At 52.1% G+C, this 60,948-nt stretch overlaps 4 protein-coding genes across 9 annotated transcripts; 1 reads left to right on the plus strand and 3 right to left on the minus strand.

Moving 5' to 3' along the window:
* Positions 1-5,949: 5,949 nt before the first annotated feature.
* RGSL1 (regulator of G protein signaling like 1) lies at positions 5,950-19,321 on the plus strand. Its single transcript, XM_032192281.1, has 20 exons — positions 5,950-5,962; positions 6,471-6,553; positions 6,803-6,877; positions 7,269-7,398; positions 8,136-8,240; positions 8,531-8,692; positions 8,867-9,807; positions 10,329-10,391; positions 11,905-12,133; positions 12,284-12,397; positions 12,796-12,904; positions 13,887-14,080; positions 14,534-14,651; positions 14,889-14,985; positions 15,143-15,272; positions 16,014-16,194; positions 16,585-16,714; positions 17,224-17,348; positions 17,521-17,633; positions 19,131-19,321. Exons 1-20 carry the CDS (start codon positions 5,950-5,952, stop codon positions 19,319-19,321), a joined length of 3,303 nt encoding a protein of 1,100 aa, XP_032048172.1.
* A 1,851-nt stretch (positions 19,322-21,172) lies between these two features.
* On the minus strand, positions 21,173-27,160 carry RNASEL (ribonuclease L). Of its 2 annotated transcripts, none has more exons than XM_032192781.1 (7): positions 27,113-27,160; positions 25,161-26,703; positions 24,686-24,774; positions 24,098-24,288; positions 23,885-23,993; positions 22,999-23,120; positions 21,173-22,292 (listed from the first exon to the last, which is right to left on the minus strand). In XM_032192781.1, the coding sequence occupies exons 2-7, from the start codon at positions 26,680-26,682 to the stop codon at positions 22,157-22,159; spliced, it is 2,169 nt and encodes a 722-aa protein (XP_032048672.1). In that variant the 5' UTR covers positions 26,683-26,703; positions 27,113-27,160; the 3' UTR covers positions 21,173-22,156. The 2 variants fall into 2 exon arrangements, with proteins under 2 accessions (XP_032048672.1, XP_032048671.1); XM_032192780.1 differs by having other exon boundaries at positions 23,885-23,996.
* Positions 27,161-31,904: 4,744 nt separating this feature from the next.
* RGS16 (regulator of G protein signaling 16) lies at positions 31,905-36,682 on the minus strand. 2 transcript variants are annotated; one of them, XM_032192499.1, is made up of 5 exons: positions 36,589-36,682; positions 35,425-35,526; positions 34,747-34,808; positions 33,408-33,574; positions 31,905-33,160 (listed from the first exon to the last, which is right to left on the minus strand). In XM_032192499.1, the coding sequence occupies exons 1-5, from the start codon at positions 36,666-36,668 to the stop codon at positions 32,960-32,962; spliced, it is 612 nt and encodes a 203-aa protein (XP_032048390.1). In that variant the 5' UTR covers positions 36,669-36,682; the 3' UTR covers positions 31,905-32,959. The 2 variants fall into 2 exon arrangements, with proteins under 2 accessions (XP_032048390.1, XP_032048391.1); XM_032192500.1 differs by lacking the exons at positions 35,425-35,526; positions 36,589-36,682 and adding an exon at positions 34,954-35,244.
* On the minus strand, positions 35,511-60,547 carry RGS8 (regulator of G protein signaling 8). Of its 4 annotated transcripts, none has more exons than XR_004253553.1 (8): positions 60,485-60,547; positions 60,128-60,186; positions 58,062-58,594; positions 56,092-56,193; positions 55,110-55,174; positions 47,190-47,356; positions 44,273-45,503; positions 35,511-35,526 (listed from the first exon to the last, which is right to left on the minus strand). XR_004253553.1 is itself a non-coding variant. In XM_032192501.1 (7 exons), the coding sequence occupies exons 3-7, from the start codon at positions 58,085-58,087 to the stop codon at positions 45,321-45,323; spliced, it is 543 nt and encodes a 180-aa protein (XP_032048392.1). In that variant the 5' UTR covers positions 58,088-58,594; positions 60,128-60,186; positions 60,485-60,547; the 3' UTR covers positions 39,706-45,320. The 4 variants fall into 4 exon arrangements, 2 of the variants coding, with proteins under 2 accessions (XP_032048392.1, XP_032048393.1); XR_004253552.1 differs by lacking the exon at positions 35,511-35,526 and adding an exon at positions 39,706-42,290; XM_032192501.1 differs by lacking the exon at positions 35,511-35,526 and having other exon boundaries at positions 39,706-45,503.
* Between the last annotated feature and the right edge of the window lie 401 nt (positions 60,548-60,948).

Genomic DNA, 60,948 nt, shown 5'->3' on the forward strand with positions numbered 1-60,948 from the left:
CTGCACAGCCACGGGCTGGGGACAAAGTGGCCTGGGAGAGCCGGATCCTCAGGCAGGAGGAGGTGTAACCCCTGGCTAAGGACTCGCCTTGATTTATTGCCCACCTGGAGAGCCAGGTCCCCTCCCTTCCCTGCGGGGAAACCCAGCTCAGTCTTCACCACCACCACCTTGCAGCAGCCACAAGCTGTGTTCATCCCCCAGGGCTGGCCAGGAGCGAGGAGAAATTCAGGTGCTTGTCACCTCTTTGCACAGCCCAGGCAAAGCAGCGCCTCAAAGCCATACAACAACTGCTTTCCCCCAACACCCAGCACACGAAGAGAAGGTTTCCATACAGAAGGGGCTTGGATCAGCAACGCAGCCCTTTTGGGGATGAAAAGGGGGCACCAACATCAGCTCCAGGAGGCCCCAGGAAGGGCAGAGCCGGGTGCCCCACCAGGGGATATCTCCCTCCCTGCCCAGCCCTCATTTCACCCCTTGGTCCTGCCCTCATGCTTTGTCCCTCGTGTCACCCCAGAGGCCTGAATGCTGAGAGACCCCAAACCATGCCCAGCCTTTTGCCCTGGGCTTTTGGGGTGGGTTTGTTTAGTGGGGACACTGCCAGCTCCAACTTTTTGGAGATGCACTACAGCTCCCGGCAGCTTTGGCCACCACGGCTGGCCGCACAGAAGCCCAGGGCACCCGTGGGTGCCTGTCCTTGGGTGGCCCAGCCCCAGATGTTTATGGGGCGGGCGAGCAGCAGCCATGTGCTGCGGGGCCAGCGCCCTCTCCCGGGAAGAAGACCGGGGAGAAGCGGCCCCTGCCTGCTCCACGCTGCTTGTTTACCGCCTGCCTTCCCCTCCTCCCCTTGCACGCTGTGGTTATGGGTTTTGTTCTTTCTTTTTCCTTTTTTTTTTTTTTTTTTTTTTTTTTTTCGGAGGGAAGCACAGCTCGGGCTGCGCCTTGGCCCAGCTGCGTGCTCCAGTGACCCTTATTGTCATCAGCATCCAGGCAGACAAAAACCCCTCGCCGGGGAGCGGGACGAGGCGCGGTGCCAACAGGTGACACCTCCCAGGGGTGGGTTGCCATCGGCCTTCAAAGCGCCCCCCGCTCCGCACGCCTGGCGAGCCCCGACGAAGACAATGAGGAGCTCCAGGGGCTCGCCCCGGCTGGCACATGTTTTTCTCTCTTCCTACCATTAATCCGTGGGAACACCTTTATGCGCCCGCCGCGACACTTCCCTCCAGCTGGGTCCGTATCCTGCGGGGACTGCCAGGGCTGAAAAAGCGCCTGGCGAGCTCTGAGGGTCAGTCATGCCGGGCTTCATAGCCCTCTGCCTGTAAGGCAGTGGTGCAAACCCAAAGGGAGGTCCCTGATCTCCCCCTAAGAGGGTTGGGGACCAAGATGCTCGAGGCTCAAGCAGCTGGCATGGGACATGCCCTCTCTGATGTGGAGCTGCCCAGCATCTCTTTTCCCATCCTCCACGCTCATGAGTTTGGGAATGCCTTAAAGTGCAGCACTGTCACACCACAAGGAAAAGGAAAAATAATAAAAAAGAGGGGATTTGAGGGTTAAAAAGGCAGAAACTGAAATTTCCCTGTGATTTGGGGACAGGGACCCCTCCCCAGCTGCCCCAGGTAGCACAGGACTGGAGGGGGGGCCCTTTGGGCAGCGCTCACTGCAGACCATACAGCAAAGGGCTGGCCCCAAGAGCATGTAAACCAGCTCTGCTAAGCACAGGTACCCATTTGTCTTTCATGTACACCAAACACATTTCTGAAATCCAAATTCATCACTTCTTTAAGATACAGATGTCTCACAGGGAGGAGGAGTGGTCTGTTTTGTTGTGACCGCTTAGATCCTAGAAGGAGGCCTGATGCACCAAAAATGTCCCAGCCTCTTGCAGTGGCAGGAGGAGGATGAGAAGAACATCTTCCCCTTGTGCCCAACAGCTCAGACATTCCCCAATTTTATCTATCGCTGTCAGGCTCCCCAGTGAAACCACTGTGTGCTGCATGGTCCCACATAAGACAGAACTAAAACGCACCCAAGTGAGACCAGGGACCAGCCAGGTGTCCCCGCAGCGTGTCACCTCCACCTGCTTTCCCAAATCATTCCCCTAGCCTTGCTGGGGGCTGCTGGAGGGACCTACTCCCACATGGCCACCACCATCCCTGAGACCTGCACACCCCAGAGGGACTCACGGGGCTGGAAACGCAACCCTTTACCCGCGGGTTAACAACCCCAAGACCTCAGCGAGACGAACAACTGCTTAATTAATTAACCAACACGTTGCCCTCAAACAGGGGTCAGCCGGTGAGGATGGGGAGCTCACCACGGCGCCAGGGGACTGACCTTGTGCGGGCAGCGGTGGCCAAGCGGTCTCCCCGGGAGGGTGGCAGGAGGCTGACGAAACCCCCCGGGGCAGGGAGGCGGTAGCTGCTCGCCCGATAAGCGAGCAAACATTGCAGGCTCCGCAGCAGCCCCATGCTCCCTTTGAAGATGCTGCCAGGGTCAAGGGTAGCCGAGGGGTGGCGACCGGAGGGCTTTCCAAGGCAGAGCGAGCTGGCGATTACCTGGGCTGCGCGGAAGGGCGATTTGGGAAAGCAGATTAACAAAAAAACGTGCAGAGGCAGATGCAAAAAAAAAAAAAAAACAAAAAAAAAGGAAAAAAAAAAAAAAACTCCCTCCCCAGGCAGCTCAGCTGCAATAGGCACCGATGACGCATTTAGGGGAAGAGGGGCCTTGGAAAGGCAGCAGCCAGGAGGGCCTTGTGCACAACCCCACGGTTGCTCGCACTTCCCTCTCCGGCCCTTTCTCAGCCCCGTATCCCCAGGAGGCTCTTTGCAAAAGGGGCACGGAGCATTCCCTGCTCAGGGCTCGCCCTGCTGCAAGCCCAGCACCTACCTGCAGGCTCTGCCCTCCTTGCATGCAGACCCTCAGCAGCAGCCCAGTGCCTCCGGCGAGCCGGGCACGGCACTGCAAAGCACGTGCTCTTCCTTCAAAAGCAGCCAGGGGAAGCTGGAAGAGGAGAACGTTATGGGCAGGCAGGATCGGGGATTTGAGACCTCGAAATTGCTTGGCTCTCCTTGCTCTGCACAAGGGTGGAGAATATCCCAGGGAGCGCTCAGCGCATGCCTTTCCCTTGCAGTTGGAAATTGGTCACAGTGTGCATTGGCAATTTTTTTTCTTTTCTTTTTCTTATTTTTTTTTCGGTTCTTTCCTTTTTTTTTTTTTTTTTCTTTCTTTATTAGTGCTGTTCATGCTGCTAAATGCGCACCCAGCTAGGTCAGGGCCACGTTAACCACGGCTGGCAGCTTAATTTCAGCCTAATACACGTTGCAGCTTTGTGAGAAGGAATGCAGAAATCCTCAAAGCGCTGCCCAAGTGCGTTCAGTGGCCGGATCAGGGCCTGGCGCTGTGCATACAAGGCAGCTGCGATACTGTCTGTGCCCCTTCCGCGTGGGCGACCTGCATCCCTCCAGCCCCAGCACGTGCCTCACCTGGAAAGCAGACACGTGCAGGATTACGAGCGGTTTTGCTCGAGCTGAAGAAGGGGCAGGCGAAGGCAAAGCTTGCTGCAGGGGCCATCAGGTGCAGTGGGTCAGAGCCCGGCCTCTGCGGTAAATCCCGAGCAAGGAAACCACAGACAGATGGCAACAGGCTCAGAAATACTTCTAAATAACATAAGGGAATACCAGAGGTGTCCTTGCCAAGCAAAAAAAAAAAAGGTGTACACAGCCAGGAGACAGAGCCTGAAAATTACATTTTTAAAAAATAGCCTCATATATTCAAGAAATAAAATAATTATCAGAGCTGAACTGCCGTAACTGAGACTTCATGAAATTAGTTTTAAGGTGCTACGAGCCCGGAAGGATCTGACCCGTTGCTGATGCGGTCTTTGAGGTGTCCTAACCTATCTATATGAGAACAGGTGCATGGAAGGGGAAGAAAAAAAAAAGAAAAAAAAACCCTGGTTTTCCCCCCAGATCTCACTCTGTGCATGGCCAGCAGGTTTTAAAACCTGATGCTGCAGCAGGCTGCTTGCACCGCTGCCCCGTGCTGCAGCTTCTCGGCTTGGAGGGGCTGCAGACCTGAGACCGAAAGCAGAGCAGAGTGGTGTGGGGTCGCCCTGGGTCTGTGGGGTGCTGCAGCACCCAACGGGGAGCTTTGTGAGGCTGTGAGCCCTCGAGGCAGCTCAGGCTGCTCCCACAGGCACCGAGGTCCTGGTGACCCCGTGGCCAGGCAGCCTTGGACCTTGCCTCGGCAGCGAGCCGTGCCAGCTTGTGCCGGGCAAGGACGAGAGCCCTGGCCACGTCCCCTCTGCCAGCACAGGCACATGAGGCTGCCTGGGGAGCGCTGGTGGAGGTGGCCTCAGGTCTGCCGAGGGTGGGCTGCTCCCCGGGGCGTAGCAGGGGCCGGGTGGGTCAGGAGCGAAGCCCTACTGACGTGGTCGGTGTTGCAACCCTGCCCTTATCTTTGTACAAAGAGCGCAGCCGCCCCGAGCTGCTCCGTGAGCTCCCTTATAAATCGGGGCTCTCCTCACATCTCCCTCTTCTTTTCTTAATATATATTTTTTTTAATTTCCCCCCCCCCTTTTTTTTTTAATAGCCACACAACTCAAGCGAACACCTTTTGCAAGGCGCCGTTGCAATGAGACGGACGGAGCTGATGTGCCCACATGTGCACCAAGCAAACCCTCAGCCAGGCCCCGTCCTGCCACACCGCTGTCTCATTTTAGGTAAAGACTTTGTGGAAATGGTGCTGTGCATTTCCATGGTAACCGTGCCGACCTGGTCATGCTCAGGGCCCCGCTCCTTTCCAGGCAGAAAGCTGCAGAGTCCTGCTGGGGTCAGCCGGGAGCCAGAGCGGCGTGAGCAGAGCTCCGCCAGCCTCTGAGGATCTCACTGGGCATTTGTTCAGTTACCAACTGGAAAATACACATTTCTGACCGCTGCAACCTTTTCCCAAGGACTTGTGAGCCTGTCATGTGTGACAGCCGTGCCAGCTCATCCCTAACCCCCCCTCCTCATCTCTCGGGCTTAGCAGCACCAACGCTTACGAATTTGTGATGGACGCTGCTCCTCCCCAAGGTCTCCTGAAACTCCTTCACGCAGCTTTTCCCGGCACCGCTGTCTCCTCTGCTCACCTGCCAGAACAAACAGACACTGCTCACGGCTCACCCTTCCCCACATCATTTTGGGGAGGGCTGGGTTTCACCACAACACTTGGCTGACGTGCCCCTGCAGCCCCCCAGCCCTGACCGAGGGAAGGGGACGGTGCCTCCCCAGGGGACACGCGTGCGGGCACGGTCTGGGTGCGATCTCTAACATATTTTCCCCATTCCCCATCGTGTCCCTCCTGGGAAGAAGACCATGTGGCACATTACAAGCCCCCTGCCCTCCTCGTGGCCGTGTCCCCGCTGGGGACAGTGTCGCATTCCTGGTGTGGCAGCGCCACCTGGTGAGGTGGCCGGGGGGCCACCAAAGTCCCCTCGCTCCCTTCGGGTTTGTTTTTTTTTTTTTTTGCCCACCACCACCCGCTCCTGCTGATCTGCCGGGACCAGGTGGTCTTCCAGAGTGCCACCTCAGTGCTTTTTCATTTTTCTCTTCCTTGGAGGGGCTCCAAAATTGGGGATCTGAGAGCCAAGCCCACCGATGCCGGATGGCTAATGGGGTTGCTCTGTCCAACACGACCATAGCGGGGTCTCCTACGAAGTGTCAGGCACCACCCGGGCACGGGACCGGGTGCCTGATCGGGTAGAGGGGAAGGACATCATTTTGGGATTGCCCCGGTGCATTGGCAGGGCTGGCACCCAAAAACGCCGCGTGTCCCTGAGGGGCAGCGAAGCCCAAGCTGTGGGGCTGTGCCTTGTGGTCCCCAAGAGCACCGCGTGTCCCCGAGGGTTGGGGCTGGGACGAGTGTGTCACAGGCAGCGTGGCACTCTGGAATGTGTCCCTGGGATACAGCAACATGACGGCCACCGGTGAGTGACCTTGGCTGGAGGCTTGGGACACTCCAAGCACACCCCGAAGGGGACAACACGGGGGGGAAAGAGCAGCATCCCTTAGCTTGGGCCCTCCCTGGGATACAGCCATGCCCTCGCACCCAGATCTTTCAGAAGGAATTAAAACTCCTCAGGATGGGGGGGGATCTGGGGTGCTGCTGGTGCCTGCCTCCAGCCCAACGCTGCCTGCTAGTTTGGAGGAAATGCCACAGCATTCGTGCCCAGCCTCCCCAAACCACAAACCCTTGGTGTGTAGGAAGAGGCCACTCGAGTTTTCCAGCCCCCCCGTGCAGCTGGACTGAGTGCTTTCCGACTGCCCTGCTGGCAGCCACAGGGATGCAAGGGGAACCCGGTGCACAAATCCCACCCAGCATCACATTTTTCTGGGAGCTGTTCTGGCTCAGCTCTTCCCTTTTCTCATCTTTTGGTTCCCATCCACCTTTCGGCAGCACAAAGCCCTCACAACTTTCTCTTCTCCCCCCCACAGCAACCATAGCCTCTACGGACATGGGGCTGCTGCTGAGAGATGAAGTTTTTGTCGACTTTTTCAACACGTTTCTGAATCTTCCTGTAAGTCTGCTCCTCCCCCTAAAGTCCGGGACCTTTCTGAGCCTTTCTCAGGTGAACTTTTGGGTTCGGTGTTAGAAAAATTGGGACGACACCATAGTTTGGTTGTCAAGCCAGGAAAAGCTGAGGACTTGGCTCAGAGGTGATGGAGACGGAGGGATGAAGAGGAAGATGGTGCCTTCTCTGCAGCAGGGATGGGCTCTGGGCTTCCCCACCACCCTGCATCCCTTCCAGCTCTCCCTTTCCACGCAGGTGTTTGGCCAGATGCCCTTTTACACCAGCAGCACGGGGCAGTGGGACCTGTGGCCAGAGCTGCCCAGCCAGCTGGTGAGAAAACATCCCCTGTGAGGAGAGAGGAGGGCGAGGAGGAGGGAGGAAGGGCGCCGGGCAGGGAAGGGGATGGTTCCTCATTGCCGAGGCTGTCGTTCATCAGCCGGGGGGGGTGATTTCAAACCGGGCTTCACTTGGCTTTTGAGCCCCGGAGGGAGCAGAAGCCACGGGAAGGCAGGGCGCTGGGAAAGCAGGCAGGGGGAGAGGGGGAGAGGCAGCAGGGATGTGGCAGGGGCTGCAGCACAAGCATCTCCCTTCCTCCTCTGCACGGGGTTGGCACCCCTCTCTGGCAAACCCCATAGCACGGGCCCCTTACTCACCCCAATTCCCCTGCACGAGCCGGCTCCTCGCTCCCAGCCTGATCCTCTCCTGGGGGGTTGTGCTGCAGGATGCCAGCCCCCCGGCTTTGCTGGCCTGGCTGGCGAAGCACCGCCTGCCTCACTTCTGCAGATCCAGCCTCTGCCTCCACCTCGTCCTCTGCCAGAAGCTCCTGGGTTTCGTGCGGTCGGAGGAAGCAGGTGAGTCATTGTGGCAGGCACGGAGGAAAGGGAGCGGGGCTTCCTCTCGCCCGGTGGCTGCTGAGCATGGTACTGGGTTGGAAAGGCACCACGCGCCCCTTTTTGGGGGGGTCACAGCAAATCCCAGGCAGGATTTCCATAAAATGAATGAGGTTTACACCCCTCAGCCCTGCTCGTTTGTACAGGCTCGCTGCCTCCGTGGGGTTGAGCTGGAATAGCTGCTTAGCAGCAGCTGCAGGGTTTGTAAAAGCAGTGCGTGGGTGAAGCCGGGCTGGAGAGCAGCCTTAGATCCAGGAAAGGGGTCCTGGCGTTTTGGGTTTGCTGCTGTGCAGGACGCACAGAGCTCTTACACCATATCGGGTTATGCTCCTCGTTCAGGGCATCCTACACTGGGAAAGTCATAAAATCATAGAACCCTGCAGGCTGGAAAAGACCTTCAAGATCAAACACAACCATCAACCTGGCTTATCAAGTCCCGCCACTAACCCGTATCCCTTAGTACCACAAAATACCCCACAAACCTAAAAAATAACCTGCTAGGTTATGCCCTGGTCTGTCCTGACAGCACCAAGTTGGAACTGTGCTTGGTTTGCCCCCAAGTGAGCCCCCCCAGCCCAGCATCACTGTGAGGCAAAGCCACTGGGAAGAACGCTATGTTAGCTGGGATGCAGGCTTTCATTTCAGAAAAAATAAGCGATTTATCAAGGCTTCTGCGCTCTGCTCTCTCTCCCCGACAGAGAAACTGCTGAACTGGCGGAGTGCAGACCGGTGGCTGCTGGAGAAGTGCATCAGCGGCAGCCAGGGCATGTGGCGCTTCCGAGCCTCCACGCAGGGAACGGCAGGTGGGCACGGGGTGCTAAATGCCCCCACTGCGGGTGTGCTGCCCCAAGGGGAGCCGGCACAGAGCCAGGGGTGTGGGTGAGCACCGGTGGGATGTGAGATCCTGCTCTGGAAGATGAGGCAGCAGCAGCAGAGCCCAGCTTGCACAGCCCTGGATCTTCTCCACGATTTCGTTTCGCTTCATCCAGGGCATCTTCCCAGCTTTCTCTTAAATCACGGGGCTGCTTTGCTCGCCAGCAGGCTCTCGGAGTAACACCAAGCCCTTCACGTCAGTCTCTTGCCTGATCCATAGGGGAAGAACTGACCGACTTCTGGCTCAGCACCGAAAGGCTGCTGGGGCTCGATGAGTCGGACGCAGCACAGCAGGACCTCTACCTGGCCCTGATGAACAGGCTGAAAGCCACCCACCTGCGCGAAGGCTCCAGCGTCCTCACCCTCTGCGGCACCCTGGCTGGTAAGGACAGGAGCTGGTGACAAATGGTGACCTTCTCGGAGGGTGGCGTGTTCCTGGCTGCTCCCAGGTGGGGATGGGATGGCAGCAGAAGCTTGGCTTGGCTGGGCATCTCCCCTGGCACCACCAGGCCTGGATGGAGCTGCCCCTTCATCATCATCCCCTTCATCATTTCAGGGTCATCGCGCAAAGTCAGGCACGCTGGGGCCATCGGCACCCGGAGGGAGATGCTAGTCAAGATGCAGCAACGAGCCCTGTTTATAATTCAGAGTTACTGGCTCCCTAAATTCTTCATCCAGTGCAAGATGGGCATGGAAGAAGAGAAGCTGTGTTGGCCTCTGCTGCAGGAGTACCGGGAGCGGGTGGCACAGGGCACCATGCAGGAGCCCCTGGGCGTTTCGGATGATCTCTTCACAATGCACATTACAAAGAGCCAGGACCCATCAAGGCCCTACAGCAGCAAGAAGGCCAAGGAGAAGGTCTGGGCTCTTGTCAAGGAGGGAAGAGACACCCAAGAAGCAAAGACAAGCTTTCAGACACCAGAGAGGCAGCCAGGGCCAGCTGGGAGCGTGAAGGGATCGCAGCCGGGTAAGGAGGCTTTGGGACCGGGTCCTGCAAGCGCTGCCTTTGGGGGCAAAGGAGGAGCAACCTCTCCCAAAAGACCTAGACCCAAGGCAGAGCTGGCCATCCATCTGGAGGACCTCTGTGAAAAGAAAGTCCTCTCTAGCCTGCGTTCCTCTACACCCCTCGCCAAGCTGCCGACCCCAAAAAGGCCGGCCAAGACCCTGCGCCTCCTCCCCTGGGCCCTCAGCGCGGACAGCTGCGCGGGACGGCCCTTCAGGGACTTCTTGAAGTGCCAGGGCCAGACCATGGAGACTCGTCTCCTGGACCTGTGGCATGATCTGGAGGAATTTCTGCCCGCGGTGCTGGACCCCAGCAGAGAAAACAGCTTCTTCCTGCGCCATTTGATCGCGGACAGGATACGCAAGACCTACCTGGAGGAGAGCGCCGTCCAGCAGCTTCCCCTGGAGGCGAGGACCCTGCAGGGCCTGCAGGAGCACCTGGCTTCTGGGGAGTTCACCCCCTGGATATTCAGAGCCCAGAAAGAGATTTGCAAGGTACAGGGCAGCAGCGGTCGGGCGGGGAGGTACCGCTGGCCTTCACAGCCTGGGCTGGTGAAAGGACCGCAGGCATGGTTAGAAGGAGAGGTATTTGGAAAACGAAGGTGAAGAGAGACAAGGGAGGACAGAACTTATGGTCACGAGTCAGCTTGTGCTGCTGGAAGCAGTGACCGAGACACTCCAGGCCAGCAGAGAGGAGCATCCCCATGGGTTTGCTGTGCCGAGCAGTCATTTAGCAGCTGGTGACCTCGGCTAGATGCACGTGCCACGGGGATCACGGGACAGCGGCCGGCCCTTTGCATCTGAGTCACTGCTTCCAGCACAACGGGATTAAAGCACATTTTTAAAGCACATTTACAAAGCCAAGCACGTCTGGGCAATCTCTGAGCAGCCCAAGGGGCCAACTCCTGTGTGCAGCCCCCTGGGCATCTCAGTGGGGTGCAACCTGCCCATGGGGTGCCACTTTCTGGTGGGGAACATGAGCAACAGCTGAGGCAGCCACCTCTGCTCCTCCCCAGGTCCTCTGCATTTTCTATGAGAAATTTCTGGCTGATGAAGACAAGACCTTCCTCCAGTTTATGGTAAGGGGGATGCACGAGGGCCTGGGCCATCCTCAAGGGGTGTGCAAGCAGCAGTGGGGATGGAAAAAGGTGGTGAGAGGGAGAAGAGAAGCCTGGCAGCCCACAGGTCAGCCTTTGAGCCATGACCCAGCCCAGAAGCCGGGAGAGATTTAAAAGTACTCATCCAGGGCAAGCACGGGTGAAGCCAGTGGCAAGTTGCGAAAAACACTTCTGGGAATTAATTCTCCCCCTTTTTTCCTGGTTCACAACAAATACTGCTATTAATCTGACTCATGGGCAGCCACAAATGTGTACGTCCCTGTTCCAGCACGAGCGGTGCCTCGCCAGCACTGGGGAAGAGGGCGTGCAGCCTTTTGGCCTCTGATTCAACCGCACTCAAGTTTTCCACGTGTTTCTTTCCACTGTGTAAAGCTGTGCTTTAAGAAAGCAGAGTCACACGAGCACTCATATTCCCAGCAGCAGAAATCCCATGTTTCTCAATGCCTTCCACCAGGAAGCCTTGCAGAGAGAAACCTCGGAGCATCCTGCCTGTTTGGGTCCCTTGCACAACCCACACAGGCAATTTTGCTTACCACAACTAACTTCTTCAGTCTGACCACTAGGATTTTCCCCAGATTGCAATGTAAATTCATCAGCTGGTCCCAGAAATGATTAGGACAGGCTTCCAGGGGCAGTGCCCCAAAGACCTGGCTCACAGAGATGTCAGAACCGCAGTCAGCAAGAGCCGAGCTCTTACGGAGCAGTAGGTTGGCAGCTGTCAGCTCCTGACCCTGCTCATTAAATGCTCTTGGTTGTAAGTTAATTAGCTGCCCAGGTTTCTAAGCATCCCTTGTCAAGGAAATTACCTCTCAGAGCACACGCCTGGTCCAGGAGAGCAATTAGCAGTTCAGCAGGTGCCGTGGCCGTGCTCTCCGCAGGCACCATCCCCTAAGCCAAACTCATCCCGGCCCTCGCGGCACTGGTGTCAGAGGAGCTGCTCGGGGGCTTGGCGGGGTTATTTTTGGTGCTTGCTCTCAGCAGCATGCAACTCGGTCAGCAGACAGCCTGTCTGGCCCTGCTGCTCGGCCAGTCCTGCAGGCTGGTGGGGAGCCAAAACCTGCAGGAGGGTCTCAGTGGGATAGCAGGAGGCACTCCTGGGACACTGGCCAGAGCCAGTCCCAGGGCAGCAGCCAGCAGAAAAGGCACACAAGCTTACCTGTCTGCCTGTGACACCTCCAGAGCTGTTTTCAGCCCTCCTGGCTGGATGTTGACCCCTTTATGAAAGCTGCTGCCTTTGGCTGGCAAGCCGTTGCCTGGGTGAGCTGAGGGACCTGCTGCACTGCCCCAGCTCCAGCCTTAGGAACAGCATGGACAGGTCCCAAGCTGGTGCTGAGCTTTGTGCTCACACAGATTTTCTTCCCAAGGTCTAACTTGGATAGGTTTGTACCCCAAAAAATGTTCAGCTGGCCTTCTAGGTTCAGCTCCTCCAACAGGAGGAGCTCTGTACCAGCCCCCTCTGCTCTTCTTGCTGCAGTCTCCACAGGGCGATGTCCCAGCGCCCAAGGTGCAAGGACACCCTGTCAGGAAAGAGGAATGTTTCCTCCTGTCTGAGAGGATAAACGAATCCTTGAAGCTGAGCCAGGCCTTGCATGGCACGAGGAACTTGGAAGGCCTCTCCTCCGAGCACTGGCGAGCCTGGGCCACTCGGCACCTCCAGCAAGGGGGCTCCGGCCAGGCAGAGACAGATCTCGTGAGCACAGCTGGTAAGAAATGCAGCGCCCCAGGGAGAGCATGGGTTCGGGACAGGGAAGGGGAAAGGCAAAAAGCTGTCACAACACAGCACTCGGTACGTGCTGAGGGGCTGACACAGCCTGCAGGAACGAACCCCAGATCTGTCCCCTCTTCTCTACCAGACGCAGACTCCCAGAAGGTGGCATCAAATGAGCCAGCCGCTGAGAAAGCCCCACTGCCTGCGGATAGCCCAAGCAAGGATAATGAGATTTCGCCTCCCAAAAGCCCACCACCAGGTGAGTTCAGCCCAAGCAGGGCAGAAGCAGGGCAGGCTCCCAGTCAACACTCCCTTAGGGTACCAGAGGAGCAGGGACCTTCCCTGTTTGCCTCCCAGCATCAGGAAAACATCTCCAGAAGGAGAGAGAGGTGTCACCCCAATGAAAGGCATGCCTTTCGGGATGTTAATCCAGGCTGGGAGCACTTCTCTGAAGCAGATGCTGAGGAGATTGAACCATGTGAGGGAAAAGGGCTTCTACAGCATGCAGCGTCCCCGAGCTGGGCTCACCATGCAGCTACCATCAGGGTGGATCTGGAGGCAGCCTGGGCTTCTCCAGGGTCCCCTGCCCTGAGGCCAGCTGTGAGCAGGCTCTAGCAGTCACCTGAGGAGGGAGCCAACGCTGTTCTGTCCCCACAGCTGCTGAGCCTGAGAACAAAAAGAAGAGGACTGCTCCTGGAAGAAAAACCAAATCGAGTGCCACAAAGGTCACCTCTGCCGTGGTAGAGAAGCCAACTAAAAGACCCAGGTTGGCACTTTGCAGCACAAGGCTTTGTTATTTTTTATTTTCTTATTTTTTGCTATTTACAGTCTTTGAAGAAACAGGGCTGTTCCCACTGCTTTCCCATAGTGTCACTTCTCCTGGATTTGTCATTGGGCTCATTCAGATATAAACATGGGTGGCCCATAGGTCTGAAGTGTAGAGTGACCTAGACAGAAGGAAAGAAGTTTCTTTTTTTCTCTCCCAACCCCATAACCTGAATTTATTCCTCACGTCTTGTGCGCTTTGACCTCAGTTGCTCCCTGGCACACCACCTGCACTACAGCTAGGCAGCTCTCAGACCCCAAACCAGCACTTAAAATCACCGTGACCACGCTTAAATCTGTCCTCACTGACCATGAGGATGTCCGTGTGGAGTCCCACCTCCTGGGAGTACTTCAGACAAGAGCCCTGACAGCTCCACATCAGGATATAAATGTTAACCAGGATGTGACTGGGAGCAGCGTTTATTATTTACTTTGAAAGTCAGTCTCAGGAGCCCCATTTAGACAATGAACACACTTGACCCAGTCCACCAACCTTCAAACAAGGACTTGCTAACCTTGTAAAGGACCCAAATCCCAGTCTGCTCCCAGCTGTGGCTTTTCCAAAGTTCTGTTTCAATGATACGTAGGGGAGCACAACCTCCTCCTCCTCCCACCAGTCCTTCTGGGTGTCCCATCCTTACCTGCCTCCCTCCCCTGGTGTCTGCAGAGCTGTCCTGCTCCATTTGCAGGTTCTGAGGTCTCCAGCAGAGACCTTAAGTCCTGCCTCTTCATCATCTCCTTAGAAAAAGCCTCCTCTTCAGGCTGAAACCAAGTCCTTTCCTGGCCCATCTGCTTCATAACCCCCTGGCACCACTGACCCATGTTTTTCCAGCTCTTTGGGTGCCTCTGGTTGGAGAAGCAGGCTAATTTCCAGGTGGGAGGCAGCACAGAGGTCACATCTCCTGGTGTCTCCTCCCCTGCAGGCACTTTGTGAAGGTGCTGCACAACCCTGCCCACCTGCAGTACTTCAGGCAGTTCCTCGAGGAGCGCAACGCAGATCAACCTCTGCGGTTCTGGATGGCCGTGGAGAAGCTGGTTGCAGAGCCCACTGCCAAGATCAAGAGCGCCCTCATTAGCAGCATCGTCAGAAATTATTTCCACGGTGACATCCCAGCTGGTAGGCACCCTCCCACCCTGCACTTTACTCCAGTCAGGATGAAGGCTTCTTTTTCCCCGACCTGGCTGCAGATTTTAGATCCTCTTGCAGGGACTTGCCAATCCTCCTTTTTCCCTGCCCAGTGTTTGCTGAGGGCTTCCACTGCCACTTATTTCTAGGAAGGTGCTCTACCTCTGTGGCAGGATCTCCTGGCCAAGACCTGCAACCTGCAGTTCCCCCAGTGGGGGAAATAGCCCTTCCCTACCCCACCTCCTTCAGGCGCTCTTGGAGGCCCAGCTTCACTCCCAAAATATGCAATTAGCACAGCATAGAAAGGAAAAGAGATGAGGACCAGATTCTGGGGCAGGCAGAGGTGGGACAGGGTGCCACGTGCGGATGGGAGGGTAGGAAGAGCTGTCACGGTGGCTCAGGGACAGCTTCTAGCAGCAGACAGTGACCACTTGTCTCTTCCAGAGGAACTGCTGGACTGCCACTCTTCTATCATCAAAGAAATCAGGGAGGCTGAAGTAGTCACACCTTTCATGTTGATGACAGCCCAGGTTTTTGTCCAGAAAGCAATGGAAAAACGATGGTGAGAACTGGGCTCCAAATCCCAGCCAGACCCTCACCCCAGCAAAATTGTCACTGCAGCTGCCGAGGCACTTCCAGCCCCCATCCCTTTTCTCCATCCTCCTCCAGGACCAGGAGTCCTGCGGGACCCCAACCTCAGGGCCATCCCCTCTCAGCTGCTCCCCATCCCGGCCACCAAACCACTGCCCTGCTCGTGTGTCTGGCCGCCCCTGATGCTCTCTGGTCTCCCATCTGGCAGGTTTAAGGAGTACCAGGACCTGTTTCCCCCGAGTGAAACGCCCAAGTCTAACCTTCATTTGCGGCACAGGATGGGGAACTTCACGACAGACAGCCTGGTAAGGAAAGAGCCTCCCTGCCGGGAGGCTGGGGTGTTGTCTAGGAAAAAAAAGAAAGAGGGGAGATGGTCTCTGTCTGTGAGCAAATCCCACAGCCAGGGGCTGGCTCCCCAGGGCTGTGCCACCAGCCGAGCCGGGCTGTGCCTCATCTCTGCAGAAGTGTGCCTGGTTCACCATCCACGACATCGTCAAGAGCATCTGCAAGTTCCATCGGGAGATGAACGACGACAAGTGCCGCATGGAGTTCGAGGGCTTTCTGCGGAAGGAAAGAGAAAACGAGGAGGAAAGTAAGGCTGGAGTCCTGCCGCCCCGCTCCTCTCTCCCCAGGACACTCCCAGGTTTAGGGGAGGTGAATGGAGGAAGCCTGTGGCTCCTCACCCATCCCCACGTGCTGAACCCTAACTGTTCTCTGCTGGAGGTATTTAGAGAGCTGGTGACGCAGGAGTGTCAGGATGCCAAATATTGTGTGCAGAAATATTGGGTGATGAGGCACAGAACTCTGCACAAGCAACACAGATAATATATTCATGCCATAGATGGTTTTCTGATGCCAAGTCCACCTAGATCAGGAAATCCCTGGAAACGGAAGTGTCTGGAAGTTGGAGAATATTGTATATAGGGGAAGCAACAGATATTTTACCTTTCTTTCTCCCTTGCAATCCACTTGTGGCCTCTGTCAAAGACAGGATAACAGCTAGGCAGACTTTGACCTAACCTCCTGTGGCCATCCCCCTATGAAAACAATGAACAAAAGCACTCTGTGAGTGCAAGAAGGAGGACAGATGGATGGCGGAGGTCACTGAGCTAAGGGAAAAGCACACTGGGTGGATCAGAATTCCCTGGGGAGCCCTACAGGCTGCAGGAAGGCTGTAGTCCACATAGGCTGAAAGGCCCTCAAGCAAATTCCTCGTGAGCAAGAAAAGCAAGCAAAGGTTAGGGGAGGGAGCCAGGTATAGCATCAGATGCCCAGCCAGCCTCAAACCAGCACCGGGAGAAGCAGGACCCGAACATTTTGTCCCCTCTCCCAGACCTGCCCCCCACCACGATGCGCAGCAGCAGCACCACGAGCACGTTACACTCCCATGTTGTCTCCAGCGGCTCCCTGCAGGACAAGGACATGCCTCTGGTGAAACGCCAGCTCTTTGACAACCAGCTCATTACCGTCAACTTCCTCGTCGATGACCTCCGCTTTTATCTGGAGATCAACAAGTGCCCTTTCCATGGGCACTCAGGTGCCAGCAGTCTGCCTTGGCTCAGGCCCAGGCCCTCCCTGAGGGTGGTGCCTGTCCCTTGGCAAGGGACAAAGCCACCCACAGCTTCTTCACACACCGGGGGCTCATCTTACACCCCAAAACCCCCTCAGCACCTCTGTGCCAGGCTGGGATCTGGACACCACGCTGCAGCATGGCATGACCAAAGCCTGTTCGCTGTCTACAGTGAGCCTGCTGGTGGTTACCCACCCTGTTCAGCTGTCCCTCACCTCCTAGATGTTGTTTTTGTGGCCCAGTAAATGCGGAGCCGAGCAGGAACATGCCTGCCTAGTAGCAAGGCACTTGTCTCAGAGCAAGACCTGCGGGCGTGCTTTTGCAGGTTTTCCAGGCTGGCTGATTCGGCCGAAGCTTTGGCAGCCCACAACATGCGCTCAGAAAAGGAAGTCGCCTTTCTCAAAAGGAAAGCTGCCATCATCAGCAAGCTCTTCCTGAACTCCGACATCCCCCCCAAACTGCGGGTAAGGTGCTGGCACCCACCCGGGAAGCCTGGAGGGGCTGCTGGCTGATCATTGCTCAAGGTCATCCCATTGCAGCCGTGAGGGAAGAAACCAGACAAGGGTTGGGTCTGCTCCGGCCAAGCGTGCTCTGAACCTTCAGGACATGCTCCAGAGCTTGGGAAACTCTACATGGGCAATGGGACTGAAGCACCAGGATGGGTATTGCTATCCAATTCAGTCCTTTCATTCTTCACAGGCCAAAGCCACCATCATATTCCTCCACAATGCACCCACCTCTTCCCCTTGAGTAGTTGTGGCTCTGCCCATCTTCCCTTTGGAAAGCACAGCGGTTTTCCAAAAAATCCAAGGGGAATTCTACCCGTATATTCAGGACAGTCAGCCAGGACCTCAGTAGCATCTCTTTTTAGAGGCAGATGAAATGCCAGGGGGGTTAGGGAGAGGAATGTGCCACCAGGAGTGCTACAAACCTACATACTGCTCTGGCTAAGCACGGTCTCTTCCATGGCCAGGTGAACATCTCTGAAGATGACAGAGACCTAATCTGGACCCTGTCTTCCAAGGGGCTGCTGAACCGCCTCCTCTACCACAAGGCCAAGGTCACCCTCCTCCCCATCCTGATACACTTCTGGAAGAGGTACCTGTCCCCTCCCTCCGAGGTGGCAGAGGCTGTGCGGGTGCCAGCCTCTTTCTCCAGCCACCTGGCTCCTCTGGCATGAAGAAAATGCAGACGAGACCCTCCCCAGGAGCACAGCTGTCGACATCTGCTTGGGGGTTTGCTGTCCCTGACTCCAGCCTTTCTCACACAGGTTCTGCAACTGGAAGGTGATGAAGAGCTTTCGGGTCTCCAAGGTGGAGAGGGAGGCAGCCTCGTTGTCCAGTACAAAAGCCTGTTCCGAAGTATCTGACATCTACAATCCAAGTAAGATGAGTGCCTGTCCCCCTGCTCCACGTTTGCCCTGTCTCATTGTCCCAACAGCCAGCTGACCAAGGCTGGGGCTACACCAGCACCCTACAGCATGCTCTGCTGCTTCACCCAGCTTTGAGGACCACATGGGGCAGACCTTTGTTAAAGCCATTCCTTCCCCTCGAATCCAGTCAAAATCACCCAGTGGGTTTTTAGAAATTTCTTTGGGGATTAGAGAAGTGGGGGCAGAGAGTTAATAAGCAAAGAGCTGTTGCATAAGTCTTGGTTTTTGAAGGAAACAAATTAAAAATACCCCATACACATGCTAAAGCAGAAATTAAATCAATTAATCTTTTGGGTTATGAGTCGGATGTGAGCAGGAAAAAGAAAGACTGCCCAGAACTGTGCAGGCAAACACCAGGCTTAGTGGCATTATACGGAGGATGCTTTGAACATTGGGAAAGGAGAAAAGGTTTCATGAGGATGTGAGGTGACACTCACTAGGGTATCTCTAGGGAAAAAAAAAATCTTTTACCCTCATCCACTTATTTAGTTTCAATATACTAAACACTAAACTGTGAAAAACACAAAGAAAGCACTGTTAAGTGCTGTCACTCTGCCTGACAGCCTGGCTCCTTGACTGAATATTCATTTGGAAATTGTCTAATTGATTTTTGATTAGAGGGGAAACCAAAATAGGCACGTCCTAATCTTGCTTTGACGGCCGAGTGGGTGTCAGCAACGCAGCGTTCTGCTCCCGGTAATTTATCACTGTCAAGTTCTGGTTAAAATCAGCACGGCTGGAGGTTTTTTGATGTGAACAGGCAGGTGCTCGAGCTACAGCTTGGCAGCCGAGCTGGAGTCGCAGACCCTGTGCTGGTGCTTTCTTCTCTGACATTGATCTTGCAGGGAACATCCCCAGGACAACTCTTGTCCCGAGCCACAGCTCCCTGGAGCACCTGCCTCTTTGCAGGGATGAATATCACGGGGAGAGATGTGCCATCTCAGCTGTGTGTCATTTCTCCTGCCCTATCCCCCATTCAGCCCAGTGGGGCAGGGATAGGCACTGGCACACCCTGGTGCACGGCAGAAGCTGTCCCAGCTCCGGCTGCTGATGAGGAGGGAAGCAAAGTGACACGCAACCCCCAGAGAGCTGCTGCTTCTGACTGCGCTCATGCCTCTGCCACCTTCTGCTCGGGACATTTTCTGCACCTTATCGCACTTTAACAAACTTTATCTAAGGATTTGCTTTGCTGACCTTCAGAGCTCACTTTTCTGCTGGGAAAAATTGGGTGTGCTGCCTTAAAATTGCTAGGCGAGATACCTGCAATCCCCAGGAGAGCCCTCCCGTCGCCCACGTCTGGCTTTTGCCATATTTTGGTTATTACTTTGCTGTGCAGACAGAGGGTGCTGGGCTGGCCGCCTGTCGCCAGGCGTCACTGCGGCACTGCCCTCGGGCTCTGCACAAGCCCGGTGGGACTCCAAGGGGACATTTCTCTTCTCCTTCCCCAGGCAATCACGTTGTCATCATGTTCACCCTCCTGGGAGGGATCCGCATCCTGCTGCCACAGTCCCAGAAGAAAAAGGAGCTGCAAAAGGAGCTGCAAAAGGAGCTGCTGGAGGAGCAGAGGGGTGAGCTGGTGCCACGAGGGTTCCTGCTCCCCATAGCAGCTCCAGCTGCTGGGGTGAGAGCCCAGCTTTAGGGCTCCCCATCTCAGCCATGATGGGGAGTTTGTGCCTGTTGCTTTTCTCAGATTCAGAGAACCACCATGAGAAACATCTCCCACTCAGCAAGCCTGTAGGGCTACCTGCAGGGCAGGTAGGTGGCTACAGGGGCAGCCCACCCCCCAATAGCACCAAGGATGGGGTCCCAGAGCAAGGAGGCATTTCCCTCCCTCGCTGCCCTCCCTGGGCTTGTGCTGCAGGTGCCAGCAGCTCCACCTCAAAGCAGCTGCTGCTGCCCCTGGATGGGCTGTTTCCAGCCCCAGCTGGCTGCAGTCTCTCCCAGTAACACACACACACAGTCTCCAGTTGCTGAATGTCCCCATGCCCTAAGCACAGCCTCGTTAACACCATTCACCCACGCATCTATCAGCAGCAGCCACTGATACAGAGCTTCTCCCCTCTGCGCAGGCTCAGGTGGAAGGACAGATGTCCCAGCACCTTATCCACGCTGAGCAGGGCAGGGATGTGCTCCAAGGAAGCTGAGCAGCCAAGACACACCACATAGGCTGCACTTAATCTGCAATAAGACCAGAAAAATAAAGCAACTGAGAGCACCCTCCAGCCTGCCTGATAACATAGCACCAGCGGTGACTTGCAGGGATGTGCCACAAGGCACATTGCCGCCTGAGGAGACACCCATGCCACACAGCAGCCTCCTTCCCCTCATTTATCTTTAAAAAAAAACTGCATTGCCTGTGGCTGAGACCCAGTAGCTAAATAAATCACATTGGGTGTCCAGCAGGACAACACTTTGGTGTCTTCCCCAAAAAACGTGGGAGGTACATTTAGGTGGAAGGGCGCAGCTGTCCCCAGGGTGGTGAGGTGGTGCCTGTCTTACCAGAGCCTGTTTTTTCACCCCTCCCAAAGTCAGCTTATGCCTGATTGGGGATTTTGGCTTTCTCATTATTATTTTTATCAATATCCAGTGCACCTATCTTTCCCAAGCACTAACCAAACCCTACTGAACACCTTCACTTTCCTGCCTGATGGGAAGGAAGAGTGGCTCTGCTGAGCCACCAGGAAGCTGCAAAATTCCCCAGTGTACTTTGGACATGATTTCACTGAAGAACCAGCCCAGGACCTTTAGCACGCCTTGCCTTTCATAGCTCCCACCCCTGCACGCTCTGCCTTGTAACTTGAAGTCTATTTTTAGCTATGCTTTAACCCTCAAATCCTAGACGGCTGCATCCTGGCAACAGCACAGGTGTATTTAAGGCAGGAGATAACATTTCTTATGTGTCCATTTTGATTATCAACACTTGGCTTCTGCAGAATCAAACAGGCCAACCCAAAGTCCAACATTTCTGTAAGTGAAGAGCTTCACGTTGCCAGCTGCAAAACCAGCCAGCTCCCCAAAATTTGATTTTGCAGCTTGGTTTTGCCCCAAGCCCCCAGCCCCAAAGCTAGCTGCATTTTCACGTGCCTTGCACTAGCACTTCAGCCCTAAAGGTGCTGTCCCTGTAGTGTGAGCCCAGCTGAACCCCGTCCCCAGAAGGATTCACAGATGTGGGGGCTCTGGTTTAGGCATCCTGGAGTGCTCTCTGCTTCCAGGGAGGGCTTTTCACAGCCTTTCAGAGCCACCAAGTCACAGCCCTTTGGTACCACAGCAGGGTGAGGCAAGAGGGCACAAAGGTTGCAGCAGGCTGGAAATGTGGAATTTTTATAAGGCACTCAAGGAGCCCAGCCCATGGCACAGCCCTGCCTGCTGGTTTGCAGCTGCATAAAAATACAAGCACGCACAGCTAAAGGGATGCAGAGCTCCACAATGCATCTTGACAGCCACTCGCTTGTCAATGAGACGGAGCAAACACATCCACCCTGAGTTTGGCACACACGTAGGCGCTGATGTTCAGCTTTGCACATCTGCTCATCCATGAGATCCTCACCCTCGCTCCACAGGAGTAAAACAAAGCAAATAAATAAATAAATAAATAAATAAATAAATAAAATCCACTATCCAGCCCATTTCACAAGGGACCGTATGCTTCCAAGGAGAGGAAGCCTTCAGCACCCAGCAGAGCTCTGGACTGCCTTCCTCTCTCAGGTAGAGATGGGGACCTCGTTCATAAATATGTAGGAAACATTTTTCCAAATTTATTCCCCGTTTGGTTCTTCATAGGCTAACAGAAAGAACAACAATCAGTTTAAAAAAATCATTTCAACAGCTGGAAAACATTTCCATAAGCAATATATAATCATTATGCAGCCCCGCAGGAACTGCTGGCAGAGAAACAAACAAGCCCTTGGGCCATCAGGATGCCACTGGGCTCCAGAAATGGGTTTGTGCTGCTCAGCCCCAGTAGCAGAGCTCCGGGCTGCTGCGTATGAACGGCAGGGTTGGGCACCAACAGCATCTCTGCTTCTGGCTGCTGTGTTCAAGGAGTGGAAGGAGGGAATTCAAGTCTTGATGGGGTACCTGGGTGGCTCATAAGTGCTGTCTGTAGAGCTCCCTGCTAGGGAAACTCCTTCAGAGTCCCTGGTTGGCAATACCTGGGCTCTTCTCCTGCCTCTTGCATGGATTAGGAATATGGGGCCTGTCCCACATCTCCTTGCGCTCTGTAAGAATCAGGGAGATGGGGACAGGGAGTCACAGGGGACCTGGGCTGGCACTCAGCCTGGCTCCTTGCCCAAGCCCTTGTCCTTACACCAACCACTTCTTCTGAAGCACCATTCATTTCTCCGTGCTCTGTATCTGCATGTGCTCTCCCGTCTCTTTACCCAATTTCTTCAACTCTTTCTTCAGCTGAAGAAATCAAGAACAAAAGGAGGCAGAGCAAGTGGGGATCAGCCATGGGAAGTGAGGCAACAGCCTCCTACAGAGGAGGATCCTGAATGTCTACAAAGTGGCTGTATTTGGGATGCTGGCGTAAACAGTTGTAGACATAAATGGTCAGTGCTGGAAAATTCGTCAGGAAATACTCAGCATAGTCCCCTGTTATTTTACTGATCCTGAAACAGAACAAAAACAAAGATTTTAGAGCACACCCAGGGAGTCCAGGATGCCCTGGTTCCTCCCTCGCATAGAAAAAGCCATTCCAGAGGCTGGTAAAGCAGGAAGATTTCCTACAAATCCCTGAACTGTAACCTTTCCCTTCCCCAAGTTCTGGGCTCCATCTTTTTGCCACTTCTCCAGCACCTCTATCTGCCTAGTTCCACCTGCACCTTCACAGAAAAGAAGTGGTGGCCTCAGCGAAACCACGGCTCGGGGTTACCACCACCACGTCACGGGGACCGCCGACCACAGGGGTAAGACGCCCATGATTGCAGAGGGTTGGGGATTCAGGACCTCCTAGCAGGACCTCCTGACCCACTCAAGCACCTCAGCACAGCAACCATCAGCCCTTTGGAAACAGCAGCGAGGCAGGCAAGGAGGCATCTCAAAGCTGAGATATAAAGATATCGCCCCTCATCACAGAACAGGTCTGGGAGTCAGATTTTGTTTCTGATCGGACTGCTAGCTGCCAGGACACAAGCTCTCCCACACCACTGCTAGAGGACACAGCCCATCTAACAAATTATGTTTTAATGGACTTCTACATCCTGGCTATGTCCTCCCTTCTGAAGAACATTTTGCTCTCAAAGTGACCGACTCTCGCAGATTCCTAGGTGTCCCCAGCAACACAGGTGTCGCAGGCACAAAGATGCAAACATCTACCTTTCATTGGGGTGTTCATCCAGGTTTCTGATGAACCTCAGAAGGTCTGTGACATTGCTTTTATAATGGAATTTTTTTCTATAACTGGATTCTTCCATGATATGCAGAACCTCTGAATCAATCTGAAAAAAAGGTGACAGGTTATTCCCTACCTTTCCCCACCATGGAAGTAACACACACGCCTCCACTTATCACAGCTGCTGCCTTCCTGCAGAGGCATCGTCTTGCACGGATAAGCCTTGTGACACTTCAAAGTGGGTTTGCCAGCATGAGCAGAAGACTTCACTCTACAGGACACGCACCGTGCAGACCCCTGGCTCTGCAAAGGGCTTCCTCTCCTGCCTTATTGATGCAGGGGGTTATATTAGGACTGCCAACATGGCACAGCAGATTTCCATGCATGTCTGGAGGATGGGCCCATTGAGGGCCTCTCAGGCTGCCCTGCTGAACAATGCCTGCCAGATCTTACACTATGCACAAGGCCTTTCCAGGATGCTACCTGCAAAACCAGGCCCCACTTCACTGGTTTTGAGCCAAAACAAACACTTCTGCCAGAAACTTGCTGGCAACAAGGGCCAGAGGTTCCTGTCTTAGGGGTCACACTAAGTACCCTTGAAGGTTTGCCCTTAAACCTCCACCCCCAACTACGAGGATGGATGCCTTACATTTGTATAAGGAGTGCATTACATGAACACCACCACTTATTTTGATCTGGGAAGTCAAAGGGTCTGTGCAGACACTGCTCCTCTATATTCTGTGGTTGTATCTGCATGGGGCTACTTTTTCCTCCTTATGGGTGTTAGATGGAGCCTGTGAAATGCTCAGGGAAAGCTTCTGCTGGATATCTAGCACAAGCTCCACATTGATCCAAAGAGAGGATGCTTACCATCTTAGTCCAGCACGGGTAAGGACTCCTAGCATTAATAGTTTCAAAAAGATCTTTATCCCATTGGAGATCCTTGATTTTATTCCAGGTACTCTTCAGGAGGTTGAACCTGCTGTGGAACAACAAGCTTCGTTAGCTGCAAGAGAACATCGCTGTCTCCAGCACCACAGGCAAATCCCATACCAAGAATGTTCCTTTACTCCCAGGACTTACGTCTGTTTGCTCCAGAAATAGGGGTGTTTGCTCAGACCCCCCCATCCCTGGTCATCGTGAGAGGCCAGGCGCTCTATAAGGTCCAGAGCCTCCTTGTAATCTGGGGAATCTGCATCCAAATCCTCGATACTGACTTCACGAAGGGGTTTCCTACCCCCTGCTAAGACATATAGCACGAGCCTGCTGAGGTCCTGCAAGGAAACATATCACTCAAGACACATGAAGCTTCTTACCAAAGGGACGAAGTGGGAGCAATGTTCATAAATGGGGAAAATGCACGTGTAGACATGCACCTATAGGCGTGCACAAACACAGACGGGAACCCTGAAGCTGTGTGCACAAGGACTGAGGGGTCAGGCACTGTAATCCTGCTCCCGAGGTATCTGGGGAGGTCCCAGCACCAGCCACAGCCTTGCACCCTAATTCATTCTCATGTGGGGTTTGCTCTTCTATGGGCTTGCCCAAAAAACAGTGAGGCTGCTCCTTCTAGCTGAGGATGCACAAAGGCTTCTCCTGGAATTCACAGTGAAAGAAGATATCAGAAGTAGATAAAATTTGAAAGCATTTATTGATTTGGAGGGAAGTTACCTCTAAGTCTGAGCTTATAAGTTCCTTGTTGCCTTCAATCAACACTCTGTTGTTATCAAAATCCGCCAAGTAAATCTTGCCAGCTAAATCTGAGGATAAATAAGAGAAAATATCAGCAAGTGATGGCAGAGAACCTTAACGCAAGTTTGTCACCGTGTTCTGGATGGGGCCTTCTTTAGGAGACATCTCTGGAAAGACTTGCTGTGAGTTGAGCTACCCACAAAGCCCTGACAAGGCAGGCAGATCTCATGAGGCACATCAGGCTGATCTATTCACCCTCCCAGGACTGTCTGGCAGCACACCTGTACCTACCCAAAGAGAACAAATGCCACAGACATCCCGTTCTGCATAAAGATACCTGCACTGGTGTTTCATATCTGATCTGAGGCAGGGGGTGTTAGAAAGCTACGAGGCACCTCCTCTGAACTATAGGTGACAGGAAAGAAAAACAAAAATAGATAGAAAACAAAACAACCTATCAAGAAGTTGCTGGGACGCAGAGCTTGGTGAGCAAATCCAAGGGAGTGCAGCTCTCTCACTGCCTGGAAGATCATTTTCAGGATGCCCTTGTAATCCTTTTCATCTTCTGGGTCCTGCAGGTGTTCTTCAAGGTTTTTCTCCCAGAGAGGGAAGCACAAGTACATGTAGCCTCTTTCCTTCTCAAACTGGAAGAGCTTCAGTAGATGCTCGCAGTCACCACACTGGTCGAGGAATTTCTTCTCTTCGCTACCCTGTGCGCTGAGGAATATTCTTACTGCCACTTCTGTCCCACCGTGGAGCCCCAGGTAGATGCCACCCCGGGAGGTGCTCTGGATTCTCTGACGGATGTACTGAAATACCTTTAGTTTGCCAATCATGGGCCGATAGATTTTATGAAGGCTTTGCAGCTGGCTCCTCCAGCGTTTGCTCTTTGGCTCCCAGTTTTCGTAGCTTGCTGGGACATACTTGGCATTGTACTTGCGAAGAAGACGTTGCATTTTATTAGAATATTTTCTATTTGCAATAGCAATAAGTTCCCCAATGTCAGTCCTTGCCCCTTTTTCACACAACATCTCTGCAATATCATAATCATTTTTCTCCACAGCCACCATCAGTGCTGTGTTGCCGTCCTCATCTGCATCATCGATATTTATTTCATCCTTGTCCAAGAAAGCTTTCACCAAACACTGGTTCTGCATTTCAACAGCTCGGATGAGGGCAGTTTTCCCACTTTCATCTTTGCATCTGACATTAACACCACAGTCCAGCAGGAAATGGACTATAGAGACAGCCTCAGATACTTTCCTCTCATGGACCTTGAGGGCATGGATCAAGGCATTTCTGTCTTCATTGTCACAAATGTTCAGATCAGCCCCCATATCTTTGACAAGAGTTTTTACAATTGAGAAGTGGCCATTCCTACAGGCATCCATCAGTGCAGTCCTGCCCCCTTTGTTCAGTTTCTCCTTCTCCTCGCTGGTTACCCTCCTCATGTTCACATCTGCCCCTTTGCTATGCAGGTATCTCAGGGCTTCCTCGTTCCCGTGCCAAGCAGCCTCCATGAGAGCTGTGAAGCCGTTGTCGTCATGATCATTGATATCAACCCCATAACCAAAAAGGAGCTCCAGGATTTCCACGTTTCCCACAATCGCTGCCACAATAAAGGCGGTGGCGCCGTTGTCCTTCCTGGCATGTGGACACGCGCCTCTGTCCAGCAGGAGCTGGACCATGTCCTTGTCCTCAGCCTGCACAGCACTCTGCAGCGGTGTCCAGCCGCTGCCCACCTTGGAGTTCACATCTGCCCCTTTCTCCAGTAGCTCCAGCACCTTTTCTCTTTCAGAGTTTATCACAGCAACGTTTAGCTTGGAGGCGAGATCATCTGCAGCCTCCATGCCGGATGAGGCGGCTGCCTCTTGCGCCCCGGGGCAGGCTAGCTGCAGGTTACCTGCTATTTCGGTGGTGTTTTCGGGAGGAGAACACAGCAGGCAGGCAGAAACCGGTATTTGCATATGCGACATGCGGAACCGTGCTTAACGTATCTAAACAAATCAGAAAAGGGGCAGAGCAGCTTTAACTAAGAAGCTTAAATTCACAGTACTGCAACCCTCGGGAAAGGCAGACATCTTATTTTCGCTTCATTTCGTCTCCCCTCCTCCCCCAAACCACCAAGCAGCAAACAAATACCGTATTTCGCTGAGAAGTGCACTGCATCTAACTCCCGTGCCTTTTGCTGCATGCAGACGAATAAATCGTTGCTTTCAGAGGACCCAAAGCACCCCGCTCTTTCCTTAAAGCTGGGGGGTCCGCGAGGCAGAGCTGGGTGTGGGCAGGAGCAAAGGAGAAGGCACAGCCACTCTCTGGAGCACCAGGCTGGAAAAGCAGCACAGCATCCCCCCGGCACGGCCAGGGGCTGCAGACAGCAGGGGACACACAGATGCTCTCACCTACCACGGACCGCCGCCAGCACAGAGAACCTGCAAGAACTGGAGAGGGAAAGAGGTGGAGGAGAAGGTGTCCGAGGCAGAGGTTTACATTTGTTCTGCCCCTTTTTCTGTTTCTACTTCCTCCACCAAGAGGCAGAGCTGCAGACGCCCTGCCCAAGGAAGCACGAAGGGCTGCTCCCTTCCCCCTGTCCTGCAGCCAGACGCAGCTGCGCACTGCCTGACACGCAAAGTCCCACAGCCCTGCCTGCTGTCACCCAGGGCCGCCAGCCCCAGGCAGGAGGGGACAGGGATCCCTGCCCAGCTGCAAACCCAGCAGCAGCTTAAAGCAACTTCGAAGCCAGGGAGCAGCTTTTCACAGCAGCGTTACGAGCACAATTTCTCCTCCCACTGGACGGAGCAGTGCCTGGGAGGATTTGATCTGCTTGTGGGGAGGGCTGTTGGTTTTTTTTGGGGGGAAAGGGGTGTTTGGTGACATTGCTGCACAGGAGAGAGGTTTGCAAACCCGCTCTCAGCAGCTAATAGCACAGAGATGTTAAATGCACCAGTACTGGTCTTTTGTTGAAGCTTTTCCACACTTTTTGGTAAATCCGTCCTTGTGGCCAAACCAGCCAAGCTCCTGGATCTCACCCAGGCAGTCACCGAGCCCCAGATCCCTACCCGAGCTGTGCTGGAAGCAGGCAGCTGCCCTCTTTCACCCCAGCATCACTTTTTGTATTTTCCTCCTCTCCTACAACAGCCCCCAAGACAGCCTGCCAGAGACCGAGCTTCTTCCCCCAAGGGAACACCAAATTTTAGGTGACCATGGACAACTGTGGTGGTGCTGTTGTTCGCAGGCTGTAGGCCAGCAGATGGGCACATTGCAGGGATTGTGAGGTCCAACGATGACACCGTCCTCTCCAACCAGAGCAGAGTTTGGGCTCTTGTCCGGTGACTTTGTTGTGTTCCCAGTGTGCCAGTGGGTTTTGTTGCTGAAGATCATTATTTTGGGTGTCCTTCACGTAGCTGCAGTGGTAATTTAAGGCTCAGAAGCATCTTCTAAAGAGCGACCTTCAGCTCATAGCAGGGCTGCGTTGCAGTCCTTTGACCCATACAACCTGTGATTAAAAAATTCAGGTGACAACACAACACCAATGCCACCTAAGTAGAAGAAAATCTCCCTTCAGGAAGCTGATTTAAAGTAGCTCCCTATCTGATGGTGGAAGGATGGAAGGGAGCCAGCTCTGACAGACACGCCATCAGAAGCAGCTCCCCACAAAATAAATCTGTAAGTATGAGTGCAGGCAAGGCAGAACAGACTCAGGATGCCTTCCAGACAAACAAACAGCTTTGTGGTGACCGCAGTGCAAACACTGCTGTGCAGCACGACAGTAGTTAGTTACCATGAGGATAATGACAATAAGAAGCCAAATTGAGGAAAGGAAAGCTTCTCGCTTGAAGGATGACCATAATCAGCCAAGGGACAGGAAAAGTGATGGCCACCAAGTTCAGAGGAGCTGCTGCTCTCACCTGCTGTGCTTTACCTTCTCCCTCTGGTCTCAGGGAAGGAAAACATCACAAAAGTCACACCGCCACAGCAGACTGCATCCCTGTACCCTGCAGCCCATCACTACAGGGCTTTCTCTGCTTTTTGCTGCAGCTGGGCCAACACCAAGCCAGAAGCAAGGTGCTTGCAGCCATCAAGCAGAATTGTTGTGCATCTGTACACCAACAAAGCAGGGCTTCACCAGAGCAAAACATGGTTTTCCCCAAGATGGTTTTCCCCATTTTTTTCTCCCCAGCAAAGCTGGATTTCCCCATCTCTCCTCCCTGCTCCTAACTACTTTTGCACAACAGTAAGTTCAAGCGCAACTGGGCAATTTTTGGAGAATAGAAAGGTCTCAGAGGCTTTTTAAAGCATAGGAGCTTCTGCAAAGTGCTTGTTTGCCCCCTGCAAGACAGGGGCTCAGGAGATGATTCTCCTCATCCTCTGTGCTGATGGATGCTCACCCATGTCACAATCCTCCCCTGAGGCAGCATCCACGCCCTGGCTACCGCCCACAAAACCATGAGCTGAAACATGACAATAAAAACTGCCTGCCAAAGTTAAAATAATTTTTTTAAACAAACTATGAATAGTAGGATGGGGTTTTTTTTGTTCGTGTTCCTTGCGCTTGCTTCCTTATTATATTTCTAAATGGGAACATCCCAGGGTTTATATGCTTGGCCACACTGCTGGGGCTTGCTGGAACACAGCCCTGGAAAATAGCCTGCAGAAGGATGCGACCCAAGCCCTGGTGGGGGCAGCTAGGAACACAGGAGCATTGACCAAGATTCATTTTGCAGTGGAGCATTGTTACACTTTTCACCTGAATTTGCTGACCTTTGGGGCTGCTGCTCAACCCTGACCAGCACAAACAGACAGCGAGCCCATCAGCAAGAGAAGACTCAAGAAGATGTAAGGGCAACATCCAGGCACGCAGAGACCCCACCAAGCAGGGCACCATCCCCAGTACCTGGGCAAGAAGAGCAGAGCAGCTCCTCAAAAGGCATCCAAGATCACCCAAAACAGGTCACAGCAGCAGCTGTGCAACTACCTGAGCCTAAATGCATTTTCCCAGCTGGAGGTGGTTCCCAGCAGTGCTCCTCCCAGCTGTTTCTCATCCCTTGCCCTTCCCCACAGGTTGGGCCCAGATTACAGCACGTCAGAGCAGGCTTGGAGCACAGAGTTTCAGAGCCCAGCTGTGTGCTCAGCACCCCTGCAATGCCAGGAGGCAGCATTATTGCCTTTCGCTTTGTATCATGAGGCACTGTGCAGGTAGGAATCCTTGCACACAGCAGGGCAGGGTTGGAAACCGTAGCATTTAGTTGTACGGGGAAGGGAGGTGAGCCATAAGGAAACCCATCACATGGGATTTTTGGAGCTTTAGGAGGAAGCAGCAGGCTGGGAAGTAGTGCAGTGCAGCTGCTCCCTCCCCATCAGCTGGCACAGAGGCTGGCAAAGCACTGTGACACAGCCTGCAGCGTGTGCAATACCTCAGTGCATCCCCTCTGCCGCTGAGCTTCCTTTAAAAAGAAATAAAAATCCAGCAACATTTTATAACATTTATTTGCAGGTTGTCTTTTAAAAAGGATATAATGGATGAACACATGCAATGACACATCAGTTTGCCCCCACGTGTGCACACCAACACGTGCCACCTGCCCAAATACGTGCCTTCACAGGGACCCCACATATGTAGCTGCACAGTGAGAACACAGATGTGCAAATACACGTGGGGCACGGTGCTGCTCAGGGCAATATCTCTTGAAACCCTCAGAGCAAGACATCTCTCAGGCACACTGGTGATTGCTTTCCATGCAGTAAATCCCCACGCAGCCCAGCTCATGGAAACTCAGCCCTGCAGCAAGTATGGGCTGTGCCTGGGGGGCAGTGCCTGCCTTGGCTCCCCACATCCGAAATCTTCCCTTCTGCTTCCAAATTCGCTGCCTCCACCCTGGGAAACTTCGGCTGTGGTTTATGGGAGCCTTCAGCTCCTGGTTCTCAAGGCGGGTCTGTGGTTTGTTTGTTTTTTTTTCCCAAGGCTTTAAAGGTTTTGTTATATTAGCACGGGGGGTTGACAGCAATTGTGGAGGACAGGCTGGACGCAAGCAGGGCTTCTCTGGTTCTGTCAATGGAGTTTTCTCTCTGTGAAATGAAAAGAGCTGCAAATGAGATGCTCCAGTGCCAGCTGTAAAGGTCTCAGTGCTACCACCAAGACAAAAATGCAGTCTGGGATATTTTGACACAGAGGGCACCAAGAGTGGACACAGCCCGATTTCCCCCTAAAAAAAACTCGCAAAAATATTTTAATTCTTAGCTAAGTATTTTTATTAACTTTTTTTGTTTGGCCAATCTGAATATTTTTGAATGTAAAATCATGTTTAAATTAATTTCAAGGTGTGCAAGGTTATTGATTTATTTTTTTTTTAGTCAGACCCTGCAGTTTAAAAGAACATGATTTTGTTTCTGCCTGCTTCAGTTCTGCTCTGGTGCTCTCACCGAGTCTTTCTTGCTGGATAATTTAAATACATCCTGGCTACCTTCCGCCTCATTTCTTCCTTCTCAAATAAACGTTAAAATAGGCAGTTTAATCTGGCTTCCTCCATTTAGGTGGATAGCAACTGTAGGGAGCAGGGTTGGGAAGGGCTGGTGTATTTTTGCACACCTGGGTTGGTTTTCACCTAGGGCAGCAGCACCTCTGAGCTACACCACCCCAAAGCATCCCAGACGGGGGAGGCAGCAAGAGCTGCACTGGGGATAGGATGGTCTCTGACACTCCCTCTAATGCCAGGTGCTTCCCCCTGGAAAATAATTCACTCATCAATGGAATTAATGCTAAATCTAATGTTATTAATGATAGTGAGCCAAAGCATCCTTTACATGAACCCTCCTGTGCTTAAAAGTCAACCGTGTCCTACTGATATTAAATGGGTATTGTGAACTGCAGTCCCGAGACACGTTCAGAAAAGGGTGAGCAATATAAACAGCACAAAATACATTGGCAATTGATATATTCATAACTTAACTATTGCTTTCAAACCTTTCGTGAACTGTTTATTTCTCTCCCATGAGCCAAATGCCAAGAGGAAGTTTTACTCTTCTCAAGTTTCCCCCTTGCCTTTCTGTGTTTCTCACATTGCAAGTTTTAAAGTGACCGTAAATGTGCCTCAAGCCATGTGCCGCCAGCAGCTTTCCTTACGTTGTGTGCTTTGTAACAGCCCCCCAGAATGCAAAAATAAAGTAAAAGCCCACAATCAAACGTGGTGTCACAGCATTGTCCTCTTTACAGTTTATTTTGTCATGACAATGTTATATTAGTAATAAAAAATGGACCTTTGTGCATCATTTACCTCAGTAACACAACGAAGGTGGTTCCAGTTGTAAAAATAAATAATAAATAGCAAAACATCTTAAATGGCCCTGTAAATGCAGCCGGGACCCACCAAGACTCAGAGGTAGAATTGGGAAGAGTCAGAAAAAAAAATCCCCAAACTGGTCCTTGGGAGTCCTTGGCTGCAGACCGGTTTGCCAGCCAAAGAAACACCAGGTCCGACTGCAAATCAGGGGAAAACCCCATTTTTTTCTCTTCCACGTGTTTAAAACCTAAGTTTTCAACACTCGAAGTGCCTGTTCTACATGGCTATTCTCTGCCTAGGACAAGCTGCTAGCCCACGTGCTGAGATGTCGGTCACAAAGCTCTATTTAAGGGAAAAAAAATAAAAATAAAAAGGAAACGGCATGAACCGCAAAGCATCCTTTTATGGCCATCAACGGTCTCCGTGCTCTCAGGAAACCTCAGACCCCACTAGCAGCCCGCCAGTCGCAGCTCTCCCCGCTGCTATTCGCGTCCCTTGCCCCGTGGTCGTGCTACAAAATCCATTTTTCTCTCTCGAAGTTATTATACAGAAGCCATGGGAGGCGTGCTGCGTGCAGCAATATCTAAAATAAATTAATTTACAGGCTCCTCGGAGCAAGGGATGTGTGCATGCTTCGAGCGGTGCTCTTCTCATAAATACGTATCGTAATATCAACGCTAAAATAAATAACAACGATAATAAAAAGTTATGTGTGTGACCTAAGATCGGGTGCAACCTGGGGTTCAAACAGCCTAAGCGAGGGATAACAATGTCACCGCCAGGCCTCTGCTGTCCCCTGGCCTCGCAACTCGCAGGCCCCGCGGGTGGCCCCGGTGGCGGTGGCGGCGGTGGGGTGGAAGGCCTCTCTTCACGGTGGCTTCAGCAGAAGCGCTTGAGGTGCCGGGCAGCCTGCCGAAATGGCAGGGCTTCCCCTCCCGGCCTCCCTCCCGAAGGCGGATTTGGGTGTGGGTCCAGGTCAGGTGTGCAGGCGCTTGCTGGTGCCGCGGCTGGCAGCCTGCTTGGTCATGTCCTGGTAGGAGGCGGACTTGAGGAAGCGGGGGTAGGAGTCCTTCTCCATCAGCGTGCGGGTCTTGGCCTGGGCTTCGTTGAAGCAAGCGGAGGTGGCCCCTGAGAGGTTCTTCCTGGTGATCTCCCTGGTTTCGTGGTCGATGTTCACCTGCGGGGAAGGAGAGCCAAGAAACGTTAGCTCGGCATTAACCTCCCTCCCATACAGTCTTCTCCAAGCGAGGGTGAAGACACTCCCAAACCTTTCCATCCCTTCATTTTGGGGTGCCATGTGAGGTTAGAAAGCTCCCATGAATCAGGGCAAATCTTCCTATCCAACTTAACAACCCCCCCAGGGATATTTTACCCCTTCCCCTTTCTGTTCAGTGCCACCTTGCAGAGGCAGGAATGGCTCTCACCTCCCTGGGCGCCTCGCTTTGGACGAACTCTTCGAAGATCCTGTTGGCCTTGGAGGCCAGCTTGGTTTTCGACCGGGTCTTTTTGAAGTCCTCACAGGCCAGCCAGAAGTCCAGGTTCTCCTCACTGAATTCTGTCTTGAGGAAGGTGTGGAAGGCGGTCACCCCGTCTGCACAAAGGAGACAGAAGTGGTGAACGGGGACCAAGGAGATGAAGGGGACCAAGGGGATGAAGGGGATGAAGGAGATGAGATGAAGGAAATGAAGTGGATGAAGGCACTCAGGAGATAAAGGGGCTGCTGGATGTGGCACTGCCTAACCAGCCTCTCCCTGGGAGACCAGCCTGTGGCATCTGTGGGTTTCCTTTCCCTCCGGACAAATTCCACCCTGTGAGCCTCTGCTAATTGGCCTCGAGACTCCAATAAAATCCTTTCCCACAGACAAGTTTTATTTATCTGACCTTTCTGTAATGAGTCTTCAGAGTGTTTTCTCTACAGCTTCGGAAAAGAGCTAATTCTACCGATGGAGAAATCCACTGAGGTATGAGTACGCCTGCAGGAACTGAGCAGCAATGGCTCTGTTTTTATTTCTCAGCTGAGATTTGGGGGGAACGAGTTGCTGTGGGGCATGGAAGAGTGCCTGCAGCAGGAGAGCTGTGTCTCTATTGCATTAAAAAGCTGCAGATGCTTGCTAACCTTCGCAGCGTGTGATAAATGCTGGGAAAAATATTCCTAGCCCCTGAGTAGCACTGCAGAAGGACTGTCTGTTGCTGTGGAATAACTTAAAGGTAGACAACTGCTTTTGTATTCAGATTTGGTCCCCTTGCTGGCCACCAACAACTCCTCATGGGAACCCTGTGCATCACCAGATGTACAGCGAATTTTGGAGGGGAAAATGGTGCAGTTCAAGAAAGCAGCCGGATGCTTTCTCCTCATGTAAGAGCCATCCCTCAAAGCACAGGACAGGCAGACAGAGGGCAGCAACGTTTTCCGAGCAAATACAGCCTGCGTGAAGGTGGTTGCACCAGCAGCAGGCGTGCTGGGCATAGCTGGGGGTGGCGTGGTGACCCCACCAGAAGGTACACGCCACCAGCTCACCATGCCCACCCTGCTGCTCCTGGCCCAAGAAGCTGTGGGACAGTGCTCTTGCCTCCCTAGAAAGCACCCAGCCAAGAGGAAAGGGTAGAGTCTGGCTGAGTGTCAGCTCTGCCAGGGCAGGGAGAGCACCTCCTGAATTTCTAACATATCTAATTCAAGGAGGAGACCAGATTTCCTCTCGCACTGACTCCAGGCATACGTCCTACACGCTCTCACCAAGGGGAGAAAAGAAAAATCCTACTCACTTTTACTCTTCAGGAGCTGATCGAAGGATTCCCTCCACTCGAGCACCTCTCGTGAGGAGTCTCTGGAAAAGACAAAGGACGTGAGGCTTGCCGTCTTGCCGGCGAAGGACGGGAGCGCTTCGTTAAAGCAGTTCATGATGAGACAGTGCAAGGAGGGAGGCAGCGGCACCCGGCGGGACACCACAGCGAGACCCCAGTATCCATTACCTGTGGGCCCTCTTTCCTTTCTCTTTTTCCCTTTCTTTTGCCTTCCCCGATGGCTCCCCAGACCTCAGCTCCATAGCGCAGCTTTGGCCAGGCAGTCTTTAGGGGATGCTCAGAGGAGCCCTTTTCCCTGGTGCCAGCCCAGCAGAGCCTCTCAGCATGAAGGCGCCTTGCCTCCAGCAGCAAGATTTAGTGTTTTTTTCCCAGCGCTGTCTGCATTCCCCGGGGGACCCAGGCACTGGTTTGAGAAACCAGTGCCTGCGGGAGCCTCTGGCTTTTCCTGCTCGATGCTGAGTCCCCGCTCCGCCTAATGCCAGAGCATCAGCCCCCAGTCTGGCTTTATAACTGGTGGAGCTGGGACACGATCCGCCCCACTGCCTGTTGGGGTGGGACTGCAGGGACGAGCAGCGCTGCATCCTCCCTGCTGCGCAGATGGGCAGAGCATCCCCCAGGAGAGCCCCCAGCTTGCCTTACCTCTGCCTGGAGCCCAGCTGCAGCTTGCCGGCCGTCCCGATGCGGTGTGCCAGCTCTGGTTTGTGGAGCAGGATCCCCAGGCGGCTCTTGAGTTCCTTGGCTCTAGCAGGGAGGAAGGGGAGAGGTGAGAATGTGGGGACACGGGACCGCCACCACCATCCCCTCTCGCTCCTTCACCTCCTTTCTCGCCTTCTGCTGGGTGCAATAAAACAATCCCCCAAATCACTTTTTCCTCTCCCTGGCAACCAGGCTCAGCAGTGCTGGGTGCATGCATGGGGCAGAGCTGCAGCCCTGGTGCCCCCCCAGCTCTGCAGCCCCCTCAGGAGCATAAACCCACAAACCCGGCTCCTTCTCCGCCCTCCCAGCCACACAGCGCTGCTCTCAGCACACTGGGAAAGTGACAGCAGTCGCTTTCAGCTCGGCAGAGGGGGAGCATCTCCCTGCTGTGCTGCTGCTACAGCTGCTCCCTGGCTGTTTTGGGGGTGCTACCGGCCCTGCTGCCGTGCTGTGGAGGTGGTGGTGGCACCATCCACCTGCCCCACACCTCCAAGAGCCAGAGAGAGTGGGGGCAGCGCAGCTCCTGTGCCACCTGGGAGCCGGACACATCCCTGCCAGGCATCTCTGTGGCAATAGGGTGGGAGCTGCTGCTTCCCCGGCTCCTCTCCCTTGGGTGCCCCCGAGGCAGCACGCAGCCCCACTGCTATTTGTGTGCCGCAGCTCCTGCAGGCATCCCAAGGCACCCGGACTAAAATAAGCATTTAAATGTCAAGGCAGCGGCGTGGGGCTTCGTAGCCATGTTTGGCGGGATGTCACTGAGCGCCGACAAAAATATTGCAGCTGCCAACCTGGAGCGAGCTCTGCGAAGACGGAGGCAGCAAAACAAACCTCGTGCGTCTGCACAGAGTGACACGGGGCAGCCCTGCCCGGCCTCCGTCCCCTCTGCACGTTTTGGCTTCTGCGTCCCCTCCAGGGGAGCCTCACAGCTGCGGCCACAGCACATCACGCTGCCTTCCCCGGCTGCGTGTTTCTCTGCAGGCTGCACCCGGATCTCTATCAAAACACCACCACAGCCACCACGGTGGACCCAGCTGCTCCGACGTTAGGATCATCTTTTTCCAGCTCCTCCTCTGCTTCCCAGCCCTGCGGCGTGGCAAAGCCCCTTACCTTTCCAGGCAAGTGATGGGAAGCGCGGCTACCCCTCGGCACATGCTGAGAGCTGGGCACCGAGGCATCCAGCAGCTCATCGGCTCCCTGGGGCAGCACCTGCACCACCGCCGCTGCTGCCGTGTGCTGGAGAAGCAGCGAGGAGCCGTGTTTATATGGGGTGGGAGGGCTGGGAGGGTACCCAGCACCACGCCGTGCTCCAGCCAACCACGAGCTGCTCCGGCAGCCAGCGCAGAAGATAACGGCTTGGGTAGGTGCTCAGGGAGGGGGGCGGGAGGCTCGTCCTTGAGCATCGCAGTCAGAACGGCTTCCTCGATAAGAGGAAAAAACAGGCTCGCTTCCACCGACGTGCGGAGCCTGCTGAGTAACCGCGGGCACGCAGCCGGGGACGGCGAGGGGGGGACAAGGCAATTCGTCAGCGCAATCCCGAGGGCTGGTGACTTCAAACCCTTCCGCACCGCGTGGCCGAGGCTGGCATCACCGCAGCAGGAGGGTCCCCCGGGGCTGGCAATGAGGATGAGGGGCCCTGGCACGCTCTGCAGACCCCGCTGCAGCTCCCCAAGCACCCCACTGCAGCCGAGGCGCTGCGAGCAGAGCGGAGGGGAGCGATGTTCCTGCCACGTCTGCAGCTGGGTAAACGGGGGCTGACGTTTGCTGGCGTGTCTTCGTCATAAATACTCTGCTGGGGCTGTGGTAGGAGAAGGGGAAGGGGAGTGCATCAGTGGAAGACTGAATAAAGTGTGAGGAAACACCTGATAAAGGGGCATCCTACTGGGAACCAGGGGTGGGAAGAGTAGGAAGGGACTAAAAGCAGGAGAGAGGATGGAAACAATGGAAACTCCTCATCCCTTTCCTTCCTCCCCGCTCATCCCTGGCTATCAATAGCCCGGGTGATAAAACCTTTTTAAACATAAAGGAAAAGATTCAACCAAAGGCCAGAGGATGCACAAAGCTGTAGGAAACTGCGCCCAGGCAGTGGGGTCATGGGATCGAGCTGTTCCAGCAGAGTCCTCCCCATCAAGGCCAGGTTTTTTTCACTCTCACCGTTCTTTCACTCTCCCCTTCAAGGGGTGAGGGAGGCTTGAGGGTGGGCAGCTCTCCAGCGTAGGATCTGGTCATTGCAATATTTTCGAATGCAGAGCTCTTCGTTTGGGTTATGCAAGAGCCTCTGAGCCCAGCTACGTATGTGTACTCAGATGTCTTCATTCTGCTCTGTATCTAATTTAATTACGTGCTTCCTGTCTCATTTAGCTGAGCGGCCTCCCGCGGCTCCAGCCCGGTGTCTGCGTTATCAGCCCTTGTTTTGGAACACCAAAACCCGGCCGTGTCGCAACGCCCGAGCCGTGCTCCCTTCCCGTACGTGTGCCACGGCACCACTGGCACGGAGCCCACCGCCCACCCATGGACCAGCCCGGCCCCTCGCATCGCCAGCACCGTCCTCGTGGGGTTTGGTCCCTCCAGGGAGGTGCTGGCAGCCCCAGATGGGTGCCCTGGGTGCCTGGGAGAAGGTGGGACATGCAGGTGTGGGTGCTGGAGGCTCCAGCAATTGGAGAGCCACATCTGCAGCCCCGGCACTTGCAGGGATGGAGCTGCTGGCTTCACATGTGGGAGCAAAGCACAGAAGCTTGTCACCTCTGTTATTTCTGGTTTAGGGATGCAAAAAGAGGAAAATAAAGTCTTTATCCCCAGCACAACGTAAAAAGGGCCTCCAAAGCCCTGTGAAGCTCTGCGAGGTGCTGCGGGGATTTCTGGTGCCCTCATTTCAGCACATCAGTTAGTTTGGGGAGGAAACACTCACAGGAGGAGCAGGAGCCCAGCCGCCTTTTGGTGCGGGCTGCACCAAACTCAGCTCTTCTTTTAAAAGCCTCTCCCCACCCCCATTTACCTGCAGAGAATTTTTTTTTTTCCAGAAAAGACATGAAAGAAAGAAAAGGAATCCTGATAAATTAGGAGCAGATCTTGGGCGTGGGAGACCGGGAGCGGAGGAGAAGGAGAGAGGCAGAAGAGGAACCGCACGATTATACAGTGTGATGGGATAAAGGGGAGGATGCATTAAGGGATGGGGAAGGGAGGCAGGGGAGCAAGAGGAGAGGAAGAGCGTGCATCCTTCACCCCCCTGACAGCAAGCCACTGCCCCGGTCCCAGGGCGCTGGCTGGATTCCCGGCAAAAGAGCAGGCCACCCTCGCACGGAGCACCAGAGGAAATAGCTGCTCTGGAAATCTGTAGCAGTGCGGAAAGAGATGATCGAAATTAAAAAATAATAATAATAAATTAGAATTACAAATGAGGTTTTCAAGGGGCAGCTGTTACCCACTCTGCTCACACGCTCGCTTTCTGAAGCGCCGGAGCGCATCTGCGCAGGGAGAGGTATCTGACAGCAGGTATTTTTAATTTTCTCTTTCCGTTCCCAGCACCTGCTCTTTAAAGCCACTGAAGAGCAAGGAAAAAAAAATAAAAAAAGGCGATAGCTAAATATATCCTGAGAGGAGAGACAGAGCAGCACTAATGGCAGATTCTCCCCTTGGATGCATGCAAATTGTTTTGGCTCAGAGACAGGCTTAGAGGGAAAGAAGCTGCAGATAAAAAGGAAAAACAATAAAAGAAGAGAATTAGGGCAAAAAAAAAGGGAGGGGGAGAGATAGGAAGAAGACAGAGGGACTGATAAATTTCACTGCAGCAATTCCCAGAGAAAAACAAGCTCATTTAGGTTTCTTTTTTTAAAAGCTGAAGCAATCCTGCGGGGGCTGTGTACCGAACACTTACCTTTGGGCCACGAGGAGGGCACCGGGGCCAGGTCGCTGCCTGCTCCCACTTGCCAGACCTCGGGGATGCTCTGCATGCCCCCAGCCCTTCCCACATAAGACTTTCCTCTGGGGGCAAAGGGTTCCCTCGGCTCCAGACCTGAAGAACCTCTTCCCACTCATCCCTCCCCAGTCACCGCTCTCCAGGCTGCCTTCCCTGCAGCTCCTTCAGCCTTTCCCAGCAGTTGTTTTAGGAGGCAGCCCTCCGTCCCTGGGTACAACCTATGCCCACTTCCCTCCCCGTGAAGGATCAAGGGCTTTCCCGGAGATACAGGCACGAGGTGGGTGCTTCTCACGCTGTTTATTTTGCGTCCTCGCGGTCTCGATACAGCGCAGGTGAGCGACACTTTACAAGGCGGGGACGTGACCACGGGGGTGGCATCGCCCAGCCGGCAGCTGATGTGGCTGAGGAGTTTCTCCAGCCTCGTTAGGGGAAGGGGAGCCTAGCAAACAAGCAGCTAATGAGGAAGGGAAGGCGAAGTGAAGCCGAGCCCATGCCCTCCCCAAGGGAAGGAATCAGACTGAACCACCTGTGCGTCCTGCCCAAACTGCTCCGGTTATCTTGCGGCACCAGCAGCACCCAGACACCATGGAGGCAGCTACAGCATCAGGACTTTGAGTAATTTTTAAACAATTAAAATAAAAACGGGTCATAGGGGACATCTTCCAAGAGTTGGTCTTCTACCCAGGTACCTGGTGGCTCAGTTCTGACTTCACCCCGTGCGCTCACTCCCTCCTACCTCTCCTCTGAGCCACCCACGATCACGTTTCTCGTGATCTGCACCTTACTCGGGCCCGATTACCAGGTCCTCAAGGCCCCTTCCTGCCATCCCACAGGAGGTGGAGGTGCCAGAGAGCTTGGAGAAACATCTGAACTCCGTGTGTCTCATTCGTTTTGCTTGCAGAGGAAGGGGATGAGAGGTTATGCGAGGATGAGACACTTTGGTCACGGAGTTTAAGGTGGATCCACCCCATGGCGTGCTTGTACCCTGCCCTTTCAACACCGGTGTCCCACAGAGGGTTGCATAAACACCCCAAAAAGCCTCCTTCCCCCCAGTCCTTTTCCTGTGCTTTTTTGCCAGAAATGTTCTGGGTTTTTTTCAGTACTAAGCTCACCCCCTTTTGCCACCTCCTTCCCATGCGCTCAGCTCCCTGAACTCCACTTGAGCTTACCGGAGCATCAAATCCCAGATGCAGCCTTCCAGTAAAACCAAGAGGAAACACAGAGCAAAACGACCGACTTCACTAAGCAAATACAAGGTGCACAGCTTTATTTACTCTACTTTTTTTTTAATCAGGAAGCTAAAAGGAAGCACAGCTGCGACCCTGCCGAGGCAGCTCCGCCTGTGCCCAAGCGCGCGGAGCACAGCTGCCGTCTCACCTAGCCAGCCCCTGCCGCAAGCACAGCACGTGGAGCACGAATGGAGGACAAAAACACGACACTGGGACAAGCCGAGCCTCTGCAAAGCCCAAGGGGTGCACGGTAGAGAAAAGCACTCTCTGGTCTGGCAGTGACACTAACATTAATTCCAGCTCTGTGGTAAAACGCTTCGGTGCCAGAGAAAACGCAGTACCAAGGAACAAGACAACTGCAGCAGCCCCAGGAAGGAAAGATGGTGAATAAATTAGGTGAAGCGGTTTCTCCTTATATAATGGGCAAGGAACAGCTGCTAGGAGCAACAGTAGGAGGTGTGTAGGAGGGAGATGGTAAGACAAGAGTTGGAAAAGGAAAAGGAAAAGGAAAAGGGAAGGGAAAAGGAAAGGGAAAAGGAAAAGGAAAAGGAGGACAGACAGACGCCTGGGGACAGAGGGCATGCAGCCAGGAGGGCAGGGGAGACTGGGAGAGACCAGGGCTCAAGCAGTGCTGGTGGAGGGGAAGGCTGGCGTGGACAGGAGTGCTTCAGGAAGGTAAAGATGAGGAAGAGGAGGGACGTCCACAGAGACAGGGCTGAGAAGGAGAGAGGGGTTTGGAGGGAGAAGGAGGCCCACAGTGAGGGAGAGTTTGCAGGGACAAGTGAGAGGCACTCCAGGACTGGCATGAGGTATGCTTTGCTATTGCTCTGAATGCTGTAAACATTTTGGTTTTGTGTCTATCGGTGAACATTCAGTTCAGTTGGATACATGTGCTCTTATGGGTAATTGGAAGCCTAGCAGAATTGTACATCTCCTATCACTAGTCGAACTTACACAAGAGGCAAACACAACACCGCTAAAAATCTCGTTTTATGTCGTTTATGCCTAATTCTCCTATTTTAACATGCACATCTAGGTCTCAGAATAGCTTCTCTAGAAGGAGACACTAAGTAACATATAGGTGAATTCACATGCACTCTCAGCACCCACACCCACGTACACACACACCTCCTGTGCTCACACCAGCAGGACTTTGCCCCTCACGCTTTCCCAGCGTGGAGGGCAGGGACCCATTGGTACATTAACAAGTACAATAAAACGATGGAAATAATCCCAAACCTGGCCCAAGCAGGAGAAGGAAACTCAGAGCAGATTCGGGTTCCGCATCTGCTTCTGGACTGAACAACGGCTGGAGTTTATGGAGTAGGGAAAAGCAATTTGTAAAATTCTTCTTCCCTTTTGCTGTCAAAGGACTTAAGAGCTGGCTGGATACACGCCAGCAGAAACACTGAATAAAAAGAGCTGAGTGAAACGTTTTTTTTTCCCCTCTCTTCATATGCTGGCACTCTCTGACATTACTTGAAGTGGGAGCACGTTTTTGGAGGTGTGTGCTTGTGGAGAGGGAAAATGGGGTTTGTAAGTTCTGAATATCCCTTTCACATCAGTAAGAGATGAATCAAAGGTAGGATATTTGTCCTCGATGGGGATTAGTCATCACTCAGTGCTTTCCGAAGCTTTGGCTCTGTCATTATTTCCTTCATCAGCCCCTGGTTTAAGAGGAAGAGATATAAGTTGCCTATTTTAATTCACTTCAGCCCGACATTTGACATAAAAGAAGCAACTGGTGCCAATTTCTTATTAAAATAACAATAATAAATTACTTTAAATAACTAGGCTGCTTTCCTGCAGGCGAGACAAACTGTAAGAGCAGGAACAAAAATAACCGTGATAGATTCGTGTGCTTCAGACAACACCTTTGCTCCACTGTATGCTCTAGGACATTTCCTGTCGAGGATATTATCTGGCATCAATTTAAGGGGCAAAACACTCACCCTACACCAGCCGGCAGGAATACAGCTCCTGTTAGCAGTGCCACCTCTGAGTGTGCCTGCTCAAAGCCGTTCCCCAGACAGATGGAGGAAAGAGAGGAGCTTGGTTTTTACAGAGCTTTTGGCTGCTTTGAAGTTTTTTGATGAATTCTGGCACAAAATAAAAGGATGCCAACACCGACTGGAGGAGCCTGTCGGGAGATGTTACCTACTGGGCTTTCTGGAGTCACACTCTGAACAGGACCAGCCTTTGTAGCCATCAGGGAAGCCTGGGAATTGCCCTCACTTCTGATTTTCTTTTCCTTGTCCTTATTCCTAGACAAAAACATCTAATTCTGCTGTTTCCTCATCTCCTGGTCGTCCCTGTGACCCTCTCAGCAACGGGTGCCTGCAGGGCACGTGCTAAAAAGCCTCTGCTGGGATGTGTCAGCTGGCACTAGAGGTCAGCATCATCCAAGCCCACTCAGAAGATGTACCAGGAGCTCTAAGAGAAGCACCCTGGGGCAGTTAATGTGGCCATCTTCCTCCTCTTTAAAAGCAGTAAGTACATTAAAAGCAGAATTACAGCAAAATCCAGGGCCCACCTTTCTTCCCCTGCAGACATTGCTCTTTGCTCCCACTCTCAAACAGGCAGCGAGTAAGTTTGCACGAAGCTGCCACGGTGAAATTTGCACAGTGATGTTTAGGCTTTGGGCTCTGTCCCCCTGCATTACGGACCTCATGCATCTCATCAACAGCTTCAGAAGTCAAGGGGCTGTGCAGCCAAGTCCAAGTGTGGCCGCAGGATGCCACCTTGAGATGATTTTTGCCTGCAAAACTGCAGGAGAGTTCTAGAATTGACCAGCCAGGTTTTGAAAAGCAGGTTTCCCCATTGAACAGAAATTTTGCTTTTGTACTGTATTTAGAATTTAGTGTCTTAGAGACCACAGGAACGCATCTCCAGAACAAAACAAACACACTCATCATCCCTATCATAATCCTACACCCATCCATCCTAACATCCTGCACAGCATCCTTACAAAAAGCCTCAAAACCTGCTAACGTAGGGATAGTAACTTCTAATATCCAAGCAGACCTTTTGCATCTTGTTCCAAACATTATGCATAGCTTCAGAATTCAGACTACCCAGTTTACACCAGATCACATTTACATCTTTATCACCAGCTATCTGATGTATCAAACCTACCCACCACAATAAACCAGAACATGGGTTTACCAACCTCTGATCTGTGGATGACTCCAAGGAGAGAAGGAAAAGATCCATGAGGTCCCTTTCCAGACCTTCCTAAAACTAAGAAAACAGACCTCTGGTCTGCAGACTTAAACCCACAGACGATCCACTTCCCCTCTAGAAAATATCGCAAGAATCTGACAGCTGATAAGCTGGGAAAGCGACGCTGCAGCAATTCAGATGGTAAGAATTACAGTACAGAGGTGGTGTTACACAACTGACATCTGCACAGAGCCCTCTCCTGCAGCTGGCTGTCCAGGCTGTGGGAATAGGGCCAAAGCACGCCTTGCACACTACTTCACACCCAGACACTCGTCCTGCACCCTGTTTTTAAGCAAGCACCATGCAGCAGGGTCTGTGCCTTTAGAATTTCTTTACATTGCATTGAGCCCACAGTGGACAATCGGTAGGTAACAACAACAGTCAATAATCAGTAAATAACAAAAAGAAGGTTGTGTTTTCACATTACCTCTCCCTGCCATGCGCTGGTGAAGTACTACGATGAGAAACGATGCCTGACACGGCAGATGGATCTTGTGCTTTTCTTACACCTCAGCATGGGGCAGATGGGACATTCAGTCTCCCAGCTCTTTCCCAATGGCTGGCAGTTCGTTCCCAAAAAGCCATTGAGGTGATTAAAGTCTCTGGTGGCCAAAAGCCTCTTTGTGTGAAGTTTTGGTATGGTGCCTAGCACAATGAAGCCTAACAGTGACTGGGGTCCTGAGGCTGAACTATAGTACACATAAATAATATCACTGAAAAACAATCATTTGCACTAGAAGACCAGGTCTAGCAAGAGCTTTTGGGGTTACCTTCCTCATGAGAAAAACTCAGCTCCTTGACAGTCACACAAAAATAGCATCTAGTCTCCACCCCTGGAAGAAAAGCAGTCAGGGGCATGGAGGGGCTGTGACACGTCAGCTGCTGTGGTATCACGAGGTGTGCAACCAAAGTGGGAAGGTGAGCTGAGTTTGCTGACGGTTTCCTCTCCGGGAAGCAGCAAGAATCGTGTGCCTTTGTCTTCTCACTCCCACCCTCTTTTTCTCCTCACAGCCTCAGGATCCAGACCCCAGCAGCCAGTGTGGGGGACGGTGCTTTGGATCGTACTTGGCTACACAAGTTTCAGAGCTGCCCTTAGGGCCCTTCCAAACACAGGGATAGGTGAGAGCCACTGAGGTGTCTGGAAGGATGGGAAGGTGCAGAGACATTATTTACAGACAAACCAGCGTGGTAATTTTAAAGGAAACCTGCCTTCCCAACAGATGACCCCATGACTAGAGAGGATAGGGTTTTGTGCTAGAGAGAGGCAACAACTGCAAGATGCTACTGCTAACCAAAAAAGCACAGAAACTCAAAAAGTCCTAATTCCACATTCAGATCACGCTCTGGAAGCCTCCTCTTCCTCTCCTCCCTCTTTTCTTATCCCCACTGCTTTTAACACCGAGAAAGTTTCACATTTAGACATGGGTAGTTGCTGTTGTAGGAAGCACATGGTTTCCGAGGGCCCCATCGCTGCTCTAGCTGAGCCTCCTCTGGGTTTGAGATAGCAGGTCTGTGTAAATTTTGGATCTCAGGAACCTGGGGTAAGAGTCTTTTTCCATCAGGCTGTGCACCTTCCCCTGAGCTTGGTCAAAGCAAGAGAGGGAGGGCTCCTGCATGTTTCTTCTTGTCAGCTCCCGAGTCTGGAAGTCTATGTTCACCTAGGAGAAACAGCAGAAGAGAGTTTGGTACTGAGTGACTGGTTTGCTTGCTTAAAATGGCACATTTCATCTCAGTGACAGGACCAAGCACCTACTCTCAGCCATGCCTAAACAGTCCCCCTAACTCTGTGGGGTTTAGTAATCCAGAGTTATAAATCCTGTCCCAAACTTGGAGAAGTTGAACTAGATTTATAACTATCTGAGCACTTCTGAAATCAAGTTACTTTTATTCAGGCTCTCAAGCATGGATTTACGCAGCAAATCTTCTAGAAATGCTAACTTGGCTTAACATACCTCTTCTCCTGTTGACCAAGTTTCCTCTATTCCCTTTTTCTTCACTACACGCCCAATAGAAGGGTGAGTGAACTTTTAGCTGGGTTTAAACTATCAGTATATTCTTATTAAATGTTTTTAAACTCTGTTGTTATAGAATAAATTGTTTGATTTTTCCCATAACAGCTTGATGTTACCATATCTTCAGTAGGGACTTGAAAAAACAAACAGCCCTCATGTTATGACTGCAGCATGTTTGCAAAGCCAACAATACACGTTTTCCTGTTCTCTCTCCCTTGCAAACAGTTAGCGTTTGTTAGGGTTATTGTTTAAAACCTGTCTGTTAAGATGTTATTTATCATTATTACCCCAGCGTCCAAACATCAAGCTGTCTAGAAAGTAAAGCTGTCTGCCTTAACCCAGACGACAGAAAGAGAGATCAGCTCCCGATGTCACTTAAAGGTCATTTCACATTCTAGCATGACAACAGGAACAAATTTTAGGGAAGACTCCATCCAACCTGCACTTGTATTTCTAATGCAACGTCAGTCCTGCAGTCCTGAAGATCTCACACAGCTTTTATGAATATCAGCACAAGGTGTTCACACGAGTGCACCCTGAGATGCCCACACCACCTGGTGCTTGACAGTGGCTTACAATAATAGCCTTGCTAGCTCCAAGATGGAGTGGAGGCAGCCCTCTTAGAGGGATCCCCTCACAGGCAGCTTTACCTTTATCGTGACAAGCACACATGCTATCAAGCAAGAGAACTGCTGTGGGAGAGCAGGTGCAGCAAGCACTCTCCTGGTTGCATTATTAATACAGCAGCACATCACGACACAGGATCTGACAGTCACATCAGCCTGTCAGTACTTTAAAGAGGACTTGAACAATTCCAGGCTTCAGGTTGTGACTGCGTTTTTTGTTCACCTCCGAGTTATTGCTCGCATCTTTCAGGAGCTCTAATTGAGTTTGGAGTTAGTCAGCAGATAAACACTCTTCCCTGGAGAGTCAACAAGTTAGTCATTCGTGGGATGCTCTTAGACAAAATGTCCTGGGAGAAATGAGCCCAATAGCCTGTTTGGGGATTGATAGTAAATGAGAGGTTCAATGTGCAAAACTCCTAGGAAGCTGGTGGAGGTTCGGAAATGTGGGTTGCAGTTGCCAGTGAACTCACTGGCTATGACTAATTTAGTACCATCAAAGTAGTTACCCTCACCAGGGGATGAGTCACTGCAAGCAGAGGCAGCAGGAGCAGGCAGGATGGCGTTCCTGTAACAGGAAGCATTCTGGCCATCACCTCCAGCAGGGAAGGAAGGAAGGAAGAGCTCCCTGCTCCCCCGTGCAGGGGAGCTGGGCCTGTTCCCCGTGCCAGAGGGATGCTCTGCCTGCCCGAGGTGCTGGCCTACCAACCTCTCGAGGAGCCTGCACGTCGATGAACTCCTCAAAGATCCGCTGGGCCTTGGAGGCCAGTTTGGCCGCTGAGCGGGTCTTCTTGAAGTCCTCACAGGCGAGCCAGAACTCGAGGTTTTCCTCGCTGAACTCCGTCTTCAGGAAAGCGCGGAAAGCGGCCAGCCCATCTGCAAGGGGGACGAGGGGAGTTACAATGGAAGGAGAAAGAGGGCATGGAGCACTCTAACAGGCATCCCCCCATCCGTCTACTAGAGGCCATTCAATATTTCTCACAGGCTATGTGACAGCACAGTCCGTGATCCCAGGACTTACTCATAACTCACACGGTTACATCAGCTGGAGTCTCACGAGCTGCCATGAGACCAAACATTCTTCACTGCTATTTTGAAAAATAACTTTTTGCCAGCTAACACGAAAAGGTTTTCTTTGGGGCTGGGATAGCTAACCTTTGAAAAATTCCCCTTGAAATGATACAGTCCAATGATACAGTCTCTTTGCTGCACCGTTTGTGCATATTAATATCCCACTTTGTAACGTCCTATCCGTCATTAAGAAAAGCCTTTAATAAAACATAGCGCCTGTGGACTTGTCTCCTATGCTTTCTGTCACTTTGCTTTACTGCCTTGTGACATATTTTTAGTTATTACTTATACAGAGGAAGGATCTCGGAGAGCCTAACTGTTATAGCTACAATAAAGGGGGAAAGGAGAGGACACAGCGTAATTACTACTTGTCTAGTCAGTGGTAAAAGTGTTCTTATCACTTGCTAATGCTTAGCAATTGTGACATTTCAGTAATGTAATCTGAGTCAGCCGGGACAGATTAGAAATATGGAAAGATTTATTAGGCAATGTGTGCTCTTAAACCCCTGCCTGGGTGTATTTATGGACACAGCTATTGTTTTTTATTTCCTTTCCCTGAATGGCACAAGCAGAGTTGAAATAGCTGAAGGTTTTACACATGCCCTTTCTCCTTTCCTGAGCCTAGGGATAAATTTGGCTCCTAATTTTACTTCTTCCAGTAACATGTTTCTAACTTTTCCCACTCTCTTTCTATAGGGTCTCAGCGTTTGTAGCTCATAAATGGAAACCTCCCCAGTCGGCATTAGCTACTTACTTCCAAGTAAGCACCTAAAAATACTGACAGAACTGGGAATGCGCTCGGCAAGGTCAGACTCAATGAAAGAATGTGCAAGTGCACAGCAGAGATGGATGAAGGTTTTGTAGGACTTGAACTCCTTCTGGCTGCCCTGGCTCTCACAGGGAACGACAGACAAGATATTAGGCCAGGTAGGACCAAACTCCAGGCTAACACTCTCCACTTCAGGCTTCTCAAAGCTCCTTCACTGACAGGCTTGGCAATGCTAACTGCTCCATCAGCACTCTGCACTGCAAAGAGCTGTCGTGGCACAGCAACCAGCAGCTAAAAGAGGAATGTTTCCATCTCAGCTACCCTGGTTTCTTTCTGTCAGCCCCAGGAGGGCAAGGAATGAAGGAATGGCAGTATCGCAGCAATTCATCCTGGTGCCCCTTGGTTAATGCACTTGTAGAAAGAGATGATCGGGGTTTTGGACTGTTACTGTGGGCAAAGCCAGGGCTCTTGCCCAAGAGCACTGCAGAGCAGCTAACAGTGCAAGTTGTGGGTTCAAGACTGGGGGAATAAGGCAACATTAGCCCTCGAGAAGTCTGCAGAACAGAGCTCCAGAGGCATCTCCAGGAGCTGAGTGCCTGTCAGGATCACGCTGCCCCCAGCTGCTCGGAGCATCTGCATGGGTAGATAAACATGGCACAAGAGAGGAATGTTTTAGGGCTTGTTTCCTTCAGGGAACAGGAACCCAGGAGACACAAGGATGTTTCAAAGCCTACGTCCCCTCCCTATTTAACATCGACAAAATTCATAAGGATTTTGCAGATGACTTGAGAAGAGAGCAGGGAGTCCTTACGAGAAGAAACAGAGAGGACATCACAGCAGACTGACAATTTCAGAAAGGAGAAAGCACAGAAGGGAAAATGCAGCCGTTCCCCGAGATGTATGCCATTTGGTATATCACGGGCTCGTAGGATGTTTGGTGTTTATTATTCAGGCACCCAAATACACTGTTATGACAACACAACCTCAGCTGTGTGTTCCTGCGGAGATCTTGCTTCCCTGTCCTGATCTTCCCCCGTCGCCTTTCCTCTCCAACAGCCCCAGAGCCCCGGCACTGACAGAGGATCACTTGCCAAAAATAGCAGCTGTGCATGGCAAATATAATATCTGCAGAATGTAATATCTGCTAAAACAAGTGGACTTCGTGATTGATGAGATGAGAAAGGCCTTTGCTTCAGCCCTGCCCCAGAGAGCAGCCGCGGCAGCTGGGACCAGGAGGTTTCCACATGCTCTGCCTCCCGCTCTCATGTCAATCAGCTCCTTTTTATCTCGAAGTAAGTTTAGACAGACGATATATAAATAATTGTATCTGGCTGTTCTCCACTTTTTATATATATATTTCTGTCATCTCCTCCTCACAGCCCGAGGGGAGCTGGAAAGGATCAAGCCAGACCTGGGAGGACCTTGCAGAGGAGGCCCTGGATGCAGGAGAGGTCATCCTCAACTTGAGGCTGCCTCGCTCTCCGCAGATTCGCCCTTAGCCTTTGACTCTCTGCCAGCACTTACAGCTGGGGCTGGCAGTCAGAGTTCAGCCTCGGCGATGGAAGCCCAGATGACCGCACAGCAGTAAATCGCTGCCAGGCTGCCCACGAGTTTATCGTGGAACAAGGACAGATCTAATGGAAAGGGCAGGAGGGCAACGAGGTAGGGGACCGGCGCCACCTGAGCTGGAATGTGACCTGGATGTTGACTTTTATGTCCTGTACATGAAGACTACCAAGGAAGCATCCATCCCTCACCAATGATTCTATGGTATCTTTAGAGATCTCGTGGGATATCCCGAAAACACGCAGCTGAAAGGCATGGCTGCTCAAGAAACAGACACCGTGGTGTAAATGTACAGCCTTCCAATACAGCTGTTGGATACTTACTCAGGAATTTGACTCAAAAGAGTGGTGAGTCTTGCTTGAAGCCAACGGATTTTATTACTTTCAGCAGGGCAGATAGGATGATGGCAAAGAAATAGAGCTCTTCCACCTGGGTGTCAGGAGTCAGAAGGAGGAGCAGAGGAACATTTGCTTTAGAGTTTTGCAGTGTGAATAGCCTTAAAAGGACCAGGCTCTGCTCTCTAGAGCAGATAAAAACAAATTTGTGATTTAGAGGGGAACTACCAGGCAGATCAACAACTACATGAGGTCTCAGATGTTCCTGAAACCTCACTCAGACATTATCCTTTGGGCTGTGGAGAGAGGTTTCTTTACAGAAAGAAAAGACGTGGAGGAAGGGACTTAACTGGCTTGCAAAAAATACAGTACAAGTCTTAACTAAATCAGGCGTCAGCAACATGAGGAAGAGCTGAGATTAATAGCTTAAATCATTCAGGCAGACAGTTTAATAACCAAGGATCTAGCCACTGTCAGAGTAAAAAAGCTATCAACAATCATTTATTTAATGCATGCATTGCACACCATCAGGGCCATCAGCACGTCATGTAGGAAATAAAGAGAGAGTCCTTATGGCTGGTAGATGGATGGATTAGCTCTGTGCAATATTTTGGGTCCAGGGCTGAAGAGACAGGGCCACAATGTTCTGCATAGCATATGTACGTGCTCTCCCTGCTGCTTAGCATTGCTTTGGTGAATGTTAGCTGCCTGTCACTAGCACAATGCTAATGCTAATGCTGTTCTGGCTTAGAAAGAACTGGGAGTAGGAAGGGATATTCCTATGCTGTGTGGGAAGAGCAGCAACGTATAGACAACAGGAGGAGGAGGAGGACAATAAAATTTGGGCAGAAGAGCACAGAGATCACAAAAAAAAAATAATAAATTGTAGATGGCAAAAAAAGTCATCCTTGAGATAAAAATGGAAATTCAGCGCAAAGGTTTTCCATGTCAGATGCTTCGCTGGAAACTGACTAAGGGTTGAGGACAGACTGTCCTGCCGGATTCTGGACAAATGACAGGCCATGTGTCCAGCCCCGCGAGGGATGCAGAATGAGACATGCCATTGCTTGGATCTCCCTCCGGCAGCCTGTCAAAAGGAATCTCCATCTGGCTGACCAGACTGTACCTCCCGGGCACGGGTACAGCAGGGGGATTACTCCTCCGTTACTCACACACATACGCACACTCTGCGGACCATGTAAAGCTCCGGTTCCCTGGGAGCCATCACTAATCCAACACTGGCTCAACAGGGGAAAAGATGCCAAAATCTAGCATGTTAAAACCTCTGCTTTTGCCCCTTAGCACCCAAGGAAGCATGCTACATGCAGCCCTGCCTCTCACTTGCTCAAAACCCAGCTGCAAAGCAAGATCAAACTCCTCTCCTGCTGCCTGCCACGCTCACAAGCCCTGACCCAAGGGAACACCGCTGTGCTTGGAGATAGGTTTCTTGCAACAAGCTCAGACAAGGCTCCTGCTCTAGAAAGAAAGGGGATTGACTGGCTGACCCTACGGTTTCTAGTTGATTTGCTTCACCCATTAGCAAGAGCGAGTCAGATATCATTGCACTGACCTACTTGTCTTGGGGCTGCCAGTGAAGCTGAGCTGTGCTGTATCCTATAATTTGGCACTGGCACTCTAACAGGGCAAGGCTGAGGGATGCTGAAGTCCCAATGCCAGAGCAAAAGGAAGGTGAGGGTGTGACTGGGAGAGCCGAAATTGCACCACCTTCCCTACCTGCAATCTCTTGCCAATGTCAATGCAATTATTTTTTTAAAGTGCTGGGAACTAAACAATCTGAATCAGACCACTCTCTTTACAAAAAAGAGCACTGCCCAGCCTGGGAATCTCTGGAAACATGCAGTTGCTTCAAGATCCAGGGCTTTTCGATACTCCACTCAAGGTACTGACATAAAGGATCAGGATCAAACAGTATCTACAGAGTTCATTCAGTAAAACAACGGGGGAACAGTGGAAGGGGCGCCTAAGGGCCATCACACTTAAGGAATATTTGACAAAAATAAGCATAACATTCTCCATAAAGTTTGTGTAATGCATAGTACCTGTTCAGACCACTTCCACTTGAAGACCTTTTGGAGATTCAGGAAAATGGGAAGTGAAAGAGCAAAAGTTTTCTGTCTCTCTCATACAGCTGCTATACCCAGCTCCCAAGTACAACTTGTGCACTGATTTCCCTGAAAGAATGGGATGATTGGAAAGAACCCCAAACCGCTGTAACATTTGACTGTGAAGGAAAGCACGACTCAATTCCCTGAAATCAGCATCACAATCTCCCTTCCAAAATAGACAAACTGTCCATCTAGTGAAGAAAGAATTCATGACAGATGTGTCAAGCAGAAGCGGTCTACCTGCTAATGCTAGAAACCACAGGGGAAATTCTCCGTGAGCCCAGCTGGTGCTTAGCCCATGCCCTGAAGCATGAATTGGAATTTTCCCTGGCTAATATTTTTCACCTGGGCAGTCATAGTGAAATTAGACTGATACAGTTCTGTCCTTCTCCTGGCACTAGAAATAGGACACAAGCTGGCAGCTGTACTACAGACAGAAGCAGGCAGGACAGGCACTGCTTTTCTTACTCTGAAATTTTGGTCTGACACAGCACAAGAGTCCCTTACCCTCTCTAACATCAGCTCATGTTTACTAGCATGCTTCTAATAGCATAAATGCAGCTGGTTTATTTTCATAACAATTTAACAATTCTGTGCTTTGGATGTAAGTATACACAAGTGAAAACAATGATTTTACAATTCCTTCTAAGCACATATGATGCATATCTTCTCTCCTTTAAACCAGTGTAACTAAAATAACACTTGTGTTTAAACAGAGCTTTCTGTATTTGCATCATTATAACCAAATGCAGGCTTTGTCTGCAGACTAGCTATTCCAGAAGCTTCAGGTCAGAGCTGATGTGATATATTTTTTTAGAAAGTGGTTTATTAAACAACAATTTTTTGTCACTAATCACCAGGCAATGTCAATGTGACTGCTGAGAAGAAAAAAGCAGCTCAATTTAAATTTTAAAAATCACCTTCTGTTGCTATTAGGAACTATATATTTTTCACTAGGTGTCAAAGAGTTCCCAGAATTACTTCCCATTCTAGAGACAGCCTTATAGAGTGATAAATGAAATACCAGAATCCTTCCTAATTTATTAATATTATATTCTTATGGATGCTGTTGGATGAAGTAATCGAACTAAGGTTTGATTTAGCATTCCCAGCACTCAGCTGAAGAGGGAACAATCTGTATATAACTTCAGTACAGAGAGTGAGACTTCGCTGGCTTTTGTAATCGAAGCACTTTTGTTATACTCTGTATCTAAGTAAGAAAATTCTGACCTTAATACTGTTGAACCAGGAACAAGGGCTTGATTTTAAAGACAGAACTGTACCACTGATGTGAATACCCTGTCCTCTTCCACTTCCCATCCTCCAGGCACCCATGACTCTTTTGTGCATTTTTCCCTTCTTGTTTTGAATTTTGACAAAAGAAATGTTCCCTCTTAGCCATACCCAGCTACATCTTTTTTTTCTTTTTTTTTTTTTTTTTTCCTACCGGCTGCAAGAGCAATGATCTCAACAAGATACTGCTGCTAAAATTATATATTGCTTTTTCTGCCTTGGACAGCCAGCTTGTTTAAAGTTGTCACGTAATTCTCTGCCAAAACTGTTGTCATCTTAGCAGAAATCCAGAAGAACTGTACTTTTTTAAAAACAATATGATTCTACACTGATATTTTAAAATGCAAGTCCCTCAAAACCTGAACCACTAAGAAAGTCAGACATTTCCATATTGCAATAAAATAGTTCACCACCCACACTGACTTCTCCCCAACCTCGATTTGCTCATTTTATTCTCGAATACAAACACCTTAATGAGCCTATACTGTGAACTTCGCAGCCTTGTTTACAATTTGTCAGCATGAATATGTCGGTGAAGCAGAATAACAGAATAATATATTCTGAACAGAACTGATATGATTGATCTATTGAATGGAGTGAGGTGTGCTGATTATATGTTTGCATAACGTTCCTTGATGTGAAACTTTCAGGTTTGGTTCAGTAGCTATAAATTAGATCCAGTTAAGTGCTACCATGCGTGATTTCTCCAGTAAGTACTGCTACAGAGTGAGGTGTTTGAGGTTACTGAGCTACATACTAGATTTTCCCCTAAAATCAATTAGAGTAATCAGTCAAAAAAAATCAGGAGACAGCTCTGAGAATTTCAGCTGTGTTGACTTGAATTAGAATATTCTGCAAGGCGCTCACACCAATAGGAATGGGATGTTACGGTCTTCTCGCCACTTAGGTGAAGATAAAATATTAATAGCCCTGCAGTGGAGTGCTAACGAGCAGTGGCAGTGAGTGGGGTCTCAGGGGAAGCCCTCCACTGCTTCCTACAGTGCACTGCTTTGCCCAGCAGTCCTGGCACAGGCTGCACCTCTACACTGTGCAGCTGCAAAGCAGCTGGAGGCAGAGAGAAGCTAGATGGTGTCACAGATCCTGGGGAGCTTTAGTGAGCTGAGAACCCATCACTGTTTGTGCAGAAAGGCTGAACCCAGGTGTACCTGCCAAGGAAGGTACACACAGCCACAGTCTTGGAGCCCTGCCTCCAGAGGAACTGGAGAAAGCTAAAGCTGGGGCTGCTGGCTTCATCAGCTGTGACTGCACAGTCAGTGAAGAGCAAATTCAGGAAGGGAACCCACAGAAACGCACTCCTTCACCTTCTCACCAGTGGAGAAATCCTGCCCATGAGTTACCGTGACTGCTTCTGTGCCATCAGTGTGTAATTTTCCTCAGTTATAAACAGTATCTGGGGTACAGGGTGACATGAGGAGGGGGAGGATTGATAGAATTTGATCTCTACTCACATTTATGGGATAAAAGGACATCAAAGGAGTCTGCCCATCTTGTTGCTTCTTCTGTTGATAGTCTTCTGAAAGAAAGGAAGGGGCAAATTACAGACAACCCACGGCTGCTGGTTCCCTCCAGAGCTGCTTGACAAGGACACCAAAGAAGGCTGGAATTCTCACCAAACTTTGCTTATCTACAGTGTAGAGGTCTCCAAGTGAGCAAGTCACCCTGGGTTCCCTTCAGAGTCAGCAGGGAGATGCCATGGGACTTGCAGGGTTCTCTCCATCTCCTCTTCAGGTAGGTGGCTAAAATAAGCCCAATGAATTGTGCCCAAAAAGGGACCGATTTTTCCTCATCGACTCTAAGCAGAGGCCCAGGGAACAAGTTCAGATGTAGACATTTACATTGTAAATGTCAAAAGTTAAGTGAAATGAAACCCACACCTGCAGCAGTGTTTGTTTCTCTCTCCTGACTTCAAGGGGAAGGTTAGACTCTTAGCTCAGATGTAAGCAGTGACTTGTGATCAGATGAATTACATCCCACTCAGGGCTCTGGATTGTCTGAAGTACCTACTTTAAGTGCTGTGCAAACTGATTCAGGACATTTTGGTAGTGTTTAATAACAAGACTTCGCCAAGGAGGACTGTGACCTGAAATTGCTGCTCACCTCGTGTGCAAAGTCAACTGCTCAGACTTTGATTTGCGATGACAGAGGGATATCTTATGTGCTCAAACATCTGCAGATACATCCCATGTAAAGCAGCTGGGACAGTGTGCATGTCCTGTCTTAATGAAGAGCTTGTATCACTGATTTAGGCATTTTCCAGTATCGTTTCTGCTCTATCAGGTTTTTGTGTTTTCCTCCTTTCCTTGTGGCTAAAAAGAACTATGCAAAGCTCATACAGCGTACAGTGAAAGGCGGGTGGTACTAGAGGGGGTGGCGGGCAGGGAGGGGAAGGACAGAAGTGGGGATGGGGTGGGATGCTGCAGCTATACTCACTTCAAAGCCCGGTTGGGCTTGTCCGGAAGAATAGCTGTGAAATCATTATATGAGTCTGATTTGTGAGACAGGCAGCCCAGGCGAGTCCTCATCCCTCTGTTCCTGTGGTCGATATGGGGAAGCAGGGGTGTGAGCAGGGGAAAACCAAAGAAGACGATTAAAAGTCTAGCCAGAGTGGCAAAACAGAAAAAAGAAGAAAAAAAAAACCTCCTCAGTAGCTCTGCACCTAGTCAGACCTGTGTCCCTGGCTCCCTCATCTGCAGAAGGGATTCTGAAGCATCTCCAGTAAGATGCTAAGCAGATGCTAGGGGTGGACACAGCACTAGAGCAGCTGAAAGCTCACCCACACCAGTCACTCAGCTGGTCTGACTGGCAAAAAGGTTTGAAAGGCTGCACTTTGGGACAGTTGCTTGCAAAGACCTGCTCTCGGCAGGAGTGGGAAGACAGCAAAGGGGAGAAATGCCTGTCGCCACAATCCAGCCACACCAGAACAGCACAAATACCAGTGCTTGAGGGCAGGAGGGGCTGGAGGAAGAGAGGGAGCAAGGCACCTGCAAGGTGAGCCTGTGCTGCAGAGCCACGAGACCCCAGCCAGGATCCCTTTATACTCAGCGTTACATAAGCAGGCTAAAGCTGCCTCTTCCACGACGGGTTTATCCATGCAGAAAATGGCCTTATTGCTTTTCCCTCTGAATTTCAAAGCGGGCCCAGAGCCTTTGGTGCTCCGCAGGCCCCTCACCTCCTCGCCAGCCCCTTCCCAGGACGGCCGCCGCAGCATCGCGCCGGGACGGGGAGGATGGGGAAGGAGAGGAAACACGAAGGGAGAGGGAGATGTCACACACACGTTGCACTGGGCTGGCAGTGTCTCCTCTCAAAAACATATAGACGCCGATTACCGGTTTGACACGGTGTCCAGCAGGGCACAGCCTGTTACTTGCCTCTCCAGCCTAAGGGCATCGCTTCTGCTACATTTCCCCCATGTCGAACGAGGCCACTCTCTGCTCCTGACCACAGGAGGACAATTCAGCAACTGAGTCTGCACTTCTCAGCTGCTGCACCCACTTCTGAGCCAGAGGAAGCCCCTCGCTGAGCCCTGCTGCCAAACAGAAGCCACACACTGTGTGTGGCTGCAGAGGGAAGCAAAGGATTTTTCCCCTTCCATATGCAGTCCTTGCAGAACACTTCAGCACCAGCAACCGAGCCAATCTGTAGCATGCCTGTTTCCCCCTTCTCCTCCCGCCCTTCACAGAGTTTCTATTATTGCACATTTTAATGTAATCTTAAAGCAAATTAAATGTTAATTAAATGCAAGGAGTGTCTCCCTGGCACAGCACAGGCAACTCACGGAATTTGTCAAGCACAAAAACCTGGAGATTTTTAGTGGCAGGAATTGTTGCACAGCCCCAAAATGCAGACCCATGACCGGTGGGCTCAGGATGCTGTGCTGCCTAAACTTCCACCATCAGGGCAGATCCACTGTGTGCAAAGTGTCGCCTTCCTAGCTGAGCCTGCTGGACCTGCTGGCTCAAACTGACACCGAGCCCGCTATGGGATCTTCCTGGTACCTTTCTGATACCTCCTGCCCCCAGCCTTTATCCTCCCTCAGCTGTTTGTTCGAGCCAGCTCAGGAATTTCTCAGCAAGAGGTGTGACACGCATTACCGCAGTGCTGCTCAGATTTCTCTCTGATGCCTGAGATCAAGGGACTGCAGCAGGGAATCACAGCGAACAGGAGACAGAGATGCTGCGCCACAAGCAAGGAGCTTGTCTCTCCCGGAGCACCGATCTCTGGGTCACGGCTCCCAAGACAGGACACAGGAGAAAGAGAGGGAAAATCTGGGGCTGCGGGAGGTGGAGAGGCAAGGGAAGGAGGGAAGAGGGGATGGTACAGCGAGCCCAAAGGCTCACTGGACGAGGCAGACAGCGACAGGATGGGCAGGGGTGAGGAATGCAGCGTGTCTTTTCAGTTACCTCCGTGGGATCAGTAAGGCAGCCATTCAGGCATCCAGTTATAGTTAACCCCTTAACTGGCTGGCTTGGAGAGCAGTCAGGGCTGTTTGCAGGAGACAGGAGTGCGGGAAGGAGGGATATTTACTGTTTCATGTCCCGGCACTTAAAAATATATCAAAGAATCCTCTGCAAAAAAAGGAGGGCCAGTTGTTCTCAACCCATTTGATCCTTGCTTCCTAGAGTGGCAGGTCGATTTTTCAATGGAAGACGTTCAGAGTTGAGAGATGATCACAGAGAAGAGACAGCATTTCCTCCTAAAACCAGGACAGCAGGTTAAGTCCAGCTTCAGGTCTAAAGTGACTTGAGCTTGGCGTCACAGCTCACCACGGAGCAGCAGGACTTGGCATTATCGCGCTCATCATTCAACACCTCTGAAGGTCTCTCCCCAACAGGCAGGGCTTCCGGACTGACCTCGCTAAGAAGACCAAACTAGCTCTCGTCCCTGTCCCTCCAGGTCATGGCTGATGTTACGGGCCATCACGGCAAAGCTGGCACTGCAAATAAAACAAGAGGAGGACTTCACGCGTCTGCGGATGCTGCTGGTCCTTGCACCATCACAGGCTCAAGCACTCACACAAAAACATCCCAAAAAAGCAACTCCTCCTCCAGGTGGTGGCAGCCCGCAGGAAGCCACAAAGGGGACGCACGTTCTGCAACGGGGAGGGAGGGAGGGAAGGATGAAGGGACAGAGGGCTGGCAGGGTCCCTGGGAGCCTTGGCACACAGCCCGCTGGTCAAACAAATCTCGCATCAGAGAGCGAAGGCGAGGTCCACACCAGCCGGGAAACCGATGGGACAGAGAGCAGGACCGAGCTGCCTGAATAGTGAGCAAAGTGCAAAGGTTTCCTGCCTGCCAGGACAAGGCCGAGCTCCAGATAACCTCCGTGTCCTCCTGCCCAGAGGGAACAACTGAGGAAGCGGCAAAGGAGCTGGTGAGAGCAGAGACTGTGTGCAAAGGAGCCGGGACCCCATGCTGCTTGGGCCTGAGGAGATCCCAAAGCTCGGGCTGCCCAACACAACATCCCTTTTAAAACCTGATTACATTAAAAACACACAAAGCCTCTCCCCAACTAAATTAATGGAACCGGGATTGCACTACATGCCAGTGAGTGCATTTTCTTAATCCCTGCCCTGACCGGCTGCTTCGATGCGCTTTAACTGAAATCAATCCTTGGTAATTCCTTAAGCCCCTTTAAATTTCCTCGTTAACAGTCTCACCCACATGCGGGGCCGCAGCACAGGATCTCCCGGAGTCCCCCAGCCCCTCTTCCCCCCCATCACTCCGAAGTGACAGCTGGAAGCGGAGCTGGGTGCCCGCCGGGTGCCCTCTCCCTCTCTGTCTCCTCGAGCAGCGTGCTTTTTGGGGTCCTGTTATGAAACAGCTTTCTGCTCGCCTCCGCTCCCACCCGCTCGCCAGCCCACACAGCACAACCCGCGGAGCTGAGCAGCACCGAACTTCCCTGTGCTCCCGAAGTCTGCCTGACTTCAGGGATGCCGAGACCTACATTTCCCCCAAAGGCAGCCGCACGGCGAGGCTGACGTGCCCACGGATATTTCCCTTGATTGCAAATAAAGCCGGTCAATTATGGCTTTATAAATATAATCTGTAGCATGTGGTAAAGGCATCCCAGTGGGGTCCACAGTGAGGGGGTTTTTACCCCACACTCCATCACTTGCCCTACCTCCCCCTCCTACGAAAGGACCCTGGGTCAAGGGGAATTGCCAGCCTCATCATGGAGGTGCTTTGGGGTTTCTCCTTAGGAGACAAAGGAAGGGGGTGCAATTACGACAATCAAATTATCAGCCCCCTCCAGGAGATCACCTGAGCAGAGATAAAGCAGCCATCCCAATGGAAAAAATTAGCAGCACAAAAAAAAAAAAAAAAAAAAAAAAGAAACAAAACCACCACAACAACCACCCCCAAGGGGCTTCGAGAGATTAAGTCCATCCATTCACATGCAGAGAAAGCCAGCTAAACCCCAACAGGGAGGCACTGCAGCCAGCCAGACACAGCGAAAAGCTACTCACTGCCGTTGACCTGTCCTCTCTGCCGGTGGGTCTTCGCCAACGCTGTGGTCGCGGAGGCTCTGGGGAGAGAACAGAGCAGCCTCTTCAGAGACAACCCCCAGCACGGGGTGAAAGTCACACTCCGACACACCTCCCCTCCCCAGCTCTCCCCGGGCAGCAGCAGCAGTAGCAGCAGCAGGGCTGGGAGCACAGCTCCGTGTCACATCCAGCGAGGGGCTACGAAAGCAGCCTCACCCGGCAGGCTGGGGCTTGGCTCTGCAGCGTTGTCGGCTCGCATCGCTCGCTGGCGGAGCTGCCGAGGAGCCCACCTGATCAGCACGTTGCTCTGCATCCCTCCTCGCCCGCCGCCCCGCTGACCTGGCCGCGGATCTCCACGGTCCCTGGAGATGGGCGACAGCTCGGCACGGGTGGCGGGTGCCAAGCGCTGGCTGGGAGCATCTGGGGGTGGGTGGGGGGATGCCTGCGAACGCTCTCGCTGTTGTCACCCTCGGTATGTTGGAAGAGAGCAGCCGCCTGCTTTAATCAGCTCCTCTGAGGTTTAGGGGAGGCTGATCGCAGAGCGGCAGGAGTCACTACGGACAGAAGGGACTGGGGAGTTTAATTAAAGAGCCCCGGTGCCAGCAGGGTCAAATGAAATCGTTAACAGGCAAGGGAGAGCCCTACTGCAGGGCATGGGAAAAAGAAACCCACCTGGCTCATCAGGGATGCGACCGACCCCTCATCTGCCCTGATGTGTGCAGCCCCACTGGCTCCCTGCCTTGGCTTGGACCCCTCCTGTAGTTTGCTCACCCCACAGCACAAGCTCCCATTCCCATTCCCTC

This window comes from Aythya fuligula, chromosome 8 (assembly GCF_009819795.1).
Source record: "Aythya fuligula isolate bAytFul2 chromosome 8, bAytFul2.pri, whole genome shotgun sequence".
Lineage (NCBI taxonomy): Eukaryota > Metazoa > Chordata > Aves > Anseriformes > Anatidae > Aythya > Aythya fuligula.

Excerpts from the sequence above, each read along its gene's own strand:
- RGS8 (XM_032192501.1), bottom strand. The coding sequence starts at position 58,087 with ATGGCTGCCTTACTGATCCCACGGAG. Across the intron at positions 47,357-55,109 it reads TGTCCTTTTATCCCATAAAT|ATGGGCTGGCCGCTTTCCGC; the intron begins GTGAGTAGAGAT and ends TCCCCCTTGCAG. Across the intron at positions 45,504-47,189 it reads ACGTGCAGGCTCCTCGAGAG|GTGAACATAGACTTCCAGAC; the intron begins GTTGGTAGGCCA and ends TGTTTCTCCTAG.
- RNASEL (XM_032192780.1), bottom strand. The coding sequence starts at position 26,682 with ATGTCGCATATGCAAATACCGGTTTCTGCCTGCCTGCTGTGTTCTCCT. Across the intron at positions 24,289-24,685 it reads TTATAAGCTCAGACTTAGAG|GACCTCAGCAGGCTCGTGCT; the intron begins GTAACTTCCCTC and ends GTTTCCTTGCAG. Across the intron at positions 23,997-24,097 it reads TATTTCTGGAGCAAACAGAC|CAGGTTCAACCTCCTGAAGA; the intron begins GTAAGTCCTGGG and ends GTTGTTCCACAG.
- RGS16 (XM_032192499.1), bottom strand. The coding sequence starts at position 36,668 with ATGAGCTGCTGGATGCCTCGGTGCCCAGCTCTCAGCATGTGCCGAGGG. Across the intron at positions 35,527-36,588 it reads CCCATCACTTGCCTGGAAAG|AGCCAAGGAACTCAAGAGCC; the intron begins GTAAGGGGCTTT and ends CCTCCCTGCTAG. Across the intron at positions 33,161-33,407 it reads AAAGCGAGGCGCCCAGGGAG|GTGAACATCGACCACGAAAC; the intron begins GTGAGAGCCATT and ends CCTTCCCCGCAG.
- RGSL1 (XM_032192281.1), top strand. Across the intron at positions 12,398-12,795 it reads TCCCAAAAGCCCACCACCAG|CTGCTGAGCCTGAGAACAAA; the intron begins GTGAGTTCAGCC and ends CTGTCCCCACAG. Across the intron at positions 15,273-16,013 it reads AAGAGAAAACGAGGAGGAAA|ACCTGCCCCCCACCACGATG; the intron begins GTAAGGCTGGAG and ends CCCCTCTCCCAG.